The 72,089-nt window shown below is 37.1% G+C and overlaps 1 protein-coding gene across 2 annotated transcripts; it reads right to left on the bottom strand.

The window, feature by feature from the left end:
• Positions 1-14,357: 14,357 nt before the first annotated feature.
• On the bottom strand, positions 14,358-35,804 carry LOC132645119 (chaperone protein dnaJ 1, mitochondrial). Of its 2 annotated transcripts, XM_060361900.1 has the most exons (20): positions 35,629-35,803; positions 34,821-34,884; positions 34,626-34,719; positions 32,978-33,064; positions 32,786-32,877; positions 32,229-32,312; positions 32,069-32,107; positions 31,856-31,972; positions 31,724-31,765; positions 31,539-31,626; positions 30,386-30,450; positions 30,190-30,252; positions 30,040-30,112; positions 28,301-28,392; positions 25,632-25,703; positions 18,986-19,042; positions 17,462-17,510; positions 17,307-17,376; positions 15,916-16,005; positions 14,358-14,968 (listed from the first exon to the last, which is right to left on the bottom strand). In XM_060361900.1, the coding sequence occupies exons 2-20, from the start codon at positions 34,875-34,877 to the stop codon at positions 14,872-14,874; spliced, it is 1,428 nt and encodes a 475-aa protein (XP_060217883.1). In that variant the 5' UTR covers positions 34,878-34,884; positions 35,629-35,803; the 3' UTR covers positions 14,358-14,871. The 2 variants fall into 2 exon arrangements, with proteins under 2 accessions (XP_060217883.1, XP_060217884.1); XM_060361901.1 differs by lacking the exon at positions 25,632-25,703 and having other exon boundaries at positions 35,629-35,804.
• Positions 35,805-72,089: the final 36,285 nt, after the last annotated feature.

Here is a 72,089-nt window from a genome sequence, read left to right as displayed (position 1 = left end):
AGTGGCGACCACGTTCATGAGCCTTATGCACGATTTTTATTTGCATGATATATATATGTGTCCCCTGTACAGATTTTTGATATATTCTTTCGGTATCCATATTCTGCACTCCTCACTTCGGTTATGATTCTGACTTCAGTATTTCATGCCTTACACACTCAGTACATATTTTGTACTGACCCTCTTTCCTCGGGGGATGCGTTTCATGCCCGCAGGTACGGACGTTCGGTTGGGTGACCCTCCAGTATAGGATAACTATATTCTGCCATTCGGACTACTCCTTTTGATCCGGAGCTCATATTTTGGTACATATCTTCTGTTATCCACATTCTGTATATATGACTATTTGGGTACGGCGGGGCCCTGTCCCGTCATATGTTCTGTTATGTTTTGTAGAGGCCTGTAGTCATATATGTGGGTCATGGGTCATGTTTGTTCGTTTGTGATTATGATTTGCGTCTTAATGCGGCCCCGTTTGCTATTATGGCCAAAACGGCCCATTTGTCTGTATATGTGTATATATTTGGCGATGTGTATTCCGCCAATCTATCAGATTTGGATATGATGTTTTCTGTACGGGCGACCGCTTAAGATGATATTTGTTTTCAGTATTTGCTTAAAATGACGTATGTTAAGTTTGAATGAATTTTGATATGTCGATCTGGTACGTAAGTCTGTTTGGGTGTCCAAATAGGGCACCAGTCGCGGCCCACGGGGCTGGGTCGTGACAGAAGTGGTATCAGAGCGGTTTGTCCTCGGAATGTCTACAGGCCGTGTCTAGTAGAGTCGTGTTTATCGGTGTGTTGTGCACCACATCTATAAACAAGAGGCTACAGGACATTTAGGGTGTTACCTTTCTTTGAATCTTAGATCGTGCGATAGAGCTGTGCTATTAGGATGATTTCTTTCTGACCGGCTGTTATGTTTTCAGTGATGCCTCCGAAGAAGGCGGCGGCCGCCCAGAAGGGCAAAGCAGTGGCAGGAGAGACCAGCCAGGCACAAAGAGCTACTCGGACTCGTACTCAGACTACGTCTGATACTGCGCCGCAGTCAGCCGACTCCGCTTCACCATCATCATCAGAGGGGCCTGGAGCAGCTTCACCATTAGCTCCAGAGGCTCTAGCGCCCGAGCCTCCATCTCCTCAGCCAGGGGCGGAAGACAGGGCGATGAGAGAGGCCGTGCAGTTATTGACGACACTAGTAGCAGGTCAGGCTCGCAGACGCTGGCTAGGAGGTGATGATATGGACAGACATGACAGTTTGAGGGTTCGGGATTTCTTGACTTGTGGTCCCCCAGAGTTTTACGGGTCAAAGCCCGATGAGGATCCCCAGGATTTTATTCGACAGATGAAGCGTGCGTTGAGACTGGTCAGGGCTTCTGAGACTGAGTCTGTCGAGCTGGCTTCACACAGACTACGGGATGTTGCGATTAATTGGTACGAGTCATGGGAGCTGTCCAGAGGCGAGGATGCTCCACCGGCCGTATGGGATGAGTTTGTAGCCGCCTTTCTCAGCCACTTTTTGCCCCCAGAGTTGCGGCGGGCGAGGGTTGACAGATTTCTGCAGTTGCGACAGAGAGGCAGGAGTGTCCGAGAGTACAGTTTGGAGTTTGATTCTCTGGCTAGGTATGCACCTGCCATAGTAGCTGAGATGCCTGATCGGATGCACCGGTACGTGATAGGATTGGATCGCTATTTGATTTACAGCTGTATGGCGATGGCATCACAGACGGGTATGGACATTGCTCGGTTACAGGCTTATGCGCAAGGGATGGAGGACCGACATAGAGAGGACCAGTCGGGTAGAGATCGTGACAGGAGGCCGCCCAAGCGGGCCAGGTCAGCTGGGTATTCTGGAGAGTCTCGAGGCGGGCAGCCTCAGCAGCAGCGGTCTAGTAGATATCCTCCTCCGTCAGGCCAGAGTACATAGTCTACAGGTAGACGATTTGGCAGTGCAGGGTATTCTGGAGCGGGCCAGAGTTCCAGAGCCTCAGGTTCTCAGACGAGCAGAGGTCCCAGTCAGTCTAAGCCACCCATGCCCCGGTGTTCTTATTGTGGGAGGTCGCACCCAGGAGAGTGTTACAGGGCCACATGTGCCTGTTTTTCTTGCGGCCGCCAGGACCATGTTATGAGAGACTGTCCGTTGGCGGGTGGTTCTGGCAGTGCAGCTCAGCCGACGAGATCAGTTGCTGGTTCGTCTTCTACTCCTTCAGTTATGCGCCCTGCGGGGCGGGGTATGCCAGCACCAGCGAGCCGCGGTAGAGGCCGTGGCGGGGCTTATGATTCTAGCGGTCCTTCGAACCGCATATATGCATTGGCTAGCCGACAGGATCAGGAGGCGTCGCCAAATGTTGTCACAGGTACATTATTGGTTTTCTCTCGAGCTGTATATGCATTGATTGATCCAGGGTCTACTTTATCGTATATTTCTCCCCTCGTTGCTAATAAAATTAGGATAACACCTGAACCTATAGAACCGTTCGAGGTAGCTACGCCGGTTGGGGATTTTATTATAGCGAGGCAAGTATATAAAGACTGTTCCGTGATTATATGTGGCCGTTGTACTAAGGCCGATTTGGTTGAATTAGATATGATGGAATTTGATGTTATTATGGGTATGGACTGGTTAGCCTCCTGTTATGCAAATGTTGACTGCCAGAATATGGTATTCCGCTTCCAGTTTCCAGGGGAACCAGTTATAGAATGGGCAGGAAATACAGCATCGCCGAGAGGTAAGTTTATTTCATACCTCAAGGCTAAGAAGATGATCCAGAAAGGGTATATCTATCATTTGGTTCGAGTCCATGATACTAAAGCAGAAACACTTACTCTCCAGTCAGTTCCGGTTGTTAATGAATTTCCAAATGTGTTTTCGGACGAGCTTCCAGGTCTTCCCCCTAAACGGGAGATAGATTTCACGATAGATGTGCTGCCAGACACTCAGCTTATATCTATTCCTCCTTACAGAATGGCACCTGCAGAATTGAAAGAATTGAAAGAACAGCTGAGAAATATATTAGAAAAAGGCTTCATCAGACCCAGTACGTCACCCTGGGGAGCGTCGGTATTGTTCGTAAGAAAGAAAGATGGGTCGTTACGGATGTGCATTGATTACAGACAGCTGAATAAAGTGACTATAAAGAATAAATATCCCCTCCCCCGGATTGATGATTTATTTGACCAGTTACAGGGTGCTAAATATTTTTCGAAGATATATTTGCGTTCGGGCTATCATCAGGTGCGCGTACGAGAGGCAGACATTCCAAAGACTGCTTTCAGGACCCGGTACAGGCATTATGAGTTCAGAGTGATGTCTTTTGGGCTAACTAATGCTCCAACATTGTTTATGGATTTGATGAATCGGGTATTCAGGCCGTTTCTGGATATGTTCGTGATTGTGTTTATTGATGATATTCTGGAGTATTCGTGATCAGCAGAGGAACATTCAGATCATTTGAGGACCGTACTTGGCACGCTGTGGCAACAGAAATTATATGCTAAATTCTCCAAATGTGAATTCTGGTTAACTTCAGTGGCATTCTTGGGGCATGTCGTCGGAGCAGATGGTATTCGGGTCGACACACAGAAGATCGAGGCTGTACAGAATTGGCCTAGGCCTACGACACCGACTGAGGTACGCAGTTTTCTGGGATTGTCCGGATATTACAGGAGGTTTGTGGAAAATTTTGCTTCTATTGCAGCACCCTTAACAAAGCTAACTCAGAAGGCAGCAAAATTTCTGTGGACCGATGCTTGTGAACGCAGCTTCCAGTTGCTGAAGGAAAAATTAATTACAGCCCCAGTTCTAGCTCTTCCAGAGGGATCAGATGGGTATGTTATTTATTGTGATGCTTCTGGTATTGGGATAGGTTGTGTACTAATGCAGCACGGTCGACCCATAACTAATTGGACTTAAAAAAAAAAAAAAAAAAAAAAAAAGGCCCAAAAATTGTAGGTGGTGGCCGGCCATGCCCATTGAAAAGGGCCTAAGCCCATGACAATTCAAGACCATTTAAATAAAAGGGAAGAGAGTCCTTAGTCTTCAACATTCTAGAACTTACAAGACAAGAAAAAAAAAAGATAGAGAGCATCAACAAAGGGCCATTCGGCCACTTCAAAAAAAATATTTTGGAGCTCAAATCTTTAGTTCAAAAAAATTCATCTCTTGTGCAATTACTACTAGGCTCAAAGCCCTCTTTAAAGTGATACAACTTTGGAAGCAAGAGTACTTTTTTATCAAGTGGGAGAATTTGGCAAAAGGTAATAATTCTACTTTTTTTTGTTTGGAAGAATTTTATATAGATGTTGTAGTATGTGGGAATGAATGTAGAGTATGGAATTTTTTTGTCATGGGTATGTGTGGGTGTGGCTGAAAATGGGTGTTGATGAGAGGAATGATAAAATTTTATTTATTATGTTAATTGTGTTGTAATGGCCTTTTTATGCAAATGGAAGAATTCTAGTTTAAGTTGACATAAAAATTGTTGTTAAGTTGTTATAGAAAATTTTGTGATTTTATTGTAAATTTATGTAATTATGGAAATGGAATCGTTAAGGAGTAAATTGTGGTTGTTGGTGATGAAATGGGAAGATGAAAAATGTGTTGTGAATGTTGTGTTAAAGGTTGGAGATTTTGGATGAATTCTAGTCTTGGTGGATTTTTGTATACTTTGTAAAATGGTATGAAATGTTTTTGAATTGTAGAAACTATACAATCTTTTCTTGTTCCATTCATTCACCAAGAGAGAATATATGTAGGATACAATCTTGAACCCTAGTGAAACAAGGAAACTAAGATCCTAGTGAAACAAGGAAACTAACTAATATATGGTAATTATCTGCCTACAAATATGCTACCAAATAATATCAAATAATATAAAGATATTATACCGCAATACCCCCCCTTAGGTTGGAGCATGGGAATAAAAAATGCCCAACTTGGAAAGCAAGAAGTCAAACTGAGTTTTGCCGAGAGCTTTGGTAAAAATGTCTGCCAATTGTGAAGATGTTGAAACGTGTGACGGAGAAATCAAACCTTCATTAATTGCATCACGAACAAAGTGACAATCTACCTCAATGTGCTTTGTTCGTTCATGGAAAACCGGATTTTTTGCGATGTGCAAAGCGGACTGACTATCACAAAACAATTTGATCGCCTTGGGATGTTGTATACCTAAACTCAACAACAGACCTCTCAGCCACTTCAACTCACAAGTGACCGCAGCCATGGACCTATATTCAGCCTCTGCAGAAGATCTAGAAACTGTGTGCTACTTCTTTGTCTTCCAAGAGATGGGAGATTGACCTAGAAATACTAGCCAACCTGTCAACGAACGACGAGTAAGCGGACAAGCCGCCCAATCAGAATCACACCATCCCTGCAAAGTCAACTCACTGTCGGCACGTAACAAAATACTCTGTCCTGGTGTGCCTTTCAAATAACGGACCACTCGTAAGGCCGCTTCCCAATGTTCAATCCGGGGTTCTTGCATGAATTGAGACAAAATATGAACAGAATATGCCAAGTCCGGTCGAGTGACCCCTAAATAAATCAAACGCCCGACTAATCTACGGTAGACCTCTGGATCCGACAACAAATCTCCATTTGCAAGGCCAAGTTTATGATTTTGCTCAATAGGGAACCTACTTGGCTTTGCACCAAACAATCCTGCTTCAGAGATAATATCAAGAGTATACTTGCGTTGACACAAAAACAACCCTGATGAACTACGAGCTACTTCAATACCCAAAAAATTTTGAGAGACCCAAGGTCTTTCATTTTGAAACAATCACTCAAATAGGCTTTGAAAGTTGCAAGTGCAGCGGAATCATTCCCAGAAATAATAAGATCATCAACATAAACCAAGATATTAATCTGAATATTCCCTCTAGTAAATGTAAAAAGAGAATAATCAGAATAAGATTGAAGGAAACCGTACCCTTTCAAAGCAGTCACCAATTTTGCAAACCAACATCTAGGGACCTGTTTCAACCCATATAGCGATTTGCGCAAACGACACACCAACGTAGAATCTGGACTTTCAAACCCGGGAGGGAGCTTCATATACACCTCCTCATCAAGGTCACCATGTAAAAAGGCATTATGAACATCCATTTGGTGAAGTTCCCAATTTTTGGATGCTGCAATGGCTAGGAAGGCTCGAACAGTAGTCATCTTGGCGACCGGAGCAAAAGTTTCATTATAGTCAATCCCCGCTTGTTGATGATTTCCCAACACAACCAAGAGCGATTTGAGCCGTTCCACATCTCCATTTGACAAAAACTTGGTCTTGTACACCCACTGATTACCAAGTGCTTTCTTACCCGGAGGAAGATGTTCCAAAGTCCATGTACCATTGTCTTCCAATGCGCGTATCTCTACTTTCATTGAATGTCTCCAACCTTCGTGTTTCATGGCTTCTTTGAAGGTCTTAGGATAATTTATAGAAAAATTGTCACAATTAATATAGTGTGCCAAAGGATAGGGAGTACCTGAGGATTGATTGTTAACAGGAGTTGTAGGGGATGGACTATTAGCAAAAACTGAGTGTGTCACATAATCACGAAGCACAACAGAGGGAAATTTCTCCCGAAAACCACGCCCCAAGCCACCTTCCACATTCGTGACTGGGGTATGGTGTTGCTGCCCCCCCTCGCTGCCAGCGGGCGCTGGGTTCCCAGCGGGCTGTGCAGTGGCTGTTGGCAGCCGCTCAGCCTCGCTGCCAGCTGGCGCTGGGTTTCCAGCGGGCTGGACAGTGGCCGCTGGCTGCAGCTCGGCCTGGCTGCCAGCAGGTGCTGGTTGGGCAGTGGTTTGCGGCTGCTGCTCGGCAGCCTCCGAACTATCAACTTCGCCCCCTAATTCATCCTCGTACACCATAAAATCACGATCAATTTCAGCACCCTCATCAAAAAAACTAGACTAAATATTAACATCTTCCTGACAAGCAAAAGGAAACACATCCTCCACAAACTTTACATCACGAGAGACAAAAAATTCCTTCGTATCAAGATCAAACAACCGCCACCCCTTCTTACCAAATGGATATCCCACAAACAAGCACTTTCTGCCCCGACTAGAAAATTTGTCACCCTGAGTTTTTTTATTATGAGCAAAGCACAAACACCCAAAAGTACGAATAGCATCAAAAGAAGGAGGTTTATTGAATAAAATTTCAAAAGGTGTTTTATTTTCCAATTTGGGTGTGGGGGTACGATTTATGAGATGAGATGCAGCAAGAACACATTCACCCCAGAAAAAAATAGGCAAATTGGCCTGAAATCTGAGAGCCCTCGCAACATTCAACACATGTTTATGCTTCCTCTCTACCCTCCCATTCTGTTGCGGAGTACCCACACAAGAGGTTTGAAACAAAATACCAGTGGCGGAAAAATAATCGATCAAACAATTAAATTTTGTACCATTATCACTTTGTACAACTTTAATTGTTTGATTAAATTGTCGATCAACCATAGCAACAAAAGCCATAAACATTGAAAACACTTCTGTTTTATCAACCAACAAGTAAATCCAAACAGCTCGGGAAAAATCATCAACAATTGTTAAAAAATAACGAGCTCCACACGACGAAACATGGCGATATGTGCCCCACAAATCACAATGTATTTTCTCAAATATTCTAGATGCATTATTATCACTTAAAGGAAATTTGTCTCTAGGATGCTTAGAACGTAAACACACTTGACAATCATTTGTTAAACTACTCTTATCACTACTGACATGAGGAAGCAACTTAACTACTCTCTCGGAAGGATGCCCCAATCGTCGATGCCACAATTCCAATGCGGACGTTGCCACGACAGTAGACACATGTTGCACCACGTCCGGTTTGCTAAAATAGTATAGTCCGTCCCTCCTAACTCCCGTTCCAATCAGCTCATTCAGTGGGTCATGAATAGCACACATATAAGAATTAAAAGAGACAATAGTATGTAAATTATCAGTAAGTTGGGGGACGGAGAGTAAGTTGCAACGTAAATAAGGCACATAAAGGACATGATGTAAGGTGATTTTATCTGACAGTCGAACAGAACCTTCCAAAGAAGCAAGCACTTTTTCACAATCAACAGTATGGACATCAAACAACCAAGATTTCTCACCGGTAACATGATGAGTAGCACCAGTGTCAATAATCCAAGAAAAAACATCAAACTTACCATTCAAGCGATTTTCGGGAATTGTAGCATTACCAAAAAATCCCGTAATAGTCTTCCATTGATCGGAAGTAAAGTGCTGACCGACGGCAGCATTATTTGATGCGCCCTTGAAACGAGTAGGCGTGATATAGTCCCCGGGTCGGTCTTGAGGACCGAGAAAATAGGGAGAATTAGACTCAATTTTGGGTGGTGGTGGAGGAGGTACGACGTCACTGGCCATGGAAATTTACGATGAAGAGAAGAAAAAAAAAAGTGTGGCCTGATACCATGTAGAAACTATACAATCTTTTCTTGTTCCATTCATTCACCAAGAGAGAATATATGTAGGATACAATCTTGAACCCTAGTGAAACAAGGAAACTAAGATCCTAGTGAAACAAGGAAACTAACTAATATATGGTAATTATCTCCCTACAAAAATGGTACCAAATAATATCAAATAATATAAAGATATTATACCGCAATACACTTGAATGGTCTTGAATTGGTAATGAATGTGTAAGTGTCGATATTGGTTGGAAAGATTCGTAGTTGAATTGAATGTCGATGAATTATGTTGAAAGGAAGGTTACTAGTGTTGGAATGCATTTTAAATTGGTTTTTGATGTTTTTGGTTTGGTTGTTGGTATTGTTGGTATGGTTGTTGATGAATTTGGCCGAGTTTAATTCTCGGGGATGTTGAATTTACAGGGGAGGTGCTGCCGAAATTTCGGTAGACAAATACTAATTAGAATTAAAATTCTAAGTACTTGTAGCTAAATTTTGGAATTGATAATATCATTGTAGATATTGGAGAGCCCGAGACTTGAGTCGGGATTTGTTTGGCGAGTGATTGAGATTTGGTAGGGAGCGATCGAGGTATGTAAAGCTTACCGTTCTTCCTTTTTGGCATGGCCTTTATGAAATAAACGAACGACATATATGTATGCTCCAAAGAAAATTCTACTCTTAGAGCCACTAGGATGGCCTATGTCTTTGATTTCCATGAACTATTCCATATGACTTGTCACATACTTATGATGTTGGAAGTATTAGTCGATACGTTTCCGGATATGGTTTGAAAAATATTTGATATATGATATGTCCTAAGTTTGGATATGTAAATTCTAGAGATGTGCATATGATTTTAAGGCTCTGTTTGAAGTACTCTATAAGGTTGTTTGAAAGCTTCTTAAAAATAAATGATACTTAATTTTCAAGAAAATGACCTATGAAGTGTTTTCGAAAGTTTTGTAATTTAAAAGCTCGCAACGTTTGTATAATGATTTCGATGGACTCTATACTTACTTTGAGCCTTCTGCCATCAGTATGTATATATATTTATATATGTATTTACTTGTCGAGTCTTGGAATTTAATTATGTATACGCATATGGTTTCCGCACTACTCCGCTCGTGCCTACTACTATGATATCGTTCGCCAGATCCCGGGACGGTTTTGTGATCGTGCGCACTATGTTATATTCGGGAGTATGATGTGTTACGGTTCCCGAGGCCTCGCCATAGGGTCGGGTTCCGCTTATATACGGCGTTATGATGTGATATGATATATGACATGTTCTGATATTGTGATGTGATATGATGATACGATATGTTCGGAGATTGTACGGAGATTTGAAACTTTCTGGAGTATGATGTGTTGTGGCGCCAGCGTCGGAGTGGCGACCACGTTCATGAGCCTTATGCACGATTTTTATTTGCATGATATATATATGTGTCCCCTGTACAGATTTTGATATATTCTTACGGTATCCATATTCTGCACTCCTCACTTCGGTTATGATTCTGACTTCAGTATTTCATGCTTTACATACTCAATACATATTTCGTACTGACCCCCTTTCCTCGGGGGCTGTGTTTCATGCCCGCAGGTACGGACGTTCGGTTGGGTGACCCTCCAGTATAGGATATCTATATTCTGCCATTCGGACTACTCCTTTTGATCCGGAACTCATATTTTGGTACATATCTTCTGTTATCCACATTCTGTATATATGACTATTTGGGTACGGCGGGGCCCTGTCCCGTCATATGTTCTGTTATGTTTTGTAGAGGCCTGTAGTCATATATGTGGGTCATGGGTCATGTTTGTTCGTTTGTGATTATGATTTGCGTCTTAATGCGGCCCCGTTTGCTATTATGGCCAAAACGGCCCATTTGTCTGTATATGTGTATATATCTGGCGATGTGTATTCCGCCAATCTATCAGATTTGGATATGATGTTTTCTGTACGGGCGACCGCTTAAGATGATATTTGTTTTCAGTATTTGCTTAAAATGACGTATGTTAAGTTTGAATGAATTTTGATATGTCGATCTGGTACGTAAGTCTGTTTGGGTGTCCAAATAGGGCACCAGTCGCGGCCCACGGGGCTGGGTCGTGACAACATTAATTATGGATTTTCGCCATGATGGAAATTAACCAAGTTTAATTTTATAAATAAGTAATAAACATGTATTAAATGTAAAATAAGAAAACAAATATGACATTGGGCACAACTTGCTATGTCTGCTTTCTCAGAAGTATATGAAGCTTTTTGCAAGAGATAAGTAACAAAATTTTCTTAGGGATTATGAAGTAACCGCAACGCAATTGGAAAAAAAAAAAGTGTAACCGCAAGTTGGACTTATCTTTTAACTTTACCATTAATAAAGAATATAACAAAAATTAGAAATAAGCAAGAAAGTAATCCCAACCTTTCATGTTTATAAGTCCACGTGTCAGCCACCCGAAATTGCATTGATGATTACTTGAACAAAGACTAATACAAAGAAGTCAAATCAGTATCAGTAAATAATACTTACATGACGGTACCTACAAGAACTGGGTGCAAGGTAAGCCACTGGGGGGCCATAAATGCCTTCCTCTTTAGGATCGACCAAATTCGTTAAATACTTTAATTCTCCAAAATATTTTATTAAGAAAATAAACGTTCTTAATTTTGCAAAAACTTGGCGAACATGCTATCTAATGATATATCTAGAGGAAGAATTCTTTTGTCACAAAAAGTATAATCCTGCAACACTACGTAATCTATTTCTAATTCTCTCTCTCTCTCTCTCGTAATTTCCCTCAACTTTATCTTTTGCAGTAATATAATTCATGTTGAAGTGTTTCAGAGAATGTAAACACCCTCCCCTTATAATTAATCATATGTCTGGCAAACAAGCAAATAAGAAAACTGGATGCCTTTCATCACTAACTTGCAAAAATTAAACGTTTGATGTAACTTTTAGCATTGAGTTAATGTTTTTCGAAAGTAACCAATCAAAATTTTAGGAGTTAATCTGCATTATTTCAGATGCGATAAAGGTCTATTAATCTATTTAGTTGAATCGCGACTTCCTAGCTAACTTCGGAATTATGCAATAAATATAAAGGTAAAACTGGGATTCCGGCTCCCTTCCATTACACTTTCTCTCAATTTTCTCAAGTACACACTTAGATGAGTGACACTTGTCTAATAAAAATTTTAAAGGTGTAGATTAGATTAATTTAATGAGCACCTTAACCATGGTTAAAAGGATAAGTTTTAGAAGATACTCTCTAATTTTGGTACCGATTCAGTCATTACTCATTAGCATCATTAATTAAATCCCAAAAATTGGTGAACTTCCTTTTTCCCCACCCAGAATTGAAATTCATTCATATAATCCTAATCTTGACTTAATTAAAAAGTATTAAATTTATGATCGAAAGCTTCGATATTCTTCTCAGTTCTCAAGCTTTCATATACTCACCATCTTAACTAAATTATAAAGCATCAAACTATATATTATTTTACTTAAATATTTCAATACTCTATCCAATCTCGTTCATATATTCATCGTATAACTAAATTAAAGAGGAGTCATCAAATGAAATATTTCACAAAATATCTCAAAACACTAGTTCATAGTTTGGTATAACACTTCGTATACGCTGTAAGCCTGTAACGCATGAAACAAATTCAGCAGTATCTATGTTTTATGATAATCAGTTGGTCTTAGAGCCAAATACAGATAGAACCATCGCAAAGGATCACATATATTACTCCAATGCTACTTTAAAAAACATACATTAATTATTTCAATGGAATTAATTAGTTTCGGAGTTTAAACCTTCCATGAAATGTAAAGGAAATTGGAACTTAAAAGAGGTTACAGTTACCACTTTGGGACCGATGACTAGATGTACTCTCCGTAAATCTACATTACACAAAAGGTATAAATAAAAGAAGAAATCTGTAATTACGAATTTTAGAAAATTGATTCAAGAAACTAGTCTAAAAATGAATTGCAGAACATCTGGTGGAATGGAAGTATGGATTTTGTGGAATTAAACGAAAGAGCAAGACGAGACGAGGATAAGTTTTTTATTGGCAAGTAGTAATGATTACCAAAACTTGTGGGGAGATTGGTATTGGATACCAAAATTAGAGAGTATCTTCTAAAACTTATCCTTTACCCATGGTTAAGGTACTCATTAAATTAATCTAATCTAAACCTTTAAATTTTTTATTAGACTAGTGTCACTCATCTAAATGTGTACTTGAGGAAATGGAGAAAAAGTGTAATAGAGGGGAGCCGGATCCGTAAAACCGGAAGAGAAAAGGAAAACGAATACTATGATCTCACGTCTTAAATTTAATGCTCATTATTGCTTCACTTAGGGTGTGTCCGTAGGATCATGTTTGGTTGATCAAAATTTTTGAAAAATATTTTTTCTAGGAAAATAATTTTTTTTTTTAAAGAGAAAAATGACCTCCTAATGGAAGTAGGGAAATAAGTTCCACAAGTATCATTCCACATTGATTGTGACCTCCTCACCCTCACCTCATATTCACCCCCTCCCCCGTACAGTGGTGGAGCTACTAAGAGCCGAAAGGGTTCAGAACCCCCTCGGCGAAAAACTACACTGTATATACAAGGTGAAAATTATTTTTTATGTATATATAGTAGACGTTGAACTCCCTTGGCTTCTTCGTTTGTCAGCTTCTTTATATTTTTAAACCCCCTTTGTTTAAATCCTGGCTCCGTCACTGACCCCGTAGACCTCATCCCCACCACTCCACACCCCTACATCCCACCCCACCTCCCATAATATTTATCTAGATTAAATACAAATACTTTTTATAAGGATGATATGTTTTGCTTAGAACAAAAGAAAATAAGTAGTAACCCACTTATTTTTCTGAAAAATATTTTCCATCAAAAACATTTTCCTTTCATTTGTTACCAAACACACTCATAACTTGCAAATATATTGGGACACTTACTAGGGCATGAGTTCAGCAGTCTGCAAGTTCGTTGCCTGCACTTTTGGGAAACTGTCTCCTCGTAAAAGTGATAGCAATTTCCCCAACTATCAAATATTTCTCTTTTTAGTCTGAAAGCAAATGGCACAAGGATAGCCATTAGACTTAAAATGTTTTGATTGCACCGCTACCGACTTTTGAATACCTAATTAAAGACCCCTTTAAATTTGATGTGTTTTATTTAGATTCTCCTTAGACTATACTTGATCTTAATTATTCCCTTGTATTTGGCTTTTAAATAATAACTGATCCTAATTACTCCCCATAATTGGCTTTTCTATAATCGTTACCCCCTGAAAAAGACAGAAAAGGGACTAAAAATCCCATAAACTATGTAATAATGCCCTCCATCCACCTTTCGGGCTTAAAATGCCCCCGACGTCAACCTTTTGGCTCAATACAACCCTTATTTTAAGGCTCAATCGGAAAATAAAATTAATGAATTCATTAATTACGTGGCAACATTCTATTGGTTTATTTTAAGTCAACCCTAATTAATTAAAATCTCAATAAATACATCCACATGATGGTGAGCGAAACAATTTGAATATAGGAGTATGCTAAACATCTGGTAAAAAAAAAAAAAAGTTCTTTTTCTTGAATATATTTTTTCATGCGCTCACAAAAAATTCTTTCCAAGAATCAAGGTTTGTGGAAGTTGGAACAATATAAAATTTTTGATCATTACGTAAATTCACCGAAGCACCTAGTCGGAGTGCTCATGATACAAAGTAGAGGTACATCAAATGGTCAAACTGATAATGGTTTATAGCTCATGGCATTGAATTAGTTATGATTTTTTTTTATGGAGACGGAGAGCAAATAAACGGCGCTGAGCTCCAAATCCAGATGCTATTAATTATTTATTGCTCACAATAAAGAGAAAGTGGAAAAAGAACATTACATTTCTTCAGACAGACAAGGGAGGAGAACCCTATGAACTTTCCCTTCTCTCCACAGTTACAAAAACATATAGAAAAAAGAAAGGATATAATGCTACATTTCAGAAACTATATGAGTAATTCTCTACAATTATTGTATGTAGAGATACAAGGAACACTTCTAACCATATACTGAAACTCAAATTTCTCATCAAAGGCCTTGGATAAAATAGGCACTTTCTTTTTTATTTTGGGAGCTATATAGGCATGTTAAACGCTATACAATCTGAACTCGACACAAAATTTGAAAACTATAAATGGCCCAACCATGCCTATGTGATATCGCTACCAGAGCGGGAAACATTTAGCAAGTTTCACTCCGTTGTACGAAGTTCTCTCCAGATCATATCGGAAACAGAGACTAGCAAACTCCGTGCAAGTATATGATGTTAATAGCAGCTGGATCGGCGATTCTTGTAGTTTATCAACAATCTGCCAGGGACAGCTGACGCCTCCACAATCAAAGTGTTTTGATTAACAAGAGAAGAATCACTATAAGGAGCGAAAATTCGACCACAAACTTTGGGTTCGACACACGTTCAAGCAACTGCTGCCACCTGTAAGTTCAACCAGTAGAGAGCTGCTGGTAAAGCCTGTTAACCATTTCCAGAATGTTCACCACATTCAGAATGGTGACTATAGAAGTATACTTCTCAGCGAGAAAACACTAAAAGCTTGTGCCAGTTAGATGATAACGTGCAGTCAATCCCCAGTAAAGATGTAGCTCCAGTATTCGCACAGAAAAATGAAAAAGTTATAAACATTCATGATAAGAGATCATACCTCCCAAACCACCCACACCCAGTGAGAAAGAAAAAGGAAAAGCTATCCACAGTCCCAGTAACTAATGAGGAGCTTGAAAGAACAAACAACAAATTTATATAAAACTCTAACAAGCAGCAAAGTTCTAATACTCTGGTTCCAAAAGATAAACATAACATTCATTCAACAAAATGCCAAAGAAAAAAGGTCTCGTGAAAACAACAAAGGGATGACGCGTTCAACCCGATTACAGAAAGCACATGATTTTAATAAGCCTACCGCAATAGAAATTCAAAAAAGAAAGAAAAGTGAAAGTGATGCAACAAACATAATGGACAACCAAAAAGGAGAAAAACAACATAGCTTTCAGTTTGTATACAAGATATCACTAACCAGCTAATGGCCAGTCCGGCCTACCTGAAAAAGGATTACATCTGATCATGTATCTACAGTCTAGCATAATAATTGGAGAGAAGGATAACCCCATTACCTCCCGTCTTTTTTGGATAGAAAATAACTTATTATAAATTATTTCAAATGACTTTTTAACATTATGTACTTGTGGTGAACTCCTCAAATACTATATAGGAATATCCACATGATCAAAGAGAGCACAAAATTTCCAGTTATAGTCTTCTAAAATTAGTTACCGAAAAAGTTTAAAGAAAGCTGAGTGCAGCAAATACTACGGATGGATCAGAGTCGCATCATGCCTTCAAAGCCAATAAAGAAGAAAACTTACAAATTTACTTCTCCATCCATGTAATCTCCATTAACAATTTCCTCCTGTGCAAATTCTTCCATTATGGCACGTTGTCGTTCATTCAACGCTCTACAAACAAAAACAGAAAACAATGATAACCAAGCTGAAGAGCATACTTGAATATTTGTCCATGCAGCAAACTCTTGCGGAAGTTCCAAATGAGCAACATAAAAATAGATAAATAAATGAAAACTATTTGGTCAGAAGAATTTCATCTGATAATCTACTCCCTTCATCCATAATACTTGATCAACTTCGCGTTCCTTCCTTACTCTTTTAAACTCACTATAATATGAGGCGACATATTTTATATTTTTTGATAAGTAAATTATGATGTGACATATTTTCAACTCCACTTCACTTTCCACACTTCGAACATATATTTAAGTACTTCTCTAACATACCAAGTTTAACAATCAATAATAACATTTTACCTCTTTTTTTTGGGTGACTGAGAGACCCTTAGGACAAACCGCAAAACCAGTTTAAGTAGACAACTAATGTCTAACCTCATAATGAGGGCTAAAGTGGAGGTATACCTTAAACGCATATCTATCAAATACCTCAATACCAACACCTAGTTACTGATACGAGGTTGGTTCAAACTAAAATAATAAATGTAATAGTAACAAAACAAAAGGAAAGAGCAGGTGATTATAATTCTGTGGATGCATTCAATCTCCTATTTGACTGCCCAGACATTTTCATACCTAACAATAGATATTGCTGGTTTGTAGTTCATCTAGTGATACAAGTTTTTTCCAGCAGAATTGAGTCAACTCATTGGCTCTGAGAATGAGTCTATTATCCTCTCATTTTGACACATTAGTAACCTCTTATCAACTAAACACCAATTTGCTTAATGCTCAAAGTTGTCATCCCTACTATCCCCAATCCCTAAACATCTGCAGCATTTTGAATAATGATAAGCAGTTCACACTTCACAAAGGAATCTCTCAAAGAATTAGTGGTGCAATTATCTGGGGAGTGTACATGATCCCAAATAAGAAACCTATTTACTTGTATGAACATGCTCTTGCAATGATTTAAAAGGTTGGATGAGTTGATACAAATTGTTCTTGTACATCAGATCACGGATTCTTTTTGAAGTCACTTATCATTTTCTTCCTGTTCACTTTGCCCATGAGGATGCAGGAGTGGCTAATTTTGATGCTTGACTTAATATAAATCAGCACAGGTACATCCCTGAGTTTATTACCTTAAAAACCCATTAAAGACATTTGGTAATTCCTCTAAGCAATGTGATTGTTAAGATCATCGATTTTCCACCGATTTCCTAATGAGTCTAATGGATTATAATCATTAATTTATGATAAAGATGATCTGGAAAGGCGGGAGAGAAAACATACGTTGGAAAGTCAATACGGAACCGCACATATTGATCTCCATGGTCCACCAGAAACCCTTTCCTTGGCAAACCTAAGTATGACGGACAACAAGTCTGATCGCTCAGAAGGAAGTATATCAAACAGATTAGAAGTCATTCTAACTAAAGATATGATACCTTTGCCTCGTAGTACCACAAGTTGTCCAGGCTGAACCCCCTTGGGTACCTAAAAGTACCAGACATAGAAAACAGACGGCAAAGCTTCGGTAAAAGTCAAAAAAAGGGAAGAAATACTTTGGTTCTAGCACATGAAACAAAACAATGAAAAAATAAAATTAAATTAAATAAAGAGGAAAAAGGAAGAAAAACACCAAGCAGTAAACACTTGATTGCTGCTGATTTTCCAGGCAACCTATGAAACAGTAAAGCAACTTCCATAACTGGAAAGGCTTGACAGAAGAGATGGAAATCTCTTTTTATCAAATTGATGTTCGATCCCGAAGCCAATTCGTAGCTTGTTTACAAGCATTCAAGTAGCTTCAATAACAATCTTTTATCTCATTTTCCCTCTTAAGAGGATTAGAAAACAATTTGTTTTTATTCAATGAGAATTTGCTTTCGTTTACTTTCTCAAAAAAAAAAAAAATGGTTTTCGTTTATTTTCAGAAGACAACAATGGGTGGATCGAAATGGTTCTGTCTGTGTTTTGGGGGAATTGGTGTTAGGTTTTGTCTTTTGCTAAAGTGTCACTACCTTTTTTTTGTAAGGAAAAATTCCCATGCATGGAATTTGTAGAACGGCACAACTTGAAGAAGGGGAAAAAATATTTTTCTTTTTCTCCTTTGTTTCCTCTTTTTTTTTTTTTTTTTTTTTTTTTGGGGGGGGGGGGGGGGGGGGGGGGTTGCAGCTGGAGCTTTTCCCTTTGATATAATTGGATTCTTTCTGTCATATGGATAGTATTCACTTTTCTTTTTAAGAACATAGCAGAAACATTTTTGTTTTCAAAGAACAAAACAGATTGTTTTACGGCCCTATAGAGATAGATAACAAGCAACAACACTCTTTCCCCAGACACACCACTCCATATTTGGAGCCAAAAATAGTTGACCCTCTAGTCAATGGATTGAAATTTTTTGTATCTTACAGTACAGATGTTCACAGAGACAGTGCACACTCGAAATATTTTTTTTCAGTAACAATTGAAGCAAAATTTTTAAAACCAACTGAAATAGATTCACAGAACCATGGAATAGATGACTTTTTTCTTTTTTTGATAACCATGGTGTCCTGGCCAGCTTGCGCACAACCCAACTAATTCCATGGGTACCTGCTACCTCCCACCAGGCAACTTGGCTTGGACAGATGGGAAGAAATCACATACTGTTTTTTCCTTTGTTGAGATTTGAACCTAAGACTTCATGGTTCTCAACCCACTTCATTGACCTCTGGGCCACACCGTTGGGTGCAACAACCAAGATCACTGTCATGCAGTCAAAAGATGTTTGAAAAAGCAACAACCAAAATGGAAGAAAAAAGTTTAAGCTGGCACATCCAAAATCAAGGTGATACACAATTCACTATTAGTATTGAACTTCAAATCTATTACTAAGACATGACAGCATTACAAAACTTCTAGCAAATAAAATATATAAGAAATGCAGAAAGATGGATAAACCCAGTGGCCAGTACAAAACGACATACCTGTATCTTTGTCTTTCCAGATAGAGTTGGTACATCGACTTTACCACCAAGAATAGCCTAGTAAATTCAATAAGGACCATTAAATTTCATAATTCTACTTTAAGCCACAAAAGCATATGTAAAGATGACAGAATATAAGAGCTCTGAGCATTTATTCCGAGTCTTATGCATTTAGTCTTCTTTTCAAACTTCTATGATGTTCCCTTCTCTTTGTATTTTGCAAACCCATGACCTACAGTTTAAGGATTGGATGAGTTTTTAACCAGGTTTCTAACATCTTTTTCTAGTACCCATGCTGTCATGGAGCCCCAGCTACACTGCGTATATATTGTTTATGAGAAAGGTAGGAGGCAAGGTACATATACTGTTATACATCTTTTCCCATGAAAGTGCCCCAGTATGCTACATATTACATCTTTTCTCTAACAAATACTCCTTTTGCTAACCGGTTAACTTTTCTTTAATCAGGTCTGTAATGTACTTGTAAAAATGAAATGGAAATACGATAAAGAAAAAGGAATTGGACTCGAAATGGAACTCATTGATTCAACTGAAAGGTTACAATTGGATTAACAAAAGAAAGACTCCATAACCATGAGCTTCAATGGTCTGTAATGGAAGAAGTAAGATAAGAAGAAGAAGATAAGAGAAGAAGAGAAAAGACGAGGAAGAAGAAGAAGAAGAGAGGTCGATTGAGAGAAATAGGATTTTCCAAAATGATTCTTGAATGCCCTTCTTCATCTTTTCTCCCAGTTTATATTGATAACAGAGAGGTATGTTGCTCACATGACTAATCTCAACAAACCCGCGCGCCTCTAACGGTTTGAGATCATTACATTCCCTTCCCCTTAAATTCAACGTTGTCCTCAAGGTTTTTAATAATGAGCCAGTAATTTGATATTCAACCATACTCTTGATGCACCACCCAACAATTTTTTTTTGAGTAAAAGGTAACTTTGTATTCACACAAAACACTCATCATATGGTGATGAGGTATAATCTTACATCCCTTGGTAGGCTGAAACTACCCTGAAACAACAAACTAGAGCTTACAGATGTCCTATAAAATCAACTAAAGATTCTAATTCCCCCACCATATCCTGTTTACACCAAAAATAAAGTAAACTAAGGCACTTCATCTTGATCTTTTGAGTGCTGCTGCCATTATCATGAAAACATCTTGCATTCCTTTCTTTCCATAGTGTCCACCAGATGCATGCTGGTATATTCTCCCACCAGTTCTCCTTAGATCTTCTTTTTCCAATTCCTTTCCAGCTATTCAAAAGTGCAAAAGTGGTCTTTGGCATGACCCAACTCACTCCAAGTAAATATAAGAACATGCTCCACAGATTTACAGCTGTTTTGCAATGTAGGAACAGGTGACCATTGATCTCTGTTTCTTGTCCACACATAAAACACCTTGAGCAAATCTGAGTACCTCTTCTTTGTAAAGCTTCATGAGTTAGGCATGCTCTTCTGATTACCAACCATGTAAAACAGGCTACCTTATGAGGAACTTTGACCTTCCAAATTAGTTCCCAAGGCCATTCTGCTAGTATTGACTGATTGCTATTCATGTTCCAATAACAAGATTTTACTGTGAAATCTCCCTTGTTATGCAACTCCCAGACAGGTCTATCAGGGCCAATTGAGGTGCCCTGGAAGGTACCTAAAATCTGGAGCAAGTTTGTTACTCTGTCTATTTCCCAATCATTCAAGGCTCTTCTAAAAATCAAGTTCCACCCTTGATTGCTCCACAATTGAAAGACAGTGGCATTTTTCTGAAGGCTTATGATGTATAAGTCTGGGAACATCTCTTTTAGACTAGTATCTCCTATCCATTTTTCATTCCAAAAATCTGTTTTTAGTCCATTCCTCACTTTTATGTGCATTTTACTATTTAGCAAGGGCCACAGCCTTCTAATTGTCTTCCATACACTACACCCAAAGGTTCCATCAACTTCTAAAGTGGTCCACTGATTTAGCAGACCATATTTCTGTGCAATGAATCTTTTCCAGAGGGCCCTATCTTCGAAGCAGAATCTCCATAGCCACTTAAGTAGTAGACAACTATTCTGTATACTTAAGTTCTTTATCCCCAAACCTCCTTGAGTTTTACTAAGAGTCACATCATCCCAATTAACCAGATTATGACCTTTCTTTTCTTTGTTAACATGCCAGAGGAAGTTTCTTCTCAGTTGGTTAAACTTCTTTTCAATGCTTTTTGGGACTGGGAATAGGCTCATCATGTAAGAAGGAAGACCATCCATCACAGATTTTATCAGTGTCACTCTGCCCCCTAAAGATAGATACTGGCTCTTCCATCTAGCTAGCTTCCTTTCACATTTTTCCAGCACCTCACACCAAATTTCCAATTCTTTGTTTTTAGCACCCAAGGGCAGGCCCAGGTATTTTGTGGGCAGAGATCCCACTTGGCAGCCTATGTTCTCAGCTATTTCCTATAGGTTCCCAACTTGATTCACTGGAAAAAGATGGCTTTTGTGCCAGTTTACATGCAGCCCAGAAATACCTTCAAAAATGGTAAGAATAACCCTCAGATGCCTGACTTGTAATACCTCAGCTTCACAAAAAACCAGAGCATCATCTGCATACAGCAGATGAGTTACTTCCATGGTATGACCCCTATTTGTTAGAGCCTTGAAACCCTTCATCCAACCATTTATCTTGGCTTTCTTGATCATGTGATTGAGCCCCTCCATGGCTAAAATGAAGAGGAAGGGGGAGAGAGGATCTCCCTGTCTCAGTCCTCTTTGAGAATTAAAAAATCCTTCAGTATTTCCATTGATAATAAGTGAAAATTTAACATTCGATATGCAGAATTTAATCCAATTCAACCACTTGTTGCCAAATCCCATATCCTTGAGAATCTTCAAGAGATATCTCCAGTTTACATGGTCATAAGCCTTCTCTATATCCAGTTTACATAGAATTCCTGGAGTATTTTGCCTCACCCTAGAGTCCATCAGCTCATTTGCTAGCAAAGCTGCATCCAAAATTTGTCTTCCTTTCAAGAAAGCCATTTGGTGGACATCCACCAATTTATCCATCACTGTTTTCAGCCTCTCAGTAAGCAACTTGGAGATTATTTTGTACACCCCCCCAATCAGACTAATAGGTCTAAAATCTTTTAGTTCCTCTGCTCCATGCTTCTTCGGGATAAGAGCTATAAATGTAGCATTAAGGGATTTCTCAAAAAACTCATTCTGATGGAAGTTTTGGATAGTCAACATCAGTTCATCTTTTATTGTTGTCCAGCATGCTTTGAAGAAACTCATAGTGAAACCATCAGGCCCAGGTGCTTTGTCACCATCACAGTGGTCTACAATTTGCAAAACTTCTGCTTCTGTAAATGGCCTTTGGAGCCAGTTTTTCTCTTCAGTTGAAATCTTTGGGCAATCTACAAGTTCAAAAGATGGCCTCCATTCTTCAGTTTCTGAATAAAGTTTCTTGTAGAACTCTATCATTTCCATTTTGATTTCTGCTGGTTCTGTTATTTCCTCCCCCCTTACCACCAATCTGTCTATGTTATTATATCTCCTGTGAGCAGTCCACCCAACAATTTGAAGAAGAGTTTCTTTTTTCCCTTGTTGTTTGTACTGATTCGTACAAAGTCATATGAAATTTCCATGGGAATCAGAAGCATTCATAATCACCATACTCAGGGCATGGCACAGCACATCCCTCACATAGTTTCCATGTTGAACACACTGAGGATCTAAAACTGAAATAGATCTTATTTGAGCTGCGCTAGTGTAATATCCACTTATTTTAACAACTAACTACTCTGTCCATCAGCCAGTGGTAACCAGTTATGTCCCTGTCGCAGCTATCACCACTAAAATAATAGAGTGCCATAAACCATCATAGTTTAGATATATAAACCTTGATATAAGTACTATACATGATAGTGGCTTGGACAGGGAGAGATCCCTTCAGCTGCTTATTTTTCTAGTTTCTGAGTTATTCTGATATGCCCAACTTTTACTTCTGCAGTAGACGACCCTGTTTTTTATTTTTACTTTCACCATTATTATCAGCCAACTCATATATATAGCCACATAAACCAGGGGAAGACTACTGATCAAAAAAGGAGGAAAAGGAGAAAAAGATAAAACCAACAGAAGACCACCACAAGATACTCTTATCATGCGTAATCCAACCCCCACTTCCCATGTGCCAGCAGTATCACCCACCCAGTCAGTATTATCTTCAGCCAGTTATCTTGCTAATCAGTATCACATAAAACTCAGCAATCCCAGAGAGACTTTCTCTAGCAAGGGAATGGAGAGCACATAACTTTTAATTTGGTGGTGGAACATAGTGAAATTGGATAGGAAGTAGGGGCCTAGGAGTGGGAGATCTGAAAGTCCAAAACATTAGCTTGCTGCAAAATGGTTTTGGATATTTGCCCACGAGGAAGATTCTCTTGAGCCGAGGGTATTTCGGAAACAGCCTCCCTGTCTTCCGAGATAGGGGTATGGTTTGCGTACACTTTACCCTCCCCAGACCCCACATTGTGGGATTTCACTGGGTATGTTGTTGTTGTTGTTGTTGTTGTTGAGGAAGATGCTCTATGGAGAACAGTTATCACTGCAAAATATGGGCTTCTCAGTCATTGGACAACCCAGCAGACACAAACTCACAGCCCTACTGGAATTTGGAAAAGCATCAGAGTTCACTGGAGCACATTTTACTCCAACTCTTCATTTCAAGTGGGTAATGGCAGGACTATAAAGTTTTGGGTGGAGGTCTGGATGGTCAAGCAACACTAAGGGAGAAATTTGCAATACTTTTCAGTGTAACACAGAATCCGGATGCTACAATTTCTGACTATTGGTCCTCACATGGCTGGAATTTCAATTTCATGCGAAGCATAAATGATTGGGAGGTGTACACCATTTCTTCAATGCTTCAGATGCTGAACAGTGTATCCCCTTTCATCTATTCACCTGATTCTTTTTTTTGGAAGGGAGACGCTAAAGATAAATTTACAGTTAAAGCTTGTTATCAACTCTTGAGGAACTCAAATTTCATCCTCAATTGATCATGGAAGCAGTGTTATCAAAAGCGAAAAGCGCAAAAAAGCTCTAAGGTCAGCTGGGACTTTAAGCTCAAAGCACAAATAAAGTGTGGGCTTTAATGAAAAAAAGCGCAATGGTGCAAAAATAAAAATATAGACATGTTTAGCCCAAGACTAATTATAATAAGCGTGAATAACAAATATATGGACAAACAAACTGTAAAAACATAACGATGAAGTGAAATAACGATTATCTAGGGTCATCTCTTCAAGAGAGGCTCATTGGCAAGGAAAAGTATGTCTTAGAGCCTTGATGATGACACTGAAACGCACATAAAGCGAGACGAATCGCTCAACGTGTTGTGAGCCTCGCTTCAGGGCTTAAGCGCGCCTTTGACAACAGTGCATGGAAGTGCATATGGAGAAACAAGGCACCTATGAAGGTGGAATGCTTCATATGGCTGGTTGTACACGGTGCACACCTCACTCACGAGAATCTCCATAAAAGAAGAGTTCACATTTGCAGTAGATGCCCTTTGTGTGAGAGCCAATCTGAGGACGTTAGTCACCTTTTCATTCACTGTTCACTCACTTCAGAAATCTGGTTCTTTATCTTAAATGTTTTGGGGTCAAGTGGACAATGCCTAGGACAACTACTGAATTAATGCAATACTGGTACAGGAAAGGGCTGCGAAAGACACAAATGAAAATATCGAATTCAGTTCCTTCAGCTATTTGGTGGTCCATATGGAAGGAAAGAAATGCATGGATTTTTTGAGAGCAAAAAGAATCTGTAATTAGCATCAGCTACAGATGTATATCTCTATTGTCTTTTTGGTGTAATCTGGCTTTGCAAATGACATAGAAGTCATGATAGTCTTCTCGAGCTCACTACACAATTCTGTGATGTAGCTTTCCCTGTAAATGCTTACAGCACTTTCTTAATGCTGTCTTTTAATATATCGCCTTTTAATGATAGAGAAAAAAACTCAACAATCTTCAATCGTTGTCAACTGGAATGGGATGAAATTTTGAAGTCATATTCTTCAGTATGATGATCAATGCTTAAATCTGGTGCTGGGACTGTTGAAGAGATAAAGATTGAGAAGAGTTTCAGAGTCGGTATCGATAATGGTACTACTGATCTTTATTTTTATTTTTTTGGATAATGGTACTAATGATTTAACTAAGTTGAATAAGATGCACCAGGGGAGGATCTAGGGCCCGGGGAGGATGTTCACCCAAACACCCTCGGCGAAAAATTATATAGAGAAGAGGTTGGTTCAGTGGTTTAGGGAATTCAAAATTCACCTTGAGGTTCCAAGTTCAAATCCCAGTCACTACATTTTTATTTTTCGAACCCCCTCAGTGAAAATCCTGGATCCGCCTCTGAGATGCACAGAGAAAAAAAGGAGAGAGTGTGCCAAGGATCTCCTCAGTTACATGAGTAGAATGAAGGACTAAGCACAACTATCCTTTTGAACTTATCAAGAAATAAAGAAGAACAGCCCAAATACCTTCCTAAGCGAATCAAATGTTTATGGTAAAGCATATACTTTTATTAGCATGCCTAAAAGAAGGGAAAACAATGAAAGTTATTCTCACTTTAGTAAAGCTGATATGATAATCCACATAAAGGTCAGCTCCTTCTCTAGCAAAAAGAGGATCTTTAGCAACCTGCGAAACAAAAAGCATGAAGTTTTCACATAGACAAAGTTCAGCCAGTCCACAAAATGGACTCCAAAGATGAAAGTTTTTAAAGAAAAAAGAGGAAATCTGAACTGATAGCAGAAAGGCACCAACTGTATGCTCAGTAGTCGGTTCAAAAGATATTTCATTTGTCTTAATGTGACTATGTCTAATGGTGAGACAAAAACATAGGCACTTGGCCTGATCAATGTTGTTAAAGGGCCACTTAAACGTGCTTAAGCCCTGAAGCTCGGTGCAGCACAGGCCAGAGTCCAGACGCTTCACCTGACCGTCGCTTCACTTCACTGGTGCTTTACAGCTTTAGTACGGGCATCACAGGAGTCTCAAATCTCAACTTCCAATGGGATCAGTCTTAAGGAGGGAAACATTAAGTAGCAGACATAAATGATAAAGTGATTGAGGACAACTTTGTATGAATATCTTGGTGAATTGGAATACGAAAACAGAAATTTAGTAAAAGAACATAACTTACTAATCTAAACAAGAAATGGACCTGAATCATAAATTTAATATGCTTTTTGAACTGAATAGCATGCCTTTTACATCATATGTTCCATTAGTTATAGGCTTCTCAATGCTTTAGTCCACATAATTGTGGTTTGTATTTATATTCATTTTTCGTGTATGACATTCATTTATTTATTCTAACAGTAGCATTTTTCTTCGCTACAGCCCATGCTTTTAACTGCACTTTGCACTCAAAGCCCCAGCTGACACTTGGTACTTTTCTCTGCTTTTACCTTCGGTAAGAATGACGTGGATTCTACATAATATATAAAAAATTAGCCCAAGAAAAAAAAAACTGCAGTTACCATGCATGTTACTCAAACATACCAGCTTTGCATGCCTGCCGATACGCGTAAATCAGTCTGTGTAACATAGCTTTAGAATGTATGTGGAAGGTCTTGAGCCAAATCAATTGTTCGAACAATGGTCCAAGCTCCAACACTAATGTGCTTGTTAGCTTTCATTTTGAAGTCATATTTTTGAGGGAGCACAAAAATATCAGAAAGCTTTCATCCCCTCACAATGCATTTTTGGAGAAACATAAGAAGCTGCTATTGAATTGAACAATTTCTTGTTCAAGCAGTTCTTGCGTGAGTTTAATCAGCCAAGAGTTCATCGAGAAAAGATAAAGGCTAAGGAGAGTAGAATAAGGTGAAGGTGAAGGTGAATAGTGCGCTCATCAAGAGCTTGGTTAAGTGTCCAAGACTTGCTGGTTAGATTGGATTTTAACAAATATCACTGGGAGACTTTCTTTTTTTATCAGTCCTGAGGGGGCTTCCACTTTATTACTCAGGTAGAGTGAAATGGCTAGACTCTCTTGTCACCTTTCTTTTCGGTGATATATTTTCCTTAGCAGTTATTTATTGAGTTGATGTGAAGTCTTTCCATTCCCAATTCAATTACAACGAACAGAATGTTCATCAGCTTATCACTATCAGATATCCGGTGGACCTCTACTCCATCAACTTTTGTTTGTCAGAAAAACAACTATATTGGTTTACTCATCATGCATCTTAATCGCTTAATAATACTTTTTCACGAGAAATTCAGCAACTTCTGCTGCAAGATTGAGGGGCTGGAAATGCCAACATAAAAAGTTTTTGAATACCTTAAGTTCCCCTTCCCCTCTTTATTTGTTTTCAGACCATCTATAAAAGGTAAATGGCCTTTAGGTCAACCTTTATTTACCCTTCCCGACCTATCTACTCAAAAAATATTATTAAAGCGAAGGGTAAATAACCTAAAGCATTGCCAAACACGTTATTATGAAAATAACATCTCACTTTTTTTTTTTTTTTGAGAAAGGTAAAAATATAATAAATGCTTTACTTGAGACGAGGGTCCATCGGAAATAGAATCTCTACCTTCACAAGGTAGGGGGTAAGGCTGGGTACACACCACGCTCCCCTCCCCACTCGTGGGATTACACTGGGTATGTTGTTATAAAAATATTATAAATCTTCAGCACAAAGGCTATGCTGGAAGCCATAATTACAAGTTCAAAACAAGCAATGTATATATCATCTTACTTTATTACATAAAAGGGACCGCCCCCTTGAAATTGCCTTTTTGGCTATGTTGCTCGGACTCTTCAAAAATGGACACGGGTGCGTGTTGGATCCTCCAAAAGTAGTGCATTTTTGAAGGATCCGACACGGTTGCGGCATCCTTTTTGGAGAGTTCGAGCAACATAGCTTTTTGGCCTGTCACAGGCCTTAGCAGTTCCTCGTCATGTCTAGCCTAGTAGGTGTTCATACACATCACAGACATCACCCATGTGTTAGGGATATTCCAAATCCCTTATTGTTGAAAAAAATAAATCTAGTGGGTTTCTGATTATCAAGCAGGGACAGCGGATGATTGATCCATAAGCTAAAAATTTAATGGATTTCTGCTATATTTAATGCAAATATTATAACAATTGACCCATGCATAAAAATTCTTGAAATCACAGAGATGGTAGTAAAATCCAAAACAATCAAAAAGAATCACATTTGCTAACCCAATATAGAAGATAACGTTAGACCTAAGACTTGAATCAAATGAGGATAATGCACCTTTAGCTTTATAAATAGGCAGCCTGATTGCATCCCTCGCCTGCCAGCATGACCAGCTTTTGGCACACGAATAGTATCACCAGAGTCAACGCCTGATCCATCACGAAAAGTAAGATCATCACAAGAATCCTATGTTATGCTCTTAGACCTAGCTACTGAGATGAAAATCAGAAAAAAAAAATGATGGAAACGTGCTTACTCATCCAATAAACATAGGATCAATCAGGTATGCCTAAATTAGTTGTGGTCAACAATATGAAGTATCCACATCCGTTCAGCTCTTTTCATTACAGTACTAACTAAAAGGCAAACTAGAAGGTTTTTAAAAGTTCCCTAAGTCATGTATACATAGTTATATTGACATAGAGTCTCTAACCACAGTCAAAAGACTTGATAAACCGGACCTAATGTAAGTGTAACAACAACAACTGAGCGTTAATCCAACTAGTTGGTATTGCCTAAATGGATCATCTCTTTCCATTGACTTTATTCTTAGCTAAATCAGCATGGATTCCAAGAGATTATTAGGGTTCTTTTGAAACTTACCTTCATGATTTTATATCTACCCTGTCTCCTTTTAGAACTTTCAAATCATCATAGTTCCGCATCTATGAACCGATGCACTTGGAGGTCTACGTAAAACATGGTTAAACCATCTCAAATTACCTTCTCTCGTTTTATTGCCTACATATATTGCCTTAACCTTTGTCGGATGAAGTCATTTGTAATTTTATATAACCCACACAATCATCTTAACAGCCGCATTTCTGCTGTATTATTCTCCCAGATATGTAGGCCTTAAAAGTTTAACATTCACTCCTGCATAACATTTTTGGTCTCAACCATTATAGAATTTACTCTTCCACTTGGATAAGTATCTCCTTATCACATAGCACTCCTCCAAATTCTTCTATTTCAACCATCTTAATTTAATTCTCTGTGGTAAAGCTTCATGATTACCTTTAGCAAAACCATCTTTCTAAATTGACAACACTTAATCTTATCAGTTCAGGGTTGTACCCTACACTCTAAATTCAGGACCTTACCAGGCAACACAACCAGCACATATCTGGTAAAAAAACTGATCTCCATAATAAGGAGGTTCTGGTATGATGGGAACCAAATACGACAATATGATCAAATTTTTTGTGAAAAAGTAACCGAATCGTCTTAATCTTCATTTAAATTGGTACTTTGTACATTTTATAGCAGAAATTTGAGGGAAAATACCACATGCTTATTCTTTTTATATCATGTCACCACATGTTTATATTCTCAACATTCACTTCCCGTTTTCAAGTTCTTTTATCCACCCCAACCCCCCCCCCCCCCCCCGGTTGAAAAGTTTGGTTCATATGCTTTTACTCAAAAAGAGTTGGTTCAAATACAAGGGTTGAGAAATTTCTTGACCTATTATAATCCACAAACTTATCTATCATACTAGGGCATGGGGATTTTTATCCATATAGTTTATCACATGTATTTACACCCAAAAACCATCTTGGGCGGTTTAAGCTCGAGATTAGTGCAAGCCAAACAGTCCCCACCCTAGAGGAGAAAAACGAAAATATCAAATACCGTGAACTAACAGAGTTAATTTGTTTGAGATTAGTGTTCCATCCATCTAGTTGTTTAAGCAGAATACACAAGAACTTCAACTGAAGTACACAGATGTAGCTTAGAAATAAACTAACCCCATACGGTAACACTTAAGATGGAAAGAGAGAACCAATGCATACCGGCGGGTATAGTTACTTTAACATCTTTGATGGCTTCAACAACTCCTGATGCTTTGCATGCCCTACAACGTTCCTAATAGAAAACCAAGCAATGATTATTTAAAGCTTTGTGTCAAATTAGAGAGTTATTCATCGTCACAAAATCAAGACCTTAATAACTCGTCCAGATCCTTTACAGGTACTGCAAGTTGCTGTAAATGGAGGGATTGTAACCTGATGAATAGGTTGGACAGTATTAACAACACAAAGATTTTGAACATTGCTCGATTATCAGTCAAAGGAAAGGTCAACACTAAGGTTAAACCTCATATGATGAGGTCACCGTCAGAAATTTAAATGTACTTACTCTCCCAATTCCTTGACAAGTTGGACATACTTTTGGTTTGGAATTCAATGGATAGCCCGTACCATCTGAAGGAGGATAAGATAACACAGTGTTAAAGTTAAGATCATGATGAGTGGTCAAACTAAGAACTTCAAAGAGGAAGTTTTGGGATAAAATTCACTTTGTCAATGAGCACAACTACTCCCATTAGGTCTAAGCAATTAAGAAACACTCCATGCCATTTGATGTGATGCACTTTTCATGTTGCTATATCACAAATGGCACGCCCTAAAAGCAGTGATAGTCCATATAAAAAGAATTTAAATTCCAAGAACAATTCAAAGTAACCATGAACTTTGTTGATTAAACCGATTTTATACAACTCGGAAAATTAATTCAATGCGTTTTTCTAGCACAAAGTTTAAGAAAGACTTCTGAAACCTGTGGTCTGAAACAAGTCACAAATGGTTGTATGGTTATAAATCATGTGTAAAATTGGTTTTAAATATAGAAAGATCCCATTCTTTTTGGGACAGATTAAAAAGGAAATTGTGCCTCATAAAATGGGACAGTGGGAGTAGTAAAAGTCAAAGCAACTTCGTCATTTCACGCTAGTCAAACCACGTCATATAATGTTGAATAGATTGAATATAGCTACATTTTTCTTCTCTCCTCTTGTGATATAGACTTATTATTATTTTCTACCATTTCAGATGAAGCCAGATGGTGCCTCCAGGTATAAGCACTGTTATCATGAAAATAGAGTAGCCTCATTACTTAAAAATTTTAACCATACTTTCCAGGTGACCTTTGTGATCAACGTACTAATTCAACCATTAGGACAGCACCCTATATTACTGTATTTCTAGCAGAGATAAAAGCATGAATCTTGGAACTCTCTAGCAGTCTTTGCTCCCTTCACCTATGTAGTGACGGGAACAGAGAAAGAGCAGGGAAACATGTACACAGAGAGAGAGAAAGAGAGACAGAGAGAGAGAGAAGCAACACAAATTGCATAATCTTCCTCTACCCATGCTTCCAGGAAGAGACAGCATAATAACAATGAAAAAGAAGAGCCAAAGGACAATGACATATCCAACTAGGAAAGGCTTCAAAAACATAACCAGATGATTTAAACAATGTGTATCGAAAGAGAACATCGGCTTTTACTTACTGCAAGAATCACATGGAACATCTGCATCAAATGAAAGATGTTTTGTGCATCCTTTAGCAGCTTCAGAAAAAGAGAGAGAAAGCTCCACCTACCATTAGAAGATATTACAGTCAAATAGGTTTAATTTTGGGGTCTCTGAAAGTGCGGGGAATTCTCAAATGGAACACAATCACAGAAGGCACCACCTGAATGTCTTGCGTCAAATTTTCAGCCTCATTTTCAAATATCTGAGAGATATTGAAGCATATACATTAAGCAAAATTCCACAGATCACTGCACTACAAAAAAGAGAAAAATAGGGAGGAGAATAAATATACCTCGGAAAATATTTTCTGAAACGAATCAGAGAACTGGGTGCTGTAGGAATATCTAAAATCATTGCCATTCCCATAATTATAATTTACATCTTCTGTGCTGCTAGGTTGCTCCTTCATCTGTATTATTAAAAAAGATCATTAGTAGTATATCCAATTGAATCATGATACAGCATAACTTGAAACATACAGGCCAAAGGAGAAAAGACATCTTACCATGTCATATTGTGCTCTCTTCTGTGGATCTTGCAGAATCTGGATTCACCTTTCACGATTACAATCCATAAAATAATCATATGAAAATAGTACAAGGAAATGCCACAATTCTTCAATCATGGTCATGATACTATTTTAGAGAGCACAGAAATATTTAAACCTCATATGCATCTCTTATCTCTTGAAATTTCCTCTTCGCAGATGGATTATTCTTATTTGCATCTGGGTGGTATTTTTTTGCAAGCTGCAAAAGGTTTTGAAGTCAAGACACTAGACAGTAAAAAATAGCATGGAAAGGATAAAAAGCCACAGATCTGAGCAAGACAATGCTTAATATGAAGCAAAAAAATCTTGCAGTGCAAAAATTATTGGATCACTTGTCTGACAACACCTGCACGATGTGAATTTCACCTCTAAACAAAGAAGAAGATTCTTTTTTCATATATGGGAAGGGGGGTAAGAAGAAAATTCTGATGTATCATAATGAAAATGAACTACTAGATAACCAGCCTCTTCATTGAAAACAATCTACAGATGACTAGTAGAATTTCAGTACCAAAAAGGAAACAGATTCATATTCAAACAAAAAGCTGTGTTATATTGACAGTGACAAGCTTTTAACACCACAATAGGAGACAACGTCTTATTTTAACTGAAAATGAACATATCAATAAGGTACTTATTCAAACTTAAAAGCCTATTAAATAATATCCTCACCGCATGAAATGCCTTCTTAATCTCATCTCGACTAGAATCTCTAGATACGCCTAGAATTTCATAGTAATCTCGTTCTGCAGAATAACAAGCTCCTGAAAAAATTAAACGATGCAATTGAAACATATGATAGAGCAATCAATAAGCTGAAACACGCAAATCAAAAGTAACTGTCTATAGATATTGGAGGAATACCGGTGGAATGGAAAAAATGCTTCGATGGTGGAAATCTCCTAGTCGAAGAACTATTAGGTTTACCAATAAAACTGCAACTGTACAAAGCTGATACACAAAGCAAAGGAAACCATGATATTATGGATTGGCTTTTCAACTGACTGAACATAATTCATGTTAGAGTAATAACATCTTCTGTCAAGTTCAGGTGTTCAACATACGTTCAGCACATGCATAAATGCAGAGTTTTCATTAGCAACTATTTTTCTAATGGCAGTGGTGTCCGTGCCAATTGCACACACCTCGACTATTCCTCAGGGTACCTACTGCCTTCCACCAACACAAGTATCGGGTAATTCATTTTTTATTTTTTATTTTTTTTAATGACAAGGGAACCCGCAGCCGCTAACCTTCGGGTGCGCACAGGGTAAACCCTGCTCCTGTGTAATAGCCCGCAAACCACACAGAAGAGATAACCCACACTAGGCAAGCCCCGTGCGACGAGCTCGACCCAGAGGCAAATCCCCTGGCTGATGTAGGCAGGGGGTTTCAAACCTGAGACCTCCATTATGGAAGCCCCATGCTCAACCAACTGAGCCACCCTTGCAGGCAGTATCGGGTAATTCTATCCACCAAGGTTTAGGCATATGAGAAGAAATCACCTTGTGTTTTGTTGCCTCTGGTGAGATTTCAACCTATAACCTCATAGCTCTCCTCCCACTTCATTGAACCCTACGCCACACCCTTGAGTGCACTAACAACTATATTTTAGCATTTAAGTATTCACTCAGATTCAAGTAAATCTGATGTTGCCAGCTAGTACTAGGTTTGTGGGGGAAGATGTACCAATAAAGTATGCAACAAAGACATTGCAATAGTACGGTTATATTAAGACTAGTTTTGTGCAAAGAAATAGATGATTACATCACAAAACGGAGAAAGTACATTACCTAATGCAGTGGTATGGTTTTATCCTTAGCATGGAATTTTTTTTGATAAGTCATTAAAGATTTTATAAATTTATGCATCGGGCATAATTACACGTTGTGCAATTCCTCTACTAAGTCTAGGCAGTTAATGCCTATTGCTTTGACTATGCACCTAGCACAACAGCTGGTGACATGATTTTGCTTTATAGTCTTAGGAGAACAATTTGACCCCAATGCAACCCTGGCCATTTATCCCCTCCTTCTGCTTCTCAAGCAACAGAGATAGTATATGGACCTAATACACCTTCTGAAATTGCTTACATTGACTTTGCTCATTAAGTAACAGCTTCAAGCAACACGCTTTACACCTATTCTGTAACAGGTATCTGCTACCTCTTCTATAATTGGTGTCAAACTAGGAAACTGCTATCCAAGACTGCTTAATGTACACAAACCCAGTAATTACCCTCCTGAATGATTCCACTTGTAACAAGTGTGAGATATTATTACCTCGTTAAGTTACCACCACGCAATGAAGGTAAAGTTTAAATTCATGTACCGTTTCACACCGTAATCAATGCCAAATTACACTAACTAACAACTAAGGGCAGATTGAAAGCAGAAAGTTGAACTCAATTAATGAAAAGTAGCTCATGATAAAAGAATCCTTAGAATTGCAGATTTGATACACAAAATAGAGTTCAACCTTCACATGTTACAGTTAAAGGTAAGCCTCTTACATCGATTTTTAAGTAATGTGGGTAGATATTCTGAAACATGTGCACACGTGTTCCTTTTACCGATCATTGAATGTGCACAAACTGTGCGCCATGACTGGAAAAAAACAAAAAGCATTTAGGGACAATATTACCGCTTCTCTGAAATAATATAGTTCGTAAATTCAACAACATTGCTGCGGTTTTCAGTAATATTACCAAAGCAATTTGAATGACAGATTTTGGAGATATCCCTGTCCACCTCAGTCTGCCCATTTTTTAACTGAAAGCAGTTCCAAAAGCCACAAAAGTAAAATATAAGCTGCAGTGAAATGCCCAGTGAGAAAAAAACATTGAATTATTCATTACAAAGAATTGTGCAATGAAATTAGTAGGTTTGCAAGAACTACGATACCATTAAGCACAAATTTTCACTAACTTCTTTAACGAAAATGCTTTGACATGCCTTTTCTTGAGCCAAGGGTCTATCGGAAACAACTTCTCTACCCCCCCAAAACAAGGTGGGGAAAGGTCCGCGCACACTCTACCCTCCCCAAACCCAACTTGTGAAAATACACTGGGTATGTTGCAGTTGTTGTGTTCTTTAACGAAAAAATTTCACTTCCCATCCATAAAATTGTACCCTCTTGGCATTATTCACCTTAAGCTCTATGTTTGGTATACCGCATCTTAACCTCCTATATCAACAGAAATCAGTCCAAAACACTATATTTAAGGAGCTATGTTGCAATTGCCAATATAATAACACATGGAATAAACAAATAAATAAAGTTACGTTGGTACACTGCCAATTCAAAGAACTAATTTCCACTTTTTTCTAACATAATACCATAAGCTTTTTTTTTTTTTTCTTAAATACTCCACCACTCCCACCGTAAGGAAATCATCAGTTCTACTTGGACATTCATCTGCTTCAGAGTTCAGTCTAATATACTTTATAAATCAACCAACTGAGTAAACTTCCTCATTAAAATAAAAACCACAAAAATTAAGAAAGTAAGCTTACTTGGAAGAAACTGGGAATGGAGAAAAGATAGGGATTCTTTGTCTTGTTGGTCACGCAAATTCTCTTTAAATTGGCTATCATGCCAACGCCAATGGGTGCAGTCACAATTTAATGGGGTCTAAAGTTTAATTATACTTTCCATTTTAACTCCCATGAGGGTTTGTCTTTTCGAACTTGACCCCTCTATCTTATGCAATTTATATATATTTATAAAAATAAATGAGCTGTTTTTTTCTCCTCATGTAGTTATCTTAATTCCCCCTATCCCAAAAAAAGTGTATCTTAACCAAAAAAAAAAAAATCAAAAATTCTAAAATAAGTGTTATCTTAGAAATTACAACAACAATGTACCCAATGAAATCCCACAATATGAGGTTTGGAATGAGTAAATTGTACGCAGACCTTACTCCTACAATGTAGGGAGGCTATTTCCGAAAAACCATCGACTCAAGAGTGTTTTTAATATTACGGGGAGGGAGTATATTTTTTAATCCTCTCAAAGAATACCACCTTCCGATTTTAATTAGTTAGTTCTGATATTTAATCACATAGCATAATTTAGCTTCTTTATTCTTTTTTACACTTACAAAAGATATCATAAATAAAATAATTACAAAAAAACAAACATTGAAGCTGTCAATATTGGGTTTGGCTGGCCCAAGCCAACCCAACCCACACACTTAGGAATTTGACGGGCCTGAGGTGGTCCACCACTTCGACGGGCCTTAACTTGGCTAGCTCAGCCCATACGTATGTCGGTCCACCTTTTTTGTAAATATTTTTCATAATTTTTAATTTAAATTCTAACAACATAAATATTTACAATACAATATCACATCGCATTGCTAATCAAGTCTCAATCCACTATTAAATTATCCCATTATATTTATTAAAGACTTACTAATTATTATTCACTATTAAATGTCCCTCTTTACTTTCAAATATAACGAGTACACTTCACAACTAAGTCTTGTATCACCGAGGTGCTCCATTTTCTCATATATCATCATCAATACCAAGTCATAATTTAATATCAATATGCATATGGAATGAGAATGCATGCCAAGTATAATATCACCATCAACCGTAATCCATACGTCAAGGTTTTATCTACGTATTATGATAAGTTTATATCACAATTCAAGTCTAAACTCATTATCCTTACTTTCTCCGATGATATGTGTCACAATAAAAGAGAATTGGGTACAACACGTATCACAGCACACCCATTCAGGTAGTAAGTCTAATCACAATAACAGGGCAGCAAACCACCATCAACAACAACCAAACTCATAGAATTCCATCCCGAATCGCCACGGTATTGTCATACCCCATTTTAACCGGGTTGATTTAGGAGTACAACATATTGGTGATTCCTATTTATTTTGTTTTAAGGAGTCGCCACCTAATTAATTTAACGGTGAATTAGGACACCTAGAGTTTAACTAAGGCAAAGTTAAAACTAAACCTCAATTAATAGTCTGCTTAACCAGTGTGATTCTAGGTAAGGGCTCTATATTATCCTAAAGGGAAGGGGTTAGGCATCCTTTAGAATCCGTTAATTTACGGTTATTCGACCAAACTTAGGTTAAATAATTGAGAGTAAATAAAATGCTTAAAATTTAGAAAAAATAAAATGATTTTAGATAGAGTTTTAAAAGAAAATAATGTTAGTTAAAATAAGATTTACGAAAAATATAATAATTTGTATAAAAGAGACTTTGAATGCCATTTTTTTAAAAATACGATTTATAAATGTTGTTGAGGTTTTAGACGAAAGTATAATAGTGTTGTTTAAAATAATACTCGTAGAAAAACACAATAATGTGTGTAAGAGAAGGTTCTAAAATTTAAATGGGACTTGAAACATTGATGAAATCTTAAAAAAATAATATTTAATAAGATTTATAGGAAATGTGATAATTCGCATGAAATAAAACTTATAAGCATTGTTAAGATAAAAAATGTTATTTAAAGAAGACTTATAAATGTGGCTAGACTTTAAAATAAAATGCTGTTTAATATAAGATTTGTATAAAATACGATAATTTGCCCATAAATAATAGTTGTTGAGAAGAGATTTGGCAGTTTGAACTTTCGAATAAATCGTATTATTTAATTATAGCAATGTAGAAAAAGCTAAGCTTATAAATAGGATTCAAAAGGAAGTGAGCTTTCTTTATCATTTCTTGTTAACTATGACAACTATATTTAACTAAAAATATGCGTGATTGATTCAAACTTGAAAGAGTTATTTATGAAATATGCTTGAATTTATATTTGCGTATTAGTGGTGTTTTGAAATTAAGATAACAAGAAACAAAATATGATTCCTTTAACTAAAAAAAATATTAATTTATACTATCAATTATTCTAAAAGTAAATATTATAGATTCTATAAATAAACTTTAATGTGAAAAGAAGAAAATGAAACTTATGGGATTAATTATTAGTTTTATTTAAACTAACTACCCATTATTAAACTAAATCTATTAACTCATTAAGATTTATAAAAAAACAAACAAACGGTTAGTATACAAATTAAATGCACAAAATAAATAAAGGAGAGATAATTTAAAATGGGCTCAACCCATATTTTAAGAAGGGCTGCTGTTAAATGGGTCTGGCCTATTTGGGCCACTGCTAGAAACTGTTTACTGTTGGGCTTCGGCCCAACAGATTTCTTTTATGTGCTGCTGCGGATCCGTGGCTGCTGTTTTTATCTATTTGCTATTGGGCCTTGGCCCAGAAAGTATTTTTTTACTTTGTTATGGGTCGTCTAGACACGAGAGGAAGTCATATTGGGCTCCTGACCCAACTGAATGCGGAGGAAAACGAGTCCCGAATTGAGACTCCGTTTGCTCGGATATGTACATGTAAAAAAAAAAAGAATAAAGAGGATTAGAAACAGGCATAACTATTAAATATGGCCACAACACATATGATATTTGAAGTTCTTCAGCTAGTTCTCAGAGAGGAGAAAAAAAAAACATCAGGTACATTTTCAATTTCAACATTTTATATTAACAAAGCAAAATAGTAATGACTGTAGCGAGAGATCATAAACTGTCAGTAGCTTGTAATTCTACTCAACTAAAAGTTATAAATGACATCTTTTTAACCTTACACAAATCACAGGTTCACGCATCATACTAAGCACTAGCAGTACAGAAATAATTTACTAATTTTAGGTCAGATTTTTATTCCACCAACTTACCACATTACTTTTGTTCAAAAAAAAGAGCGAGATCTGAAGCTTAAAATAGGTTTGATAAGAAGTCATTCAAGCCAAAGTTGGTTATTCTTTAAGGTTTAAAATGACCAGAACAAAACAGACAGTAAACAAACAATTTAAACCCAAAAGCACTTATACATTGGCATGCTCTAAGCTAGTCTCACAACATAATATTAAAGGGAACTACTGTGTTCATCATGCTCTCATTCCAACTATGGCAGGCTCAATGACAACCCCTATCGAAACTTAGTTAGGTGGAGGTTAGCTGTTTAAAGCTAGCCTTACAGATTTTTGAGTCTAAACTGTTGATTTTTATTAGAAAGCAAACAAACAACCATACTAAATCCTGAAACTTGCTAATTCTTGTTAAAACATATTGTTAATCCCTTATACTTTCATCATATTCATATTGTTACTTCCACAGGTTCGACTACCCTCGTACTTTAATAGTCACAACTCATATTTATTAAATACTAATGCACCAGGTAAATTGTGATAGAGATCAATGAACCAATAACCTTTTGATTAGGATCCATTGAGAGAGAAACTAACATAGAATTACATGCAAGGATTTCCTAAACTATATCAAAAGTCAATCAAGATGCTAAAATTGATTTGAACTAAATTGATTCGCATGCTAAATTTATCTGAAATTTAGTAGTGGAGGGTTATTAATATAATTCCATGTTTGGTTACCACATCAAGAGAACATGACAGAACAGGAGTTTCAATAATACTAAAGAGCTAGAAAGAAAGGGAGGATGTTTTGTTCTTCAGAATAAATCCAAACAAGCAGTCCTCCATACATTATTTAATCCGACAAACAATGTCATACTCAATTGTTTTCAGAAGAACATTTTAGCAATCATTAAGACCTAGACAACACCAATCCCACAAACAAGACTGAAATTGTACCATTTAAGAGGCTGATTATGTTTTTAAAGGAATACTTGCATACAGGAAATCATACAGGGAAAATAGCTACTTTCAAAATAGGATGATGTTTATGCCTTCAAATCTCCAACTCAGTTTAAAGAAGATTTCAACAGTTCATAGGATTCTATAAAATATAAGATGCTCAATAAATCTACTAAGATCAACTACATTATAAGTTAGGCAGAGCCAATACATGGAGACTTAACGACACTAACCATACATGTGATGTTCATCTACACAAAACTAGCCAAGAACCCAAATAATAATGTTCTCAGATTTCATGTAGCAAATCATAACTTCAGAGCAATGAAATGACCAAGAGGAACTGAATTGAAACCAAGATGATTATTAACGACTACACCCAAACGGAGTTAAGCGTATACTCGAACAGGTCTCTATATCTTAAACAATCTGGCCATGGAATAAACAAGATATCATTCAAGCTTCACATATAAAAAATAATAGAATCTAGACTACCAGAGACAATAATAAAAAATTAAACTACCGAAGTCAAAGAACAGTTAAAAGAGAACTAAAAGCGACTAAGCCGAAGGATAATTATAGTAACATAATGAACCGACGACCTTATGTGCCAAATTAAAGATAAACTAAACTACTGTAACCATACAATTCCACATAGAACATAATTAAAGCAAAATAGAAAGGGGAAGAGGATTACTGACCTTTTTCGGGTGCAGCGAAGTGAGGCCTCGAATCTTCGATCTACTTCGAACACTGCGAGTCCCGAATTCGTACACACTCGGATCCAAACAGAGACCAAAGGAGTAAAACAAAAAAAAAAAAACAACGATATAGATTTTTGATATCGAAAACTGCAACAACTACTAAACATTAAAAACTTTTGGGGATTTCGAGCGACTGGAAAAAAAAAGACCTAGTTTTTGGGGAATTGCATGATTCAAAGCCGACCAGGTTCTTGGGGGAATTTTTTGAATCCAAAACTCTTCAGGTTCTTTGGGGGTTTTATCACTAAAAAACCGACCCCTTTCAACTGACTTGGAAAGATTATTTATAGGGTGATTTTTTAGGGTTTTCGTTTTACTAGAAGAGAGAGATGAGCGTGGGGGACAGAGGGAAGTGGAGAGACAGACGTGGTGGGGAACAGAAGTGAGTGGAGGGAGCGTGAGGTGAAGGAGGAGCGGCGGCATTTAGGGTTTGGGGGTAAAGGGAAAGGGAGAGAGAGGGCGGGGATTTGGGAATGGGAGAAGTGAAACGCTGAAGGGGTATTACCCCCCTTAACTGAAAAGAAAAAAAACAAATTGGGTCGGGTCATAGGGTATTGGGTTGGGCTGGTCCATTTAAAATATTGGCTGGTATTTGAAATGTGGGCTAATCGATTTGGGCCAGTGAATTAAAAAAAATGAGCTGATTAAAATGTGACCAAGTAAATTAAAACGTGGACTGGTTTGTGAATTGGTCTGAAAATAATATGAATTGATGGGGATACTACATTTAAATAATAAAAGACCTGTTTAAATAACTTGTGTTAAAATATTATTTAATATAAAATATGCAATTATTAGTGCTCAGATAAAAAATGGCGTTGTAATAGCCGTGCAATAATATTTCAAAAATCCACAGTAAATAAACACTATTATTTAATTATGCAAAGATAAATGCGATGCATGTGCGTAAGCTGGTAAAATGACGAAATGATAAAAATTGTGAATTATAATAATAATAATAATAATAATAATAATAGTAATAATAATAATAATAATAGTAATAATAATAATAATAATAATAATAATAATAATAATAATAATAATAATAATAATAAGTGATAAATGATGATGATGATAGCTAGTAATTGTAATAGAATAATGAAACGCCGGTATTGATAAGAGGCTAATAATTATAGTAAAAAATACAAATATATATTTTGAATTTTCCAAAAATATTAGAAGCGTAAACAGGTATTTCGAAGGAGAGGCGGGACAAAATTGGGTGTCAACAACTTGTCCCTCTTTGCCCGGTAACGATGAAAAGAGTTGGCGGGCAAAGACGTTGACTCAGTAGCCTATTTTGTCCCGGCTAAAGGAAAATTGAGAGGATTATGACCGAACTCCGGCCTCTGAGTTGCCTACATATCTCGGGTTGCACGAGAATCGGGTCGAGTGTAGTTCTGGGACAATTACGACACCTGAATGACTAATGAACCCCGATTGGCGCGAATCTTGCAAAATATTGTCCCAGTGTTGAATTATGATGACACTGGGTATTATGATAAAACTTGAGAATTCTGAAAATTGAATTGCTGGAATGCAAAAGAATACTTGTGATTAGAGACGAGTGTTCGAGGTAGATCTTTGAACCGTGTCGGGAAGTCTGATTATCCTTCCCGACAAATTGCCCCAGTTCGCTGCCGAAGAAATAGTTCCACGATTTGATGTGTGATGCCAACTTCAATATTGTTCAAAGCCACCAGCTAAAAACAATTGTTAGTAATAAAGAAATATATGTGTAAATAAGACAAGGCTGGGGAAGTTTCACTTGCAACCCCTGTTTCGAAAGTTGAATCCACATTCGGAGGTGGGTGCCTGAACTGAAATATAAAATACCCGCATTCGGAGGTGGGTGCCTGAACTGAAATATAAGATACCCGCATTCGGAGGTGGGTGCCTGAACTGAAATATAAAATACCCGCATTCGGAGGTGGGTGCCTGAACTGAAATATAAGATACCCGTATTCGGAGGTGGGTGCCTGAACTGAAATATAACATACCCGCATTCGGAGGTGGGCGCCTGAACTGAAATATAACATACCCGCATTCGGAGGTGGGCGCCTGAACTGAAATATAAGATACCCGCATTCGGAGGTGGGCGCCTGAACTGAAATATAAAATACCCGCATTCGGAGGTGGGTGCCTGAACTGAAATATAAAATACCCGCATTCGGAGGTGGGCGCCTGAACTGAAATATAAAATACCCGCATTCGGAGGTGGGTGCCTGAACTGAAATATAAAATACCCGCATTCGGAGGTGGGCGCCTGAACTGAAATATAAAATACCCGCATTCGGAGGTGGGTGCCTGAACTGAAATATAAAATACCCGCATTCGGAGGTGGGTGCCTGAACTAAAATTTGGATCCCCATTCACTTCTACAATACAAAAAATGTGAATCCACATCCACTTCCACGTCCGTATTATACGGTGTAATGAATAAATCCACTTCTGATAATAGGTGACCATGTCCGTATCCACCTTGAAGAAAGATAACTCCACGATTATGTGCCCTTGATCCATCGAGAAATGCCACGAGCTAAAATAACTGTTAGTGATAAGAATATGTAAATAGCTGGGTTTGAAAGAATTATGCTCACAGCCCTTGGTTGAGAAGATAAATTCATGTCCGCTGTTGCGACCAAAATTTCATGAAGAATGGAACAACATCCACCGTTTAGCGCAAGCTAATTTACATCCACATTGAAGAATATTTGCCTTTTGCAGAAGGCTAACTTTTTGTTCACGTCCATAAATAAAATTTGAAGAAGAGTCAAATATGCGCCACATCTATGTTAATTGAAACCTGTCTAATCAAAGAAAAGTTGTGAGTTTAAAGAAAATTGGTTGACTTGTGCTTGTTGGGGAACTTGGCCCTTGAATTGATTTTTGCTTCGGTCGCGTCCACGTTCTTCGATGTCCCACCAGATATTTTGCTTTGCCCGGGAGTTTCAGTTATAAGTAATAAAAGTGTATTTTGAGAATAACGAGATTTGGATGACTTCGAAGGGAAATACTTAGTGGCTCTAATAGATAGAATGATTGTGAAGACTCGAATTTGAATTTATCAACATTTTTAGAAAGATATGGGCGGACTTTTATTTAGAATCGTCAAACATTTAAGACCACTTTTGTGCTAACTTCTAAAAATTGTCCCAGTTTCAAGTCCTGGAGGCACTTGGTTCTAAACGATTGAAAAGTGAGAACTTATAATGAAAGTTTTTGGAAGCGATTTGACCTATTTCAAAAATTTGTCCCAGTTTCAAGCTACTAAGACATATGAATTTAAACAGTGGGAAGACCAAAATTTTATATAAAAATCCTTATGTATCTTATAGGAACCAAAATGGTTGGACAAACCGAAGATATTGAAAATTTTAAAATAGAAGGGCCGAACCCGCCTCGGGTTGCCTACGTATCCCAAAGGAATCAGGCCAGACGTAGTTCGTGAACAAAATAAGAACTTTTGATTATTTTTTTTAATAAAAAGGAGGGCCGAACCCGATGTGGGTTGCCTAAATTGAAATTTAAAAATACCCACATTATGAGGTGGGCGCCTGAATTGGAATGAGCTGGTCGAGAAGAGGTAAAATAGCTTGCTTGTTTTGAAAATCTGGCATAGGCAAAGTCTAACGAACCCCCCGAAATGGAGTCATATGTGGTGGAGTTTGAGAAAATGACCGATTTTGAAGTACCATATGGCTTAATTCAGCAACTGTTGCTCAAGACGAGGATTGATCTCCAAATGTGTTTCTGGTTCATTAGAGGATGTGGGATTACTTGTGATCGGTAAACTAAAAGATGGATCAGATGAAGTGGTTGCATTGATCAAAATTGCTCCATTTTAGAACGAGACTTTTTGGTTAACCAGGCGATTAGTGATGAGCCAGAGTCTAATTTATTGGCTTTAGACTGTGTGAAATATGGATGCTCCGCCAGTTCCCCTTTAGCACAAGTTAACCTTCTTGTTTTTAAAAATAAGTTTGAAAGAAAAAAGATAAAATAAGAAAGAAAAAGAAAAACGAGTCAATATACGGTAAGGGCATGTTATTGCACATAAACACATTATTGTACATAATACATCGCGTTCTATAATGCAAGGGACCTCTTTATGCCAGAGGTAGGCCTAACGAACATTTGAAGGACAAACATGTTTTTTATGTATCATTCCATAACTCTTCCTAAAACTAATTTACAAGAATAATAAAAATTTATTACATGTCAATTAATAATACAATTCAAAGTTAATCTAAGATATCTAATACTTCATCTCCACTGATTTCCTTTAGTTGTTTTCAACACTCCGGCATTAATTGGATGCTCCACGACAACCTGCAACAAAATGTGAGTTTTTCCTGAAATATTTATCTATAGAGTACTAGGTCCACATATTCCACATATTTGTCCTTCAAATAATGCATATAGATAGTGAATAGTGTCACTTAGAGTCATAGACTCATTTGGACATTTGGTAAGGTTGACTAATGAACTTAATACACCAAGGGTATTAAGCCTCCTAGGTTTAAAATGATGCATGTCCTTACAAGGTTTTGGTTTTAGCTCTACCTAGGTAGACTAAGAGTGGTTTTCTTATGACACAAGGCTCCCCCAAGCGGACAACTTGGGAGTGGAAAGTCCGTGGCCGTCGACTGCACCGCCGATCGACTAAATCCACAAGATCGATCCAACTAAAGGGGTAATTTAGTAGTGCACGGGCGCAAACTGCGAAGCCGCTTTAAGTGTGTGAATATGTGTGAGTTTTCCAGGAGTGGAAGAAGTATGAGCGGAATGCCAATTTAAGGAAAGCAATAACATACTAGAAAAATTTACATAAGGAATAAAATACAAACACCCAAAAGCATCTAAGGGAAAAGCAATAATGAAGGCAAAAGAAAACAAACAAGATATTCAATAAATTAACTATTAACCTAAGTCTGTTATGGTTAGAGCCTAAAGTCCCCAGTGGAGTCGCCAAGCTGTCATACCCCATTTTAACCGGGTTGATTTAGGAGTACAACATATTGGTGATTCCTATTTATTTTGTTTTAAGGAGTCGCCACCTAATTAATTTAACGGTGAATTAGGACACCTAGAGTTTAACTAAGGCAAAGTTAAAACTAAACCTCAATTAATAGTCTGCTTAACCAGTGTGATTCTAGGTAAGGGCTCTATATTATCCTAAAGGGAAGGGGTTAGGCATCCTTTAGAATCCGTTAATGTACGGTTATCCGACCAAACTTAGGTTAAATAATTGAGAGTAAATAAAATGCTTAAAATTTAGAAAAAATAAAATGATTTTAGATAGAGTTTTAAAAGAAAATAATGTTAGTTAAAATAAGATTTACGAAAAATATAATAATTTGTATAAAAGAGACTTTGAATGCCATTTTTTAAAAAATACGATTTATAAATGTTGTTGAGGTTTTAGACGAAAGTATAATAGTGTTGTTTAAAATAATACTCGTAGAAAAACACAATAATGTGTGTAAGAGAAGGTTCTAAAATTTAAATGGGACTTGAAACATTGATGAAATCTTAAAAAAATAATATTTAATAAGATTTATAGGAAATGTGATAATTCGCATGAAATAAAACTTATAAGCATTGTTAAGATAAAAAATGTTATTTAAAGAAGACTTATAAATGTGGCTAGACTTTAAAATAAAATGCTGTTTAATATAAGATTTGTATAAAATACGATAATTTGCCCATAAATAATAGTTGTTGAGAAGAGATTTGGCAGTTTGAACTTTCGAATAAATCGTATTATTTGATTATAGCAATGTAGAAAAATCTAAGCTTATAAATAGGATTCAAAAGGAAGTGAGCTTTCTTTATCATTTCTTGTTAACTATGACAACTATATTTAACTAAAAATATGCGTGATTGATTCAAACTTGAAAGAGTTATTTATGAAATATGCTTGAATTTATATTTGCGTATTAGTGGTGTTTTGAAATTAAGATAACAAGAAACAAAATATGATTCCTTTAACTAAAAAAAATATTAATTTATACTATCAATTATTCTAAAAGTAAATATTATAGATTCTATAAATAAACTTTAATGTGAAAAGAAGAAAATGAAACTTATGGGATTAATTATTAGTTTTATTTAAACTAACTACCCATTATTAAACTAAATCTATTAACTCATTAAGATTTATAAAAAAACAAACAAACGGTTAGTATACAAATTAAATAAAGGAGAGATAATTTAAAATGGGCTCAACCCATATTTTAAGAAGGGCTGCTGTTAAATGGGTCTGGCCTATTTGGGCCACTGCTAGAAACTGTTTACTGTTGGGCTTCGGCCCAACAGATTTCTTTTATGTGCTGCTGCGGATCCGTGACTGCTGTTTTTATCTATTTGCTATTGGGCCTTGGCCCAGAAAGTATTTTTTTACTTTGTTATGGGTCGTCTAGACACGAGAGGAAGTCATATTGGGCTCCTGACCCAACTGAATGCGGAGGAAAACGAGTCCCGAATTGAGACTCCGTTTGCTCGGATATGTACATGTAAAAAAAAAAAGAATAAAGAGGATTAGAAACAGGCATAACTATTAAATATGGCCACAACACATATGATATTTGAAGTTCTTCAGCTAGTTTTCAGAGAGGAGAAAAAAAAAAACATCAGGTACATTTTCAATTTCAACATTTTATATTAACAAAGCAAAATAGTAATGACTGTAGCGAGAGATCATAAACTGTCAGTAGCTTGTAATTCTACTCAACTAAAAGCTATAAATGACATCTTTTTAACCTTACACAAATCACAGGTTCACGCATCATACTAAGCACTAGCAGTACAGAAATAATTTACTAATTTTAGGTCAGATTTTTATTCCACCAACTTACCACATTACTTTTGTTCAAAAAAAAGAGCGAGATCTGAAGCTTAAAATAGGTTTGATAAGAAGTCATTCAAGCCAAAGTTGGTTATTCTTTAAGGTTTAAAATGACCAGAACAAAACAGACAGTAAACAAACAATTTAAACCCAAAAGCACTTATACATTGGCATGCTCTAAGCTAGTCTCACAACATAATATTAAAGGGAACTACTGTGTTCATCATGCTCTCATTCCAACTATGGCAGGCTCAATGACAACCCCTATCGAAACTTAGTTAGGTGGAGGTTAGCTATTTAAAGCTAGCCTTACAAATTTTTGAGTCTAAACTGCTGATTTTTATTAGAAAGCAAACAAACAACCATACTAAATCCTGAAACTTGCTAATTCTTGTTAAAACATATTGTTAATCCCTTATACTTTCATCATATTCATATTGTTACTTCCACAGGTTCGACTACCCTCGTACTTTAATAGTCACAACTCATATTTATTAAATACTAATGCACCAGGTAAATTGTGATAGAGATCAATGAACCAATAACCTTTTGATTAGGATCCATTGAGAGAGAAACTAACATAGAATTACATGCAAGGATTTCCTAAACTATATCAAAAGTCAATCAAGATGCTAAAATTGATTTGAACTAAATTGATTCGCATGCTAAATTTATCTGAAATTTAGTAGTGGAGGGTTATTAATATAATTCCATGTTTCGTTTCCACATCAAGAGAACATGACAGAACAGGAGTTTCAATAATACTAAAGAGCTAGAAAGAAAGGGAGGATGTTTTGTTCTTCAGAATAAATCCAAACAAGCAGTCCTCCATACATTATTTAATCCGACAAACAATGTCACACTCAATTGTTTTCAGAAGAACATTTTAGCAATCATTAAGACCTAGACAACACCAATCCCACAAACAAGACTGAAATTGTACCATTTAAGAGGTTGATTATGTTTTTAAAGGAATACTTGCATACAGGAAATCATACAGGGAAAATAGCTACTTTCAAAATAGGATGATGTTTATGCCTTCAAATCTCCAACTCAGTTTAAAGAAGATTTCAACAGTTCATAGGATTCTATAAAATATAAGATGCTCAATAAATCTACTAAGATCAACTACATTATAAGTTAGGCAGAGCCAATACATGGAGACTTAACGACACTAACCATACATGTGATGTTCATCTACACAAAACTAGCCAAGAACCCAAATAATAATGTTCTCAGATTTCATGTAGCAAATCATAACTTCAGAGCAATGAAATGACCAAGAGGAACTGAATTGAAACCAAGATGATTATTAACGACTACACACAAACAGAGTTAAGCGTATACTCGAACAGGTCTCTATATCTTAAAAAATTTGGCCATGGAATAAACAAGATATCATTCAAGCTTCACATATAAAAAATAATAGAATCTAGACTACCAGAGACAATAATAAAAAATTAGACTACCGAAGTCAAAGAACAGTTAAAAGAGAACTAAAAGCGACTAAGCCGAAGGATAATTATAGTAACATAATGAACCAACGACCTTATGTGCCAAATTAAAGATAAACTAAACTACTGTAACCATGCAATTCCACATAGAACATAATTAAAGCAAAATAGAAAGGGGAAGAGGATTACTGACCTTTTTCGGGTGCAACGAAGTGAGGCCTCGAATCTTCGATCTACTTCAAACACTGCGAGTCCCGAATTCGTACACACTCGGATCCAAACAGAGACCAAAGGAGTAAAACAAAAAAAAACAACGATATAGATTTTTGATATCGAAAACTGCAACAACTACTAAACATTAAAAACTTTTGGGGATTTCGAGCGACTGGAAAAAGAAAGACCTAGTTTTTGGGGAATTGCATGATTCAAAGCCGACCAGGTTCTTGGGGGAATTTTTTGAATCCAAAACTCTTCAGGTTCATTGGGGGTTTTATCACTAAAAAACCGACCCCTTTCAACTGACTTGGAAAGATTATTTATAGGGTGATTTTTTAGGGTTTTCGTTTTACTAGAAGAGAGAGATGAGCGTGGGGGACAGAGGGAAGTGGAGAGACAGACGTGGTGGGGAACAGAAGTGAGTGGAGGGAGCGTGAGGTGAAGGAGGAGCGGCGGCATTTAGGGTTTGGGGGTAAAGGGAAAGGGAGAGAGAGGGCGGGGATTTGGGAACGAGAGAAGTGAACGCTGAAGGGGTATTACCCCCCTTAACTGAAAAGAAAAAAACAAATTGGGTCGGGTCATAGGGTATTGGGTTGGGCTGGTCCATTTAAAATATTGGCTGGTATTTGAAATGTGGGCTAATCAATTTGGGCCAGTGAATTAAAAAAAATGAGCTGATTAAAATGTGGCCAAGTAAATTAAAACGTGGACTGGTTTGTGAATTGGTCCGAAAATAATATGGATTGATGGGGATACTACATTTAAATAGTAAAAGACCTGTTTAAATAACTTGTGTTAAAATATTATTTAATATAAAATATGCAATTATTAGTGCTCAGATAAAAAATGGCGTTGTAATAGCCGTGCAATAATATTTCAAAAATCCACAGTAAATAAACACTATTATTTAATTATGCAAAGATAAATGCGATGCATGTGCGTAAGCTGGTAAAATGACGAAATGATAAAAATTGTGAATTATAATAATAATAATAATAATAATAATAGTAATAATAATAATAATAATAGTAATAATAATAATAATAATAATAATAATAATAATAATAATAATAATAATAATAATAATAATAATAATAAGTGATAAATGATGATGATGATAGCTAGTAATTGTAATAGAATAATGAAACGCCGGTATTGATAAGAGGCTAATAATTATAGTAAAAAATACAAATATATATTTTGAATTTTCCAAAAATATTAGAAGCGTAAACAGGTATTTCGAAGGAGAGGCGGGACAAAATTGGGTGTCAACAGGTATGAATACAACTACACCTTCACAATGTGTAAATAACAGCGACAAACCTACATAATCAAAAGTCATATCAAACTAGCAAATATCCAACCAAACACCATGTCTGAAAACCTAATCATGCTTTCTCTCGTCAATTCTGCACTACATATACGTTTCGCTAATCATAGTCTAACTAAAGTAAGTCGTAACCTACTTCGAATGCTGAACAAGAGCCATGAACTTCTCCACACGAGCCTTCTGTTTTTGAAGCGCCTCAGAACGGTCAAAGTCTAGCAATATGATGTTAAGTAAGCGATAAACCTTCTAATCAAACAAGAACAACAATTAGGGAAAAAGACCAGTAACGACCCTTCCGGTCGTTATGGAAAAATCTAGGATCACCCTACTAAATAGAACATTCCTAAGGGTAGAACGAGCTAATAGAAACTTGAATGTATAAGTCTAAGAACTGAAAACTTGACTTGCTTGTGATTATTATTTGATTGTGTTAAGTCCATTGGGGGTGCGTAGGAAACTAGATCTCCGTTGGGAATTTCGAGGCTACAGGTGAATCTGAATGATGTTTTTACATTAATGTGCATGTTTGGTTTTTGTTTGGGAGGCCTCGGATGAAGTGTTGCATGGTAGAGTGAAAAATTGTGAAATTAGCGAGCTTACTGGTTCAGTGACACCGCTGCAGTGGGGTCGCTGTAGCGGCTGGCCTCTTGCCGCAGCGGTCATCTAGGGATATGGGGTGTTCGCTATGGCGGGCACTGGACCGCTGCAGCGGGACCAGGCTTGCCACAGCGAAGGGACAGTTTTGTTATGGTCCGCTACGGCGGGAACTTGTCCGCTATAGCTGGACCGCTGCAGTGACGGTTGGACAGCCGCAGTGACGGTTGGACAGCCGCAGCGATCGACCGGGACAGAATCTTGGTTTTTAAACACTTAGTTCTGAATTCTTTATTTATAAAACTCCAAAACATTTCCTAACAAGAACCTAGGGCGAAATTCTAAGCTAGTTCAAGAATATCCTTGAGGGGTAAGTCTCAACCGTTCCTTCCATCATTAAGCTTTCATCTATATGATTATCATCCCTTTTATGGGTCTACAATGGTGAATTGAGAATAGTAACCGTAGAACTTAATAGACTTTCAATAGTTGGTGGGTTATGATTGTTATTGTGTGTTTGCCATCTAATGGCTTGGGTTATCACTCTCTAATCAAGAATTGAACCATTAGAGACATGAACTAAGTGAATTGAGACTTAGGGTTTCATAAAAATGATAGTTGACCATAGAAACTGTTTGTAAGAGGTAATTTGATTAAATAGCCTTGTAAATTGATAGTTCGTGGCTGTAAGGTGTAACATCCAGTACGTTTACGTTAAGATGCGTCACGAGTTGATCAATATAGATTCAGAGGATTAACGCTGTACATGAGGTTATAGATGTAAGACTCATAAGTTTGACGAATTTCGAAACCGTTATATATTGTCTTGATATGGTATCTTCTTTAAAGTGAAACATTCTTTTTGTAAAAGTTTGACAAATGTGATTTTATTTATTATAAGAATAGAAATTATTTTCTCATATGAAAAATTATCTTTTCCCATTTTGAGAATTAGTGGTATAAAAAAAATTGCACTTTTGATATAAGGTTGAAAAAATTAGAATTTGATAAAGTATACATTTTTACCAATGTCTTAATCTTCATGTCTTTATACAATATTAGTGTATGTATTAATTTTGTAAAATGACCATGACTTATTATTATTTTACTAGTAGTACATTATGATAAAGACAAAGTGACTAATTTCTTTTAACTTTCCCATGTGGGTCACATGATAGTGTCCTTTAATAGATATATCTACATTAGTAAATTAGTAAACTAAGTGGGGGCATTTAACTATAGGTGACTCTTAAGTCTTTTTATTGAGTGGAGGTGACTCAAGTTTTAATTATTGAGTGTAGGTGATGTTTTTTGATTAGTGATTAAGAGGTTTTGGCCTTGCCCAAAAGTTTTCATTTTGACACTTTGACCCTTAACTTTATTTTTAACACTTTGCCCTCAAGTTTTATTTTTAACACTTTGACCCAGCCAATATAAACCCTAAAATACCAAAATGGGTCCAAAAAAAAGGGCTCCAATAGCTGCACCCGTTTTTGCTCTTTTCCCTCCACTGTTCTTCTTCTTCTTCTTCTTCTTCTTCTTCTTCTTCTTCTTCTTCTTCTTCTTCTTCTTCTTCTTCTTCTTTTCCATCCGCCTGTTCTCATTCTTTTTCTCTCTCCATTCTTCTTCCTCACCTTCCATTGCTGCTTCCCCTGCTTCTTCTTCATCTATTGCTGTTCCATTTTGAAGAATCTGCTCAATAAAAGAAAAAACTAAACCACCAGATTTGTAATTTTTTTTTGTGGGATTTCGTTAGTGTCTATATGGGCATTACTTCATAAGTATTGCTGCTTCCCCTGCTTCTTCTTCTTCTTCTTCTATTGGTGCGGCATTTTGAAGAATTTGCTCAACAAAGAAAAAACGAAACCAGCAGATTTTTGCAATTTTTTGGCTGGGCATTACTTCAGAAGTAATTTACGCTCATTTGATAAGTAAAATATTGTTGTTTTGTTTCAATTATTTATGTGGGTTTTGCTGCTGATTTTCCAATAATTTACAGTAGCAATTGTACTTGTTGCAACAAGTGCTAAAGCTGCTGTATAAGAGATTCTAAATTTTAGCAACAACTGTTGTAGTTTCTGCAGAAGCTGTTGTAGTTTATGCAACAGCTATTATAGTTGCTGCCACAATTACAACATATTATGTAGTTGTTGCAACTTCTATACTAATTGTTGTTAAATACGTAGTATGAATAAGTTGCAACAGATTTGTGAGTTGTTGCAAGTAGTGTACTACCTGTTGCAACAAGTATCTTACTTGTTGCAACAACTCATTGATTTGTTGGATTCAGCTTCAGTCCAACAGAACCCAAAAACTGTTGCTGACTCCAACAGATTAGTTAGTTGCTGCAACAAGTGTATTACCTGTTGCAACAAGTGTATTACCTGTTGCAACAAGTATATCTTGTTGCAACAACTCACTAATCTGTTGGACATCTTCAACTATCTTTGGATTACACAGAACTCAAAAAACTAAAGCTGACTCCAACATATTTGTTAGTTGGTGCAACAAGGATAGTACTTGTTGCAACAGGTAATCCACTAGTTGAAACACCTGATTCATCTGTTCCAACAAGTCATTAAGTTATTGTATTTTGTTACTATACTGTCATGACCTTTTTTTAAAAAAAAATATATATTCAGGTAGCATTAATGGGGGACTCAATAACAATAGGTGTTGATTGCCATGGCGAATGGATCAAGAAGAACAATCGATATATTTGGCGATGGAAGGGTAGTCACATGTTAGAGACGATAGAGATGATTGTCTAAAGAGATGTTGTGTTTGATGATTTTGTGAACTTAATCATCACCTATTGTGAATTAACTTGTGAACCGAAAGATCTTGCCATCACTTACATGCATAGCTCTTTTGAAAACTAGAGGTCTTGCCTTTTAAGATAACCGATCAGGATCGTTTGCGTACTTGTTTGAATGATGTAGCTAGGCCCATTTTAAGGGTATACGTGGTTGGAAGCCCGGTAGATAACCATAATTTAGGTCAAGACCAACAAGATGTGTTAAATGATAAATTGGATGGGGTAGATATGGATATGGATATTCCAGATAATGGAAGTGGGGGTGAGCCGATTCTTACACCCGAAGTTGCGAGCAATACACCGTGTTCTACATAATCTTCACAGTGCAGCCATGTTCAAGATGATGAAACAGGCTTTTATAAAGGAATGTCATTCAAGAACAAGGAACAACTAGCAACTATGTTGAAACTTGCTTGTGTGAAGAAAGATTTTACACTCAAGAAGGTGATTAATTCGCGCACTATGTATTGCTTTAGATGTGTACATCCGGAGTGCAAGTGGTGGCTGAGGGCTATGAAGCTTTTAAGTTCTGACAGATTTTGTATTACAACCTACGTAAAGTATCACACATGTGGTTCTGAGCATATTACTAGCCATAATCCACACGCCACAGAGAAAGTCATTGGTGAATACTTCAAAGATAGGTTTCCCGATGGTAAAGGCCCATCTACAAAAGATATGAGCCAATCATTCTGCACAGAATTGGGTTGTAAGGTAAGTTATTGGAAGGGCATGGAGATTGCAAAATCTTTGACAAGAGGGACACATGAGCACGGGTATGCAGTGCTTGATGCGTACCGTTATATGTTTCGTTCCGAAAATCCAGGAAGTAAGACGGTATTGAAGGTTGATGCTAATGGGAAGTTCAAGTACTTTTTTGTAGCCTATAAGGCTTGGATGCTTGGTTTTGCGCAAATGAGAAAAGTCATAGCTGTCAATGGGACATTCTTGAAGAGCAAGTACGAAGGAGTGTTGTTGTCAGCCGTGGCACAAGATGCGGAGAATCATGTTTTTCCTGTGGCATTTTGTGTAGTGGACAAGAAGTGTGATGCCTCATACAAATATTTTTTTGAACAAATGAGAAGCTTTGTAAATGATACCAAAGAGTTGTGCATAATTTCTGATAGGCATCCAAGTATCAAAAAGGCAGTTTCAATTGTCTTTCCTTTATCTCATTATGGTTGTTGCATGAAGCACCTTGGGGAAAATCTCCGAACTACCTTTCACAATACGAAGGTCATATCTCAGTTTTATAAAGCAGTAAAATCGTACAATATAGATGAGTTCAATGACCATTTCAATCAAATCAGAGATACCGTCCATGGGGCCGACTTGAACGTGTTGGATTCCACAGATGGAGCAGGGTATTCTTCCCCGGAAATAGGTATTCATACATTACCTTTCCAACAAATAACATATCTGTTGGAACAACTAACTCACTTGTTGCAACAGGTAATTTAGTTGTTCCAACAACTCACTTAGTTGTTGATTTTGTTATGACACAGAGACAATAACTGAAGCTCTCTCCAACAAGTAACACATCTGTTAGAATAACTAACTCACTTGTTGCAACAGGTAATTTAGTTGTTCCAACAACTCACTTAATTGTTTCATTTTGTTATGACACAGAGATAATAACTGAAGCTCTCTCTAACAAGTAACACATCTGTTGGAACAACTACCTCACTTGTTGCAACAGGTAATTTAGTTGTTCCAACAACTCACTTAGTTGTTGCATTTTGTTATGACACAGAGACAATAACTGAAGCTCTCTCCAACAGGTAACACATCTGTTGGAATAATTACCTTACTTGTTGCAACAGGTAATTTAGTTGTTCCAACAACTCACTTAGTTGTTGCATTTTGTTATGACATAGAGACGATAACTGAAGCTCTCTCCAACAAGTAATACATCTGTTGGAACAACTAACTCACTTGTTGCAACAGGTAATTTAGTTGTTGCATTTTGGTATGACACAGAGACCATAACTGAAGCTCTTTCCAACAAGTAACACATCTGTTGGAACAACTAAATCGCTTGTTGCAACAGGTAAGTTAGTTGTTCCAACAACTCACTTAGTTGTTGCATTTTTGTATGACACGGAGACAATAACTGAAGCTCTTTATTTTCACAGGCATAATCTTATGACGTCAAACATTGCTGAGTCAGTGAATTCAATGTTCAATACTGAAAGAGAGTTTCCCATTACTGCTTTATTTGATGCCATAAACAGGAGATTTGTAGAAAATTTCATGAGAGACGTATGGAGTTCATCGACTCACCAAACATCTTTGTTCCTTCAGTTGAAAAAAAAATTCAAAATTTGTCAACTTGGGGAACAAGTTGTTAGCCCATCAAATAGCCAACTACAAGTTCAGCGTCATCGGTCACGGTGCAGTTGCGACAGTCGATCTGCAAAGTAGATCTTGTACTTGTAGAGTTTTTGACCTGGAAAAAATACCTTGTCCACATGCAATGGCAGCGCTTTGTGTCCAATATGGTGACGACTTTGGAAGGCGGATTTATGACTACTCATCTCCATATTATAAGGTGGAGAATTACATAATTGCATATTGTGAGGAAATTTGTCCTGTGCCTTCTGAAGAATCTTGGGAAGTTCCTTTGGAGATTTTAGAGAGAGAGAGATACCTCCTCCATATGTTGATCCAAGCAAACCCGGAAGAAGGCGGACAAAGAGGAGGCGTGGAATCGGGGAATCATTTCCAACGAGGAAAAACAAATGCTCCTTATGCAAAACGGCTGGCCACAAAAAAACAACATGTGCAAGACTAAATGCTCCATAGCTGTAAATTGCATTATGCTTTAATAATAGTTATCTGTTGGAACTTTATGACATTGTAATGTTATTGTTTCTTAGCATGGTAATTTCTGTTTAACTTCCAGCAAGTAATAAATCTGTTGCAACAACCAAGTTATATGTTGGTGTTTTTTCAACTAAGTTATGTGTTACAACTTGTGTTTTATCCAACAAGAGTAAGGATTTGTTCAACAACTTAATCACTTGTTGCACAGAGATTATAATTGTTGCAACAAATTCTACATGTGCTGCAACATATACTGTATTTGCTGCAACAGATACTGTACCTGCTGCAACGGATACTATAGCCGCTGCAACAGATACTATTGTTGTTGTAACAGATTCCTCACATGCTGCAGTAGATACTATACTTGCTGCAACAGATACTACTTGGTTCACCCATATTTAGTGATCAACTACTCGATTCACCCATATTTAGTGATAAACAAAGGAAATCAACCATATTTAGTGATAAACAATTGAATACTTAATCAATTTGATGTATTTTGAGTCAACGAAGAGGATCTCCTAAGCCAGCATACACTAAATCGAGTGATCATTAGAGTGAATTGATGTGAACTACTCGATTCACCCATATTTAGTGATAAACAAAAGAAATCAATCATATTTAATGATAAAAAATGGAATACTTAATCAATTTGATGTATTTTGAGTCAGCAAAGAGGATCTCCTAGGCCAGCATGCACTAAATCGAGTGATCATTAGAGTGAATTGATGTGAACTACTCGATTCACCCATATTTAGTGATAAACAATTGAATACTTAATCAATTTGATGTATTTTGAGTCAACGAAGAGGATCTCCTAAGCCAGCATGCACTAAATCGAGTGATCATTAGACTGAATTGATGTGAACTACCCGATTCACCCATATTTAGTGATAAACAAAGGAAATCAATCATATTTAGTAATAAACAATGGAATACTTAATCAATTTGATGTATTTTGAGTCAGCAAAGAGGATCTCCTAAGCCAGCATGCACTAAATCGAGTGATCATTATAGTGAATTGATGTGAACTACTCGATTCACCCATATTTAGTGATAAACAAAGGAAATAAACCATATTTAGTGATAAACAATTGAATACTTAATCAATTTGATGTATTTTGAGTCAGCGAAGAGGATCTCCTAAGCCAGCATGCACTAAATCGAGTGATCATTAGAGTGAATTGATGTGAACTACTCGATTCACCCATATTTAGTGATAAACAAATGAAATTAACCATATTTAGTGATAAACAATGGAATACTTAATCAATTTGCAAGTGCATTGTTGCAACAGAAGATCCATATGTTCCAACACATTCCTTACTTGTTGCAACATCTTCAGCAACTGTTGGATTATTTGCAATAGAAGATCCATATGTTCCAATAGATGCTTTACTTGTTGCAATAACTAAGTAAATTGTTGCGACAGAAGGTCCATATATTCCAACAGATTCCTTACTTGTTGCACCAACTAAGTAAATTATTGCAACAGAAGATCCATATGTTCCAATAAATTCCTTACTTGTTGCAACATCTTCAGCAGCTGCTGGATTATTTGCAACAGAAGGTCCATATGCTCCAACAGATTCTTACTTGTTGCAACATCTTCACATCTGTTGCAATATTTGCACTAGTTGTTTTATTTTTACTAACAATTTAGGTATTTGTTCCAACACATCTGTCACTTGCGTAAAACTACTGAACCAACTTAAACAATATATAAGGGTACTGAGCATATAACATATATTTAACAAATTTACATAATGTGTTCATCCGCCATAATTCAAATGCAAGCAAAATATGAGAGAAATTATTTAATGTAAACATAGTTTAAGAGAAATTGTTTGTCCCCACATTAGGGCTCCAACACCTTATCAATAATTCCACAAGCCCACCTCCATTGCATCCTCTCCACAGTATTGTCACTCAATAAGGTATCGAGCTTGGTCATATTCGTGCGGGTAAGCAAAGCTTGAACAAAAGCAAGTGACCAGGAAGCACATGCCTTATTGGTCTCATTGCGGGGGATATCCTTCTTCCGAACAAACTTCCATGATTCATTCAACAACTTTTCAGGTAAGTGTGAGAACATGCCACTCTGCTTTAGAAACTTGGGGAACAAATCCATTAACGACTGCATGTGGCAGAAGAAAGCACTGTCTTCATTACATGGGATGTTGCAATCATAAGCATTTATGATACCCTCCTCAATGATGATCTCAACAATGACAAAATAGTTGTTATTAATATTCATGACAGCTATGATCCTTTTGGCACCAATCCACTCGTAGCCACCTGGGTAGGGCACACTACCTCTGGGAAAAGCGAGACCATCATCGTCCCACCTAAAGAGAGCAAGTCTTTGGTCATAGGGCACGGCACCTACATTTGTAGACTCATCGGACAACCCTAAGTACCTGTTGCGACAGTGATGGTAGAAGTTGAGGTCCATGATTCTATCAGAGGAATCATAGTGCTCAAGGAAATTGAGCTGCCTCATATGTATCAGCAATAAGATTTCATCTACATACTGCAGTAAAAGTATCAAAACAGTCAGCCACTTGCTGCAACAGGTAGTTAGAGTTGTTGGAACAACTAGTGAACTTGCTGCAACAAGTTGTTCACTTGTTGGAACAACTAGTTAACTTGTTGCAACAAGTTAGTAACTTGTTGTAACAACTAGTTAACTTGTTGCAACAGGTTCATCGAATTACATGACTTGTTCAAACAGCATACTGAATTATATACATATATATATATATATATATATATATATATATATATATATATATATATATATATATATATATGTATATATATATAAGTGTTGAAACTTACCCAATCCTCCCACTATTCGTGCATGTTTGTCATAACCTTGAAGTCTTCGGCCCCAAATTCATGCATTGAGTACAGTGCTCTCCCACTCTTTTTGGATTTGATCAAGGTTTCAAGCTTATTCTTTATTTAGGGGTTTACACGCTTGAAAATATCAACTTTTTTCAGCACTTGTGGCACAACTTCAGCAGGAGGAGTAGCAATAGACTTCTGTGGAGTACTTGTTTTCCTTGCTCTACAATCAGCAAGTGCCTTGGAAATTATTTTTGCCCTCTTGCGAATCCCAATAGGAGTATAGGGTGAGCTGAGCTTTTTGGAAGGCTGGACACCTCTCTTGGACATCAAACTCTTTATAGCTGAATTCGTATCTTTTTGTGCCTGAAGCAACTCTTCAACCTTGTTTATCAAACCTTCCATTTTTAGCCTGAAAGTACTGCATTCACAAGCACAAGAATACACCTTGGAGGAACCGGCACTGACTGAAGAATATCTAACCAACCTATAAGGGATATCTTGGTCTGCCCACCACCACCACTTTGGGGAGTATATCCACCAACTCCACCACCAACTCCATCACCACCACCATCATCATCTCTTCTTTTATTAGCAAGACCTTCCATTGCTTGTCTTGCAACATCAACAATAGTATTCATATCAACAGCATCACCAACACCATCACTATCACCAACAGCATTAACATCAACATCACCATCACCATCACCACCACCACCATCAACAACACCAGCCCTTATGATGGTTGTGGCTCTAGCCAATTCTTCTTTTATCTGATTAATCAATTCATCATGCACAGATTCCCTATGCCCTAAACTAACAAGGCATGGCATCTGCACATCTCGTTTTGTCGGGATAAGCCTTGGGTATACAACCTACACAAAAAAACAGATATATTCAACCAATAAGTGTGTAATCTGTTGGAACAACCCCCACATATGTTTCAACAACCTCCTAGGTTGTTGCAGCATATTCTTTAGCTGTTGGAAAAACCAAAACAGCTGCTGCAACTTCCTCTGCAACTGTTCTGATATTTTCCAACAGATTGTGAACCTGTTGCAACAACTGAGTAAGTTGTTCCAACATCTTAGGAGTTGTTGCAACATATTCACTATATGTTGGAAAATATCAAAACAGTTGCTGCAACTTCCTCAGCAACTGTTTTGATTTTTCCAACATATTCTGAGGTTGTTGCAGCAGATAAATGTATCTGTTGCAACAAGTATTTACTTGCTATAAAACTATTCAGGGATATTTTCCAATAGATTCTGACTTACTGCTTCCTTGGGGGGTGGGGTGGGTTAAAAGGATTAAGATTCATTTTTTTGTTGCTGTTTTTGGTAGTTAACCATCTGAGGATCCTTGGAAAACAAACTTCTTCCGAGTAGTCCCTGAATTGACTCCGTAGGTGAGGAAGCTTCAAATTCCCAAGCCTAGAAAAAATTATGCCACAAAAAATCAGAATAATCAATAAAGGAAAAGAATTAAAAAGATAAAACATTGAAGAAAGAAAGTTTACCATGAAGGCCCAAGGGAAGCCATAGATGTTGGAAGTCTTCACATTAGGGTTCAAAGCTTTGCACAAATATTCAACAGTCAACTTAAAACTTTTATGACCCCATGGATAGTTATTGAATGCCTCATGATCCTCCGACAGTTTAATCAAACCAAGTTGTATATTATTCTTTACATCCCTTGCCCAAAGAATAGAATTCACAAACCAAACTAAGCACAATGACTCCTTGTGCTTTCTTGACATAGTTTCTGACTTCAAGTCTGCTAGCAAATCCGCTACCTTGTAGCTCTTTCCACAAACATCCACTAAATCCAAATCATCATCAACCTTGGCTTTGCCTTTCTTGGCTGCCTTGGATGACTTGGGTGTCTTGGCTCCCTTGGATGACTTAGGTGTCTTGGCTCCCTTCTTTAATGTAACTGTAGGAAGAGGCTGAGAAGGAGCATGACACCTCAGTCCGGTGATTATGGCAAACTCCTTGATGCCAAAACAAATTGGCATACCGCAGTAGTTTATCCATATCTCATCAGTTTTGCTGCAAATAATTCTTCGTTTGAGAAGACTATACACAATGGTCATTTCAAAACCTTACATTGTTGTCCTCAGGCAAATCTAGATACATGCCAAAACATGTGGCCCTGAAGAAATCCTTCAAGTCCTCCTCCTGAAGTATCTTCCTAAAGTAATCAAAGGGCTTGCCCATGACTGGTTTTACAACAAGATCACCATTCAAATCACCTAGTTTATCCATCGGCATCTGCACACGAAACTTCTCAATACTGAAAGTTTTGACAACTTCATCAGTGGAAGGTCTGTCAATATCAGTCCCAATAGAAGAATCAACAGCCCCGGTCGCCAACCTTTTAAAAGATGCAATTTTATCCTCTTCATTGTCATCATTATTTAGATCATGTTCTTCTTCTTCTTCTTCTTCTTCTTCTTCTTCTTCTTCTTCTTCTTCTTCTTCTTCTTCTTCTTCTTCTTCTTCTTCTTCTTCTTCTTCTTCTTCTTCTTCTTATTATCTTTTTTCTTCTCTGTCTTCTTCTTCTTCTTCTTTATCTGCTTCTCTTTTTTCTTCTCTGTCTTCTTCTTCTTCTTCTTCTTCTTCTTCTTCTTCTTCTTCTACTTGATCTTCTTTACTTTCTTGGCCAGAAACTCCTACTTGAGAGGTTTCCTATTGTTCAGAAAGAATATTTGCCTATTCAGCAAGATCATCTAATAATGCCCCCTTAGCTCTTTTACTAACTGTAGATGATTCCTCCCTTTTTTTTATTTTTTTTCGTGAAGACATTTTATCTGCACACAGGAGATAAGCAAAACACTTTCAATTGATTTGTGCATCATTTAAAGTAAATAAATAATGAATTTTTACAACAACTGAAGCATATGTTGCAACAAGTGTGTAATATATTGGAACAACTCCATCATATGTTCCAACAACTTCATAAGTTGTTGCAACAGATTATACATCTGTTGGAAAATATCAATACAGTTGCTGCAGCTTCCTCAACAACTGTATTGATTATTTCCAGCAGATAAATAATCTGTTAGAACAACTGGTAAAGTTGTTGGAACATATGATTGAGTTGTTCCAACAGACTAATCTGTTGGAAAGCATCAGAACAGTTGCTGCAGCTTTCTCAACAACTGTTTTAACAATTTTCAACAGATTTTAAATCTGTTGCAACAACATATTCACTTGCTACAACAACCTCAGCAACTGGTTGGATTTTTACCAACAGATTAGAAATCTGTTGCAACAGATTACTCAGCTGTTGGGTAAAAATAAAAATAAAAAGGCAAGGCCCTTTTTCCTAAGCCTTACAAGGACAACAATAGGACAACAACATCTATTTCACTATCAGGGTGCAATATCAGTGTATTACACTATTTCACTATCAGGGTGCAATATCAGTGTATTACAAACACACAACAGTAAAAAATTGAACAAAATACACAGCATTGCATAGACACCCTGCCCATGTTCTTCCTCTTTTTCTTTAACCAAAATTAGTCATTTTCGTACTTTTATTTCAAAACCCTAACTTTTGAACCAGAAAAAATATTTGTTTCAATACAAACACACAACCATCACAAGTTAAACAAAATAAACCAACCTCAACTGTCAAACAAGTGCTGAAGTTGCTGCAACAACTTACTCAGCTGTTGGAAAAAATCCAAAAAAAATTCAAACCCTTTTTTCAAAACCCCAAGGAGAACAAGAACACAAACAGTACCAAAAACCATAATTTCACAACCACATACACTATTTAACAACACAGAAACCCCAACAAGTGGAACAAATATAGCAAATACGGGTTTTGTCAAGCCCAACAAGCCCTTTTTTTGAACTCCTAAGGAGAACGAGAACACAAACAACACCAAAAACCAGAATTTTGCAACCACATACACTATTTACAAACACACAAACCCCAACAACTCGAACAAATACAGCAAATAAGGGTTTCTCAAGTGAACAACAAAATAATCAACATTGCAGACAAACCCATGTTATTCTTCTTCTTCTCTGACGAAAATCATCATTTTCTCACTTTGATTTCAAAACCCTAACTTTAAAAGAAGAAAAAGTTGAGCGATTTTACCTGAGAGAAATGGAGAGCAGCAGTTCATTTCTGAGTTGGCTTTTGAAGAGGTTGACGACGGTTTCAAGAAGCACATTTAGCAGTTGAGATCAGTTCGTGGGTTTTAAGTTGAAAGTTTGAAGGAGCAGTTGAGATCAGTTCGTGTTTTGAATGAAGTTCATGTGGTTTGATATTGGACCGATGTTGAGTTTGACATAAATAGGGGGTTGGATTAAATGGTTTGGGGTCTTTTATGTATTTTATAAAAGATTAACAAGTTTGGCAAAATACATTTTCAACCCTAATTTTCTTAATCCCAAATTTAATTGGGTTTTGACTTGATGTGGTCCCTACAAGTCACCTCTAGTAACTTCCAAACTTAAAAGTCACCTGGAGTTAAATTTTCGAACTAAGTGATAAGCATTTACCATTCATGCTTCCACCGCCTAGGAAAAGTAAGTGCGGATAGACCATTTAAAATTTGTTCATATCCTTTTGGTTGGGTAAAGTTTTAAATTGTTATATATATTCTTCACTTTCATTCGGATAGAGATAGCAACATAAGTGCATTCTTTTTTCTCCATTTCTTCCTAGCCAAGGAAATATTCTCTTCTCTTGTTAACCAACAAAGTGCTGCAAGGTTTCATTTTTCACAAATGAATTTTTTTAGAGTTTTGAAGATAAGTGCAATTCCAAGTTTAAACATGATTATTCCTCTAATGATTTCATGATAATAACCTCGGCCCCCTCCGAATCTAAGCAAGTTCGGGATTACTTTGTGTTGAAGTTGAAGCTATCTTCTTGGTGAAGACCCTAAGATTAAGGCTGTTCTTGTGTGATTGAGGTAAGATTACATCTTTTCTCTATGTTCTTGAGTTATTTTAGTCATTAGTCAACTTGTTAGATAAAGAAATTGTGGAAGAGAAGTTAGGATATATGCTAGAGCTCTTGTTAGTTTTGTGGACTGATTTGGAATATGATCTCGAGGCATTGTGGCTAGATTTTCTAAAATATAAGTGGGGTTTGATGTTGTTATGTTGTTGTTCTTGAATTTGGAAGAAGAAAGTGTATAAAGATATCATATACGAAGCGTATATTGGATTGTTTTGGTGTATATCTTTGGAAGTTTACGTTTTGAGTTTAAAGAGGCTTATATGAGGGTGTTGTGGTTGTTGTTGGTTTTGTTGATTGAGTTGTGGTCGTTAAAGAATAGGGGAAATGCTGCTTGTTTTCATTTTAGAATCGATTTATCTTTGGATATACTAGATATACTAGTATCTAAGTTCATTCATGTACACCTTGTTATAGGATTGGCATATTAGTTACGATGAGTTCGTTGTTGGATCGTATTGGAAACACGAGGTATGTAGGGATTTTCTCTTCTTTTCTTGGCATGACTAGAATTCAAACGCGTTTTTTTAAACGTTATCTCGTTAACTGGTGTCGATCATATCCAAGAATGAACGAGATAATAATGAACGAGATAATCTCTACTTCCTATATGACTTGTATAAAAGAACTATCCATGTTTCTATAGTCCGTTTGGTTGTCATTTGAAAGGTCTTCCGTTAAACATGTATCGAGGGTATTCCAAAATGATTAACCTTACTTCTTCTCATGAATATTCACATTGAAATACTTTCTGACATTCCTTATCCTTCTTGTTTACGGAGAGAAGTATAATGTTCATCGTGGTACTTTCCCCGTTAAAGTTGAGTTGATTTCACTCCCTAACGGTGAAGGTTGTTTCCTTGATTTATATATGGCTTGTGTTGTAGTACTTTCCCGCACCTCGTATCTTTCTTGTCGATTGGAAAAAGGTTGTTCACTATGTTATTCTTCATGTTGAAGTTGATCTAATGGTATTTTATTAAGTTGTGCTGATCTTTATCACTTGTATAATCCTTATTGAAGTATATCTCATATTCTCCACATGTGTTGTTTCTTAAATTGAAAAGATAAAGAACATAGAGACAATAACGATAGTCAGGAGATAACGATGATAGGTCACTCTGACTCTTTCTATAGTGTCTCCTCTGAGGTCAGTCTTGCATTGCACATATATAGACGAATTTCTTTCTTTACTGAGCCGTTTTGTAGGTGGCTAGGTAGGCACGTAGCTGTGCACCTAGATGTATTTCTTTCTTTACCGAGTCATGTTGTAGGCGGTCGGATATGCACGTAGCTTTGCATTGCCATTGATCAGTTGGGCAGAGATGATGTTATGATGATGAGCTCACCCCACAGAGGGAATTATTATATGATATGATGTGCCTTCACAGTGAGGGATAATTCTATGAGCATGCATTTACATTTATGTCATGGTTATGGTCGCCCTCAGTGGCCTCGTTCAGAGTTTCAGGTTGTCTCTACATCTCTTCTTATGTTATCTGTGTCTCCTATGCTTATGTTATGTTTATGCTCACCGCCTTACATACTCGGTACATATTTTTTACTGACGCCCCTTTTTGTGCGCTGTGATCATGCCCACAGGTACAGATAGATAGGCTGGTGTGTCACTCTAGTAGGGTACCAAATGTTCAGCGGTTGATTGTCGCACTCCATTTCTTCGGAGTTGTTGGTCAAAGTCATTGAGTAAGAGACATGCATGCATGTACACATAATTTGTTATAGGTGTGTCGGAGCCCTCTCTCGACCAATTGACGCAATATAGTACTCTTAGAGGCTTACAGACTATCAATCAGTGTATATATGTTGTATTTGGCCTTGCTGGCCTTTTGACTAGTTGTCTTTCTTAGTTGTGGCCCTGTTGGCCCTAGTTATGCATATATGTGTTGTTGGGCCTTTTCTGCTTGCAGGTTGTCATGATATACTTCTTATAATTGTTATTCAGCGGCCTTGTCGATTTATGATTCATGTTATAGAGTTCAGATATCACAATTGGTTCCCTTGGCCCTTCAGGTGCCGGGTGCCAGTCACTCCCTCTAAGGTTGGGGTGTGACATAAGGCCAATGTTAGATTGATTTACACCTAGTAATCATTCACCCTTTATAAAAGGGTAAGGTGGAAGGGTGTTCATTGAATTGATATTGTTGACTAGAGTAATTGTGATTTATTTAGAATCTTAATTGCTAGACTTTGAGCATTCCAAGGCTTTACGAAAGGGAAAGGCTATAGCGGAGTAATCTGCATTGTTCTAGCTCTACAGTTGAGGTAGGTTACGGTCTACTTGAGTTAGACTTTGATTAGTTGAATGTATGTGTTGTGAAATTGATAGAAGAAAGCATGTCTAGTCTTCAAGCATAATGTGTGTGATTGAAATTCTTATATGCTATTGATTGAGTAATTATATGGGCTTAGTGCCACTATTCGATATGTTGGGACCTACAGGTTGATAAAGTTGTGAGAAGTTAATATGATCTTCTTGGTGAAATTGAGGTACAAAATGATAAATCGATTATTGAAAGCGATGTGACAATAAATATGGATATATACGAAAAGGCTCATTTAACCGGGGTTGAGGATGAGACCTATATATGAACAGGCACGTTTGACCGGGGGTGAGGATGTGGCCTAGTTGTATTCTCGGGTCCGAGGAGCGAATCTAGAATGGGTGGTACATGGACACCATGGGTCCTTGCAGGTCATGACTACTGGGCAATGACACCAGTTAGCATCTGTGTACAACGTGTATTTGGTCATTGTTGGTAGACTTATTTCTGTTGTTTGCTTCCGTTGACTTGATTTGATATCATTGGGTGACTTGCTCGTTACTATCATTGGTTGACTTGTTGTTGAGCTATTTGATTATGTGTTATTGATTGGTCTGTCTATTTTATTGATTTTATGATTCATGCATGATACTAATCTTAGTAGGGCTATGATATCTACCGGTACATAGTGTTTGTACTGATACTACCTTGCTGCATTCTTTTGAGTGCAGATTGTGATCCAGAGACTGCTACTCGATCTCATATTTAGCGTTGAGGCCATTTGCTAACAGATTTAGGGTGAGCTTCTATCCATGCCAGGCCGCCCGAAGATCTTGTTCCCCTAATGTCTATTTCCATTCCAGACATTGATTGTTATTTATTCGAGACAATATACATTCCTTAGACATGTTTTGGATTAGAGTCCTTGTACGGTGACTTTCGGATTTTGGGGTTGTAATAGTTACGACTTCCTCATTCACGTTATTAGTTTATGGCATGACTAATTATTGATTTAATCTTGTATTTTAATTGTTATGAACTTATGAATTGATTAACTAAAAATGGACTTGAATGAGTAGATGGTTAGACATATTAGTTCGCCCACTAGGAGTTAGTGTGGGTGCCAGTCATGGCGGGTTGGGTCGTGGCAAGACCCAATTACTTCTAACCTTTTTGATGGGTTTTCTGTTCAATTTAACCCCTTTTATTAGAACCCTAATGTCACGCCCCGAACCATGGCCTGGGTGTAACACGGCACTCGGTGTTTGTCTGCATGTGACCGAGCAAACCAACTAGCTGGCTGGATCAACATGTGGTATACTGATATCTAAGTATGATACACACATGCTAATCGAGTGTGAATAACTGACTGAAATATATATGTATGGAAGAAATACTAAAAGTCTGTAATATTGAATAAGTAGTAGCCAAAGGGCTAACTCAATAATCCAAAAAAATACTGAAATATCTGACTGACTGTAACCTATGAAGCCTCTACTGAATAAGGAAATACTGACTGACTACCGGGATAAGGCCCCCGGCATACCTTAATACTGAAATACTGTCTGCTAACTGACTGAATATAAAGATAAAGGTAGGGCCTCGGAGAACTGAGGCTCACCACTGACTAGCTGAATCCGAAGGCCTCCTAGCGAGCTGCGTCTGCACCCTGTATATGGGTATCTGCATCATGAGATGCAGGCCCCGAGCAATTGGGACGTCAATACACTGAAATTGTACTAGTATGTAAAGCAAGTGAATGAAATAATAAGCTGAACTAAAAATGCTGATAACTACACTGAAACAGAGAAGTAAAGATATGGATACTCCCTGTCCTGAATAATGAATAACCTGTTTATTGTCTGTGAACTTAGGTCCAATAATAATAATATGTATGCAAAATCTGTGGCATGATGCCTAAGTATACGTATACATAATCTGTGACCTTAGGTCCATATATGTGGGTCTGACGCCCTAATACAGGTATTCAATAACAACCATTGAGACTGAGATACAACTGATAACATGATACTGATTATGAAGATAAAAATGGTAATTGTTCATAATAATTCTAATTATTCATACTGAGACTCATGAGATACAATTCACGAGTCTATATTGATTCAAATTAATTGATGTAGCGTGATTTTACGCCACAATCGATGCTTTCCGGCTATAAGTTTTACTTGTTTTTAAGCAAGTCTAGGTGATTTTACGTGTTTTTTTATTGGATTTCAGGTATTAAGTGTTTTGATGTCAAAAGTTAGAGAAGTAGGTGAAAATGCGGAAAGAAGTGGAGAAAATAACAAATCACTGAAGAGGCAATTTTACGGAGTTCTGCGGAGCGTCAAATGTACCGTATAATGGTCACAGTAAGCAGTTCACCGAAGGTCCATCCTGCAGAACAATTATACGGACCGTATAACATTTAACGGTCTGTCAAAGTGTATCGTAGAAAAACGCAGGAGACTGTTTGACGGTTGAAGGGCAGCAAATTGACGGTCCGCATAATAGTTTTACGGTCCGTAGAATGGTCCCGACGGGCAATTTTGTCTTTTCACTTCTCACGACTTAGGGTCTTATAAATACCTGATACAGGTTTCTTGTATGAGAGACATCAGATTTAAGTTTTTATTCTTCTTAGCACTGAATACTCTTAGTTTTGGAAGTCTTTTGGATTACAAACAATTGCAATTAATTTATCCTTGTTACCAAGCAATCAATTCGTAAGCATTATGATCTCAATTATTTCTAATTGTTTTTCTTCTTCTATGAGTAGCTAAATTTCCTTACTAGGGTTGTGAACCCATTGATGGGTGTTTTGTGATTGATATATGCATAATGGATTGTTAGGGTTTATTTATTCTTCATTGTTCATTCATAATTAATGGTTGCAAACATTTATTAGAGCCATAAATCTTAATTTATTTGGGAAAATAATTAGGGTTGGTAAGAATAAATAACAAGGACTCAAAGCTTTAAACTTTATTTAATAGATTCACTTTGGAATAAGACGAATTTATTTGGCATAATTAATCGTTCTTCATATCACTTTCTTATTTTTGGAAAAATCATAAAAAGAAATAATCTTTATTTATTGGGAAATAGTAGAAATTCACGTAGAGATTAAGTGCATTCATAGAGCAATCCATTAGAAATATATTGGGATCAATACCCATGATCATACACCTCATCTAAAGGGGGCACAACCTTGGTTTCTTTTATCCTAAATTACATATTCAAAGCAACTAGTTAGCCATTAGTCCTTAACAACCAACTTTTATTAAAATCATCGGATTAAGACAATAGACCTAAATTAAGCATCCTACGACTTTAGTAACCTTTTCACACCATATTCCCTGTGGGATTCAACCCCAACCTCGTTGGGTTACTATATTTGACAACGTCTGCGTTATACCGTTAATAGGTGTAATTTGACCGATATCATTAATCACCATGAACAAATTCTGAAACTATAAGCCTAGAAGATAACAGTTCTACAACTATTCAAGAAACTAGGGCTAAACTGTATTCTGAATCAGTGTACTGATAAGTATGAAGAATGAGGCGTAGGGAGAATCATGAACATTCCCTAACGTAGATAGTTAGCCTCACATACCTTATTTGCTTCACAATCTTCAATCCAAAAGTCTGAATTCTGAGAAGAACCCAAAAGCCTGTGTCTCAAACCTTATATATGGGTTTTCATGAAAACCCTAGGTTAAGAACAATGAATTCTATCTTAGATTATCTAAATACATGATAGAGTTTGATTGAAATGGGTAGAACTTGCTTACCTTAGAGTTCTTGGGGTTGGAGAGGAGAAATAAGTCGTGCTAGGGTTTTAGGAACTTGTAAAAATAAAATTAGAGATGAAACCAGGTATTTCTAGTTTCTGGTGCGAGTTGAGAAATACAGACCAAAATACGGTCCGTATTCTGAATTACGGTCTGTAAACCTGGACCGTAATTAAGCATGTTCAACGGACAAAAACACTGCACAAACTATTTAACAAATACGGCCATCAAATACGGGCAGTATTTCAAAATACGATCCGTATTTAACTATAAAATTTCCTGAGCCAATATCCAGAATGCACAGTGATTTAGATGCCAAATTACGATTTGAAATACGGGTCGTATACTGAAATACAGTCCGTATTCTGGGGCGTAAATCCCCAGCTGACAACTGTAAAGAAATTTCCAATTTCCACATTCTTTATCTGATTTTCTAAATCTAGAATCATGGTCAAAGATTAAGTTAAAGGTCTGAAGTATTACACCTAAGTCTCAATATACAATTCTCGTAATTAATAATGAAATTCCCATCCTAGAAAATGATAGCCTACACTCCTAGATGTTTAAGCAACAACAAAATCAACAATCCATTAATTATTTAAGGGATTAATTCTAGGGTTCTAGAATTTTCACCCACCATTGATAGACCTTAAACTAATCATGGAACTTGAATAAGAAAGGTAAAGGAACAAATAAAGGTGGAGTCTTACCCTCCAAGATGCTTTCACCAATGAATGGAATAAAATTCGCCTCTTTCTCTCTTGAAAACTGTGTTTTGTGGGTAATGACTTCGAAATTTCAATATAAAAATAGGTTTCTGCCCCCCAGCTTCGCTGCAGCGGTCCCGGGCTTCGCTGCAGCGGTCATGAGTTTCACTGCAGCAGGTTCGCTGCAGCAGACCTGCTGGTACAACCCGCACGAAATGACCATAACTTTCTCATACGGAGGCGAAATGTGACGATTCTTTTTGTTGTAGCTTCGTAATTACGATACGGATCTAATGGTTCAATCGAAACACAAAATAAAGATCGTTTGATCAATCTGGAGCCCTTTATCCCTAAGGAACTATAGTGAAAACATCGAATGCAAGCGCGACACAACCCAAATCCATCTGAAACTCTTCGGAATCTCACCAAAACTTGTGGTCAAGTCCTAAATCATCATACAAACTTGTTGGAACTTTCAAAATATTGACACGGCCACCTTAACCCGATGTTGACAGTGGTTAACTCTAACTCATTAACTTAACTAGTTCCTCTACCAATGACTCAAATCACACTCAAACCTTTCGGGAACCAAACCAATGACTTCACTAAGTCATAAATCATACTAAAGGGACCCGGGGAAGGATCAACAAGGGTAAATGGGTCAAAAACACTATAACGACCAAACGGGTCGTTGCAAAGGATAATTGGCATAATGGGGCTTAGCGTTTCTCCAGCGTAATTAATTTTGCAAATTAGTCCTGCATTAATTTGGACTAAAATTTTCCTAATGCTTTGTGCCTTTGCCTCAGTTAGATTTTCTAAGCACACTTA

The sequence above is a fragment of the Lycium barbarum genome, chromosome 6, assembly GCF_019175385.1.
Source record: "Lycium barbarum isolate Lr01 chromosome 6, ASM1917538v2, whole genome shotgun sequence".
NCBI lineage: Eukaryota > Viridiplantae > Streptophyta > Magnoliopsida > Solanales > Solanaceae > Lycium > Lycium barbarum.
Note: the sequence above shows the minus strand (reverse complement) of the source record. Positions and strands in the feature narration are given on the sequence as shown.

Coding starts and splice junctions, on each gene's coding strand:
- LOC132645119 (XM_060361900.1), bottom strand. CDS start 34,877: ATGGGCAGACTGAGGTGGACAGGGATATCTCCAAAATCTGTCATTCAA. Junction 32,878..32,977: donor GCATTTTTTCCATTCCACCG/GTATTCCTCCAA, acceptor TAATTTTTTCAG/GAGCTTGTTATTCTGCAGAA. Junction 19,043..25,631: donor ATCATATCAGCTTTACTAAA/GTGAGAATAACT, acceptor TGAATTTACTAG/GCTATTCTTGGTGGTAAAGT.